Source organism: Papaver somniferum, chromosome 2 (genome assembly GCF_003573695.1).
Source record: "Papaver somniferum cultivar HN1 chromosome 2, ASM357369v1, whole genome shotgun sequence".
NCBI lineage: Eukaryota > Viridiplantae > Streptophyta > Magnoliopsida > Ranunculales > Papaveraceae > Papaver > Papaver somniferum.
In genome coordinates, this window is record NC_039359.1 from 59,345,277 (window position 1) to 59,417,365 (window position 72,089).

The window sequence follows — 72,089 nt, forward strand, 5'->3', positions numbered from 1 at the left end:
TCATCTTGCCCATTTTCAAATATTTTTTCTTATTTTTTAAGACAGGATGAATCAAGTTTCGTTCTTGCTATTTTTTTTTTGAATCAATTTCACCCATACTAATTTTTACTCGTCTATTAGAACCATGTTTTAAAAATATTTGATCAAATAACCCATTTTTCATTAAATTAACCCGTTCGTAGAAATCCATGGTTGTAGAAACCGGCTGCATAACTTGCACAAAAATGCATATTACAACGTATTCGGAAGAATTTCATGGAGATTTTTTTGAGCAAGTTGTACGTCAAGGTCATCTGACAATGACCATCCTGTTGATTAAGGTACGTCAAGTTCTACGTCAAGATTCTTTTGAGCAAGTTCTCATATATCAATGAGACAGGTAGGTCCATGATTATTAACTACCAAGTGTTGGACATCGTTTGCAAACAGCTTGCTGGATGAATTATTAACTAGCTAGGGTCCAGAGTCGCGTACTATCAAACTGAGGTGTCTAGCTCCTCCTAATGCTGATTCTACCAAAAATCTTGATTTTATTTGCATCGTAGTTCCTTTCAAAGGGAGAAGAAGCTTCGTGAGATTTACTCCTCCGTATCATATTGTTATCAGCGGCAAACCGCTTAAGCAATTTATGTTCCAGAGAGATTTCTTTTTCCATGACTTGCTGTCGTGGGAGTAGACGAGAGAAGGAAGACATGTCTCATGTCAATGTTTGGCGTTTGCTCGGTTTTAGTGTTGATTATTATTGAACTCTATTATTGGGGCTTCGAGGGGTGGGATTTTGGGGGCTTAACTAAGTGGTATAGGGGGAGATCAAATTTATGTAAAACTTCAAAAATATCCTCAATAATTTTTATTTATGACACTTCTATCCTTCCATTAACTGATTAATCTAATAAAAAAAATCATTAAATTAAAAAAAAAAATCAAAATCATTAAAAGAAAAAAAAGTCGTCCCACCACCACCTCTCTCTTTTCCTCCTTCTTCTTCCCTTACTCCCCCTTTTTGTTTTCATTCTTCTTCGTCTATCATTCTTCGTTTGAAATGACTAATCGTCTATTCAAAAAAATTACGTCGTCGATTAAACTCATTGTATAAAAGCATGAAAGCAAAGGAAAAATTAGGTCATTCTTCGTTGAATCAACCTCCTATTGAAGCAGAGAAACCAACTTCAACTAATGAAGTGGTAAGTGAAGATGAAGAGGAATTGAATGAAGGAGATGGACCAGCCTCCCATACTCCTGAGATGACAGCAATAAGGTATGAATCGAAATACCCACTGTTTATTTAAGCTCTTTCTAGATCTTTCAGTTGGTTTCGAAGATTTTAGATCTGAAAAAACAGTTTCAGAATTTGATTACGGCTGGGAGTTCTTTGATTCACAGCCGTAAATATGTATAAAGGTTGGGATATGTTGAAAACCCAGCTGTTTAATTGTAACACGGTTGGGAGATATAAGAACTCCCAGCCGTTTTAATTTTCACGGATGGGAAATTGTTGAATATCTTGCCGTAATTCTGGTCGATGCGTACGAGATAAATTATTCTCATCCGCAAAGACTGAATCACGGTTGGGACTTTCCTAGCCGTATATATCTCTGAGTTCGAATGCATGTTTCAGCGGTAGTGGTAACGTCTAGGTTTTGTTGTCCGTAATTGGTTTTCCAAACCGTAAATAATAGTTTCCTAGACGATTTTATTAGGCGGCTAGGTCTTCCTATCCGTAATATGAGAAAGCAATGAAAAGAAAAAAAATCCCAGCCGTTATGGTTTTTACGGCTTGGTCGATAAATCAACTTCTCATCCGTTATTATATTTGCGGCTGGGATTTTCTATTTATCCTAGACATTTTTTATTTACGTCTTGGACTTTTGATAATTATCCCATCCGTAATTCTGTTTTCGTCTGGAACTTTGTACACATCCTAGCTGTTGTGACTTATCTTCTTTTGCATTTTGGGCTGGTTTGTCTTTGAACAGAAAAGAAGAAAAGTGGAAGAGAAGATCAGTAGAAGTAACACCTTCTAGTGAGCTCACTCCGCAACCCCGTCACGGAAAACCATTGGGTGCAAACGCAAGGAATACAAGTGAAGGTGTACTTGCTATTACTGGAGGAAATGATGGTGTTTCTCTTACTGGAGGAAATGAAGGTGGAGGTGAGACGGTAGGAAATGAAGGTGGAAGAAATGAAGGTGTAGGAAATCAAGGTGAAGTTGTTTGTGGAACAAATGAAGGTGGGGGAAATGATGGTCTTGCTGTTACTGGAGGAAATGAAGGTGGAGGAAATGATGATGCTGTTGTTACTAGAGGTAATGAAGGTGGAGGAAATCAAGGTGGAGGAAATCAAGGTGTACTTGCTATTACTGAAGTTGGCACTTCTAATGGTTCTACTATTGATAAAGGTAAACCAGTGGTTGAGGAGGACAATAAGGATGGAAAAAAGAAGTATCCACCAAAGGAATATGCAAGAGAAATCATTGATGCCATGGAGTTTATACCTAAGAAGCGTAATGGGAGACCTTGGGGTGAGCCAAAAGATCGTTCCGTCTTGATGGGTTACGAATCTTCATGGGCTGCTAGACTCTGTGTCGCAAAGGTAATAAATCAAACCTCATATATGTTGTTTTCAAACCTAATATATGTTGTTTTCATTTTATCATGGATATTCAATCATAAAAACCAAAATTTTATATTATGTGTAGTTTCCCGATAAAGCGGTTCCTAAACTAAAGCACCAACAACCAAGGTTTTGGCCTTTAGAGGGTGATGATCCAGAGCATCCATATGTGGTAGCTTTGGTAAAAGCTTTGGTGTTATGGTCTGGAATCGAGGCGCTGCAGAAATCGTATGATGTTGTGACAGTTTGTAATTTTAGAGAAAGATTCTGGCCCGAAACCATGACTTTCCAACTCCCATTCAGCTAGATGACTATGATTCCGGGTGATGTAAAGTCAATCACCGGTCTTGCTTTGGAAGGAAAGGCTGTGCATGAGGGTTTCAAAAATCTCTACCTTATGATGAGCTTTATGCCTTGACTAGACACTGACTTGGATGGAACAAAGATCAAACGGAAGAAGAGTTTGAGATTGGTTATACAAACCAGCCCAGAGATAAAAGGAGACCTAAAGAATCGGGTGAACCTCGTGAAGGTGTTAATATGTCAAGGATGATTAACCTAGTTCGTCTGAGGGGCCAGTTTGAGCATTCTGACCGTAGGACCAAGAATGGAGAGTTCGTGATGGACGGAGAAAGAGCTAGACATACGGCTATAGCTTACTTGTTGCACGCTCTTGGGACCGTCTTTTTTCCCGATTTATCAGGAAATAAGGTAAATGCTTGTTTTTTGCAGTGGTTGAAGACTCTCAGTCTCGATCCGGAAACAAACGAGATACCTAGGTACTCTTGGGGAACCGCCCTCCTTGCTAGTGTGAAGGAAAATCTTTGCAAAGCTACTAGGTGTAATGAAACACAAATCACGGGATGTGTTGCTCTTATCCAGGTATATTTTCTTGTTAATATAACAAATGTTGGTTTATTTTACTTTTATATATATTGGTTTGTGTGTATGATTGATTAATTTTTGTTCCGTAATCATGGGTTTACGACCATTTAAAATCCTTGAGTCCTACTCGGGATAAAAAATGGCCTCTAGAGAAACCTACAGGAGGAAGATACCCCTTTAACGGGACCCAACACAAGTATAAAGAGAATGAAATGGTCGAAATGAGGAGAAATTTGGATGCTTTGACAATTAATGATGTTGTATTTGATCCATATTTATAACTTGATGAGGATGGAGATGAGGAAGTTGGTAATAGAATATTTTCTAATGTGGCGACTTATACGGGCCCTTTGTTTCATTCAACCGGGTTCGTCATTTTGGATCCTCGTAGAACGCTCTGCCAAATTGGTTTTGTCCATAAAATGGTACCTCAAGAATCTCGTTTTCCACTGAGCATAGCCAACTCCATCTTTAAGGAAAGTAGTGTCAAATTGAACTATGCAACGGAAATAGCTCCATCGATCGAGCATTGGAATGCTCGTTCCCAATCGGCAAACCAAATGAGTACAAGAGGGCTTGAAGCTGCGCATGGGACTTCCGAAGCGGATCCTAATTACATGGGATGGTATAAATAGTAGGCTCATCCTTATATGGAAAATTTGGATCCCGAGGCGCGGAAACATTATAAGAAGGCGGCGAAAGAGAGTTCAAAATCAGCGGAAGAGATAAATGAACAAAAGGAATAGAAGAACATGGTGGTATGTATACTACTAATTATTTTTATAAATGTTTTTTTTCTTCTTTTGATTAGCTATGAATAAGTGTATTTGATATGAAAAATAGATTGAACAAGTTAATTGGTTGTCCAACAACATCACCTGTATGATTGATGCGGGAAAGATGTTAACAATCTCTGAACTAAGATTACTTCGGAATCGAGTCCAAGGCATAATACTCCCTGAGAAAGGAGGTTTATATCCCGAAGAAGGTGCACTATCAAGGAGAAATAAGAGGCCTACGTCTCCTTCTCCTAGCGACGACGACTCGGATACTCCCTCCCGTCAGCAAGCTCCATCAAAGCAAAGGAGAGGCGGAAAAAAAGGAGGAACAAGTGCTAAAGGCGGAAAAAAAAGAGGAACAAAGGGAGGTCATGCTGGAACAAGTGTTGCTCGTGGTGGAACAAGTGTTCGAGGTGGACGTGGTGGAGGTAAAAAGACCCCACCTCAAGATGCCAAAGGAAAAGGAGGTAAAAAGGCGAGAGTTGTTGAACCGCCGCCGGTTAACGATTTGGATGAGTTTCTGAACGAGTCATGGGGGAGGACTCAAGTGAATCAAGTGAATGACAATCTACTCAATTTTTAGTATTTTACTTCATGGATATTTTGTTAGCCTTTGACATTTTAATGTTTTTCGTTGTTTGGTTAAGGATTGAGATGGATGGATTTTTATAACTTTGCATTTATGATTTAATTTTAGTCTTTCAATGTGTTTACTCTAAGAAAATTGAGGAAAAAACCAACATCTTGGTTTTTTTCAGGCATTTTCGGCTAGGACGATGCTTCACAAAACCTAGCCGAAAATTCCTATAAATCTTGAAAAACAATCTTTCATAGCCGTAAAAGAACAACGGTTAGGAATTCCCAGCCGTGAAACTCAAAACGGTTAGGAAACCCGTCCGTAGGAGGTTCACGGTTGGGAAACACCTAGCCGTTTTTTGGTCTAAATTCCCGGAACTACAATGACTTATGTTTACGGCTAGATATCCAAGCCGTGTTGGAATCACGGTAAGGAATTATATCCGTAAATATATTTACGTCTTGGTCGACCTAGACAATTCCCTGCCGTTAAACTCCGCACGGGTAGGAAACCCATCTGTGGTTGGTTACAGTTGGGACATTCCTAGCCGTTTAGTACTCTGATAAACCCAACAAAAAAAGGCTCCTAGAAACGGCTACATATCCAAGCCGTAATGTTGTTCACGGACAAGAATCCCAGTCGTTATTCTGCCTAAAATTAAAAAATCAGAATTTTGGCCGGGAATCCCAACCGTAACTCTGACAAACCACCATTTCTGCAGGGCATACAAAATTATGGCTTGGTATATCTAGCATTTCTCAGCCGTAATTCGTTATAATTTCACTTGTACCACTTCAAATCGGCTAGTTTTTTGAATTTTGAAAAATAGATCCGTTTGAAGACTAATCTATAGAAGGTTATAGCTGTTCAACCACCTATTTAAACTTGAAATAACTTGTTCTCCATATAACCACCCATTCCAAATCAAAATCACACCTACAAGCTCTAGTAAAACTCCTAATAACTCAATGCAATGTACTCAAAGGATAAACCCGACTTTAATTTGGATGAAGACTTATCTCTTTGTCAAAATTTTGTGTTATGCTATCCAAACAAGGGAGAAGAACGAAAGAATGGTGGTGTACCAAGTCAATCTTATTGGAAGACGATTTTTGTTTTTGTAGTGAAACAGGTAACCCTAACAACCGCGATGAGATTGAATTGTATCTTCGATTCTCAAACATACGCAAAAAAATGGAAGAGTATATGGCTTTACTTCGTATGTCCAAGCAACTTCGACTTAGAGGTGAGACTGATGAAGAAGTCGTAGTTCAAGCTAACAAGGAATGGAGAAAATGGAAAGTTATAATTTCAACTTCGAAGCTCAAATGACCATCATCAAAGATTTCTTGATACATTGGAAGGGATGTTACTAAAACCAACTTTGTAATGGGGATATATTAAGCATGTAATGAGTTTTATTGTGGTATAGTTAATGAAAGTATCAATAATTTTCAATCGTATTAAGAATTCATGTTTAATCCAAAAAAAATTCAACTTTCAAATCTAATAACGGCCGGGAAAGTTTGTATACCCAGCCGTTTTGCAGACTCAGGTAATTCATGGAGGAATTACGACCAGAAGTTCGTAATGTCACGTCCGATATTTTTAATCACGGCTGGGAGTTCCTAATATCCCAGACGTTTTAGTTATTTAAGGCTTCAAATTCTTAATATCCCAACCGTTATGTGGTGTTTCGGCCGGGTCGACAAGTTTACCCAGCCGTTACTGCAGAAAATTCCAAAAAAAATTTCCAGATATTCGACGGATTTGAACTGATAAAATTGATGTCGGGAGTTGGTTATAAGGTTATCTTGAGTTTTGTGATGAAAGGTTTCGTCATTTGTCTTCAAAATTTGTCAAATTTTTTTCTTCCAAAATCAACATTTATCCTTCTTCAAGACTCAATAAAATCAAGTTTTGATTTTCAAATGATTAGTGTTTTGATTAGTTTAATCGATTCACTAAGACTGATTAGTTAGCTTAATCAATTTAATTAGCACTAATCAAATGAAGAGTAGATTAGACATTAGAGAATAATCCAAATAAGGGGTTTTATGGGTTGGTATTTCATGACTCCAGAAAACCCCCAAAAAAACCCATCTGTTTTAATCACAATAATAGGATTGTTATTATTAGGAAGGCCGTTTCTCCATTTTATTTGAATAGAAATTAGAGATATTTTATTTGACGTTTGCCATCATCCACCTTGTTACTCTTATTTCTACTTAAAATGCAGATATGTCAAACACGTGTCTGTACGACCGTGAATTATTCTGCAATCATGAGATGTTAAACAGAATCAGTCTTCACTGAACTGGCCAGACCTGATTGTACTATCTACACAGCTATAAATTAAGCGTGAAGCGTGTCGGAACTCGGAAGACATGATTAAGGTCGTCGGTTCCCGTTTCAGACGGTTTTACATGTTCTTTTTTCCTCTTTCTTTTCTGTATTTTCTTTTTCAATAATAATTGTTTTACATGTTCCTGTCTGGACTTTTATATGATGCTTAGGAAGAATTCAAAGGCGATTCATGAACCAATTGAAACTAATTAAGTGCTGTGTAAATACTCCAAAATGAACTGTATATAAAATTTCCAAAAGAAAAATGCATGATCTCACAAGATAATTCAGTGCAGCTACAATATTGTATTCCATAGCATTAGCACCCCTCGCCTCGCCTCGCAAAGTTGGAACGGAAAATTTCAGTCCTTGTGTTTTTTTTTTTCTAAAAAAAATTCTTGCAAATCAAACTTGTACCATTTGGAATTTCTTTACTAAACGAATGATTTTCAAACAACATATCTTTTTTACCTATGAACTTTCTCAACTTGGCTGGTGGGTGTTTATTTATTTTCTTTTTCTGCATTTTTAGGTGGATGCTCTGACCCTCCTTTTGGTCGGAATACTTTGTTTGGTGTTCAATTTTTGCTTTGTTTTGTACCTTTTGTCTTCTTTTTGCATCCATTTAGGGGTGGATGCTTTCTATGCGGAAATGATAAACTAATCCCGTCTGAGATGAAAAAGGAGTGGGCTCCACCCTTTAACAGGCCCCCTGGTAGGGCACACCAAAAATCTGTCTCATGTGAGATTATCCGGCGGGATAATAATCGGGCGGTACGTGTAGACTCATCCCTTTCTCTGGATTGACACGAAAAAGAAAGATCTTTTGTATGTATCTCAATTATGTGACATGATTATATAGTGATGCTTTTTGCACGGTCAAAAATGTAATGTATCGAAGTAACGTGTAAAAACAGGTTGCTGCAAATGCATGCATGCAACGCAATCCTGGTATTTGAAAGTACTAGAACTTCAACTTAATATGCCAACTACTTACTTCACCTATATGGAAAAAGTTCCATCCATGACCATATATATATATATATGCAAATCCTTTGCTTTCTCCTCTAACTATTTGGGGATTCCGTTTCCTATATAAGTATATTTATCAGTTTGGTTGCCCAAATGGCCAACGCATACGTTCGTAACTTTTCACGTTGATACATCTTTTTTTGGAGTACATTGATTGGTAGTAATACATTATAAGGCAAGTTTTGTCTTGTATCTCACGTTGAAATTTATCCTTAATTTGTTGTCGTACTCTGTGCCAAAATGTTATACTACTAAATGTAAGAAAAATCCAAAAAAAAAAAAAGTGCACGTGAGTGATGGTATCAAAAGAGAACCTTCTATCCTCATGCAACGAATGGATATCATCCCAAAAATATCATTTTCCATCGTTCCACGGAATATCTCTTCGTATCAATCACAAGTTTACGAATGACGACGATGTTTTTATCTCTTCTTGAAAGAGTACATATTTATTTTATTTTTAAAATAAAAGTCCGGTCATAATTGTTGTATGCAAAATGAGGCTAGGAAAAAAAATGCACATTAGATCAAAATTCAAGCGGCATATAATCCGTGTCCTGTTTTGTTGAATTTGAATTGAAAGTTTCAAATCTTTTGTTTATAAAATTTCAAGATCGTGTACTAAACAAAAATGAATCCAATAACATTTTAAATTTAATTAAGTAGTATTAGAAACATTGGTCAGCCACCATGCGCAATCATTTAGAGATACGGTAACATGCTCAGTTGTATTTGCACTCAGAGAAGATTTTCTAATTCTACAACATCTCGAACCAAAACCGTAAAATGATTACTTCAGCATGAGAGTAGTCATCTGATTGCATGGCTAATTGAGTTATTTTTGTAGTTGGTTTTACTATTTACATTGCAGTAAATTTTACGTCAAGATTGTCCGACAGTCCTATAATCAAGGTACCCCATAATTGTGTTGCACAATGTTTGCCAAATTATTAACTAGCTAGCTAGATTGAGTTGTCTCCTGCTGTTAGGTTAAGTCCTATGGCTGGATTAGCAGAACGTTTTGCAATTCAAAAACAAAGTGTGGCCTATTTGTTAACACTAGGTCTCTCTTCTAGCATTTGGTTGCAGTTGAATTAGTAGCGAGATTACTTTTCTGATCTAATGGCTGAGATTTAAAGCGCTGAACCAAACAGCGTTGGACAATAGTCCCAGATGACACGGACTGCTAGATTAGCACTCCCATAAAACTTAAAAGGTTGTCCTAACTGACGTGGATTGCTAATCTAGTTGCTAGATTAGGACTCATAGGACTTAGCCTTGCTATTACCTCTAGCAAACTTTGTCAGAAAATGATAAATTTGGTCGCCCGAAAATATTTGAATCTCAAATTGTGAAGTTTAGTTTTCATGCCAACAAGTCTCTCTGGGTCAAGTGGGTTGTTGACGGATCACAGATTCATAATTCATTCAGTTAAATGAAGCATTTTGACTTTGAAAAGTGAATCACGATATGGTGTCAGGGCGGTCATACTTTAGAGTCCAGATTTCTCTATCGACAGAACATGGCATAATGCAACAACTTTAGCCAAAAGCACTACTAGCAAACGATTTATCCCACAGCTTCGACTTCGAGGACGGCTGAAAGCTAGCCAAATTGCAGAATTTGTCCACGAAAGTGATTAATTCATTAGGTTTAGGTGTAACAAGTTTTTCCACTTGATTAATTAATTATAAGTGGTTTTTACCATTTCAAAATATGACATTTAAGCATCAGGTAAATCTAAACACGTGTATGTGTGTGTTTAGATCGTGAATGTGGATTTCTGTACGTCAATCTTTGGGATTCTATCAATGCGTTGTTGTCTAATTCGCCAAAGTCGATTCAATTAATCATCAACCCATTCTGCAGTTCAAAAAGATAAAATTAGCTGAACTTTCCATTCAGTCCGTTCACCTTCAAAACTTTAACTGGAAAGGTCCAAATCTCTGGCAATTACTCATTATCCTCCGGTATTTTGATGTAACGGATATCTATCCAAACCAAATTGAATGCCATTTGTAACCTTGAACTAGCTGATCTGTTTGTACAACTTCTCTGTTTTCTTTATAAAAAGAAAAAAGATAAAATTAACCCGTTCGTAGATATCCATGGTTTTGTGGGCGAGTAAATCCGACTGTTGCTCGCTTGGTTTAGAAACCGGCTACACAAAAATGCGCGCTTATTGCGACGTGTTCGGAAGAATTTCATGGGGATTGTTTTGAGTAAGTTGTACGTCAAGGTTATCCGACAGTGACCTTTCTGTTGATTAAGGAACGTAGTAGTCCAGTCCCGGAGGCCACTTACATATCAGTGAGACAGGTAGGTCCATGATTATTAACTACCAAGTGTTGGACATCATTTGCAAATAGCTTGACGACTAGCTAGGGTCCATAGTGCATGCAGACTATCATCAAACTGAGGTGTCTAGCTCCTCCTAATGCTGATTCTACCAAAAACCTTGATTTTATTTGCATCGTAGTTCCTCTCAAAGGGAGAAGAAGTTTCGTGACAATTACTCCTCCATGTCTTATTGCCATCAACGGAAAATCGCTTAAGCAATTTATGTTCCAGAGAGATTTCTTTTTCCATGACTTACTGTCGTGGGAGTTGACGAGAGAAGGAAGACATGTCTCAAGTCAATATTTGGCGTTTGCTCAGTTTTAGCGTTAATTATTAGGAAGCTTCTTAGCAGTTTCTCAAATTAGAGATATTTATTTGGTGTAGTGTAGTTTTACTCTTATTTCTACTCAAAATGCAGATATGTCTAACACGTGTATGTACGGTCGTGAATCATTCTGTCATCATGAGATGTTAGACGGAATCAGTCTTGTTGAACTACTTCTACGGACCGGCCGGACCTGATCATTGTACTATTTATACAGCAATGAATCTAACGTGAAGCGTGTCGGAAGGCATGATTAAGGTTGTCGGTTCCCATTCTTTTACATGTTCTTTCTTTTTTTCCTCTTTCTTTTCTGTATTCTCTCTTTTAATACATGTTCTTGTCTGGACTTTTGTGTAATGTTTATAAGGAAAAATTCTAAGGCAATTCATGTATGAATGAGGACAAATAAATCAATTAACAACTGAAATTAATCAAGTGCGGTGCTAATTTTTCTCATTCCACGAATACTTCCAAAATGAGAAACAATCGGTACATTTTTGTATATAAAATTTCCAAAAGGAAAATGCATGATTCGTTGGGTCTCATGAGATTATTCAGTGAGGTCACATCAGACTGCAGCTAGAATATAGTATTCCATATGGCACTCCTTGTATAGTTGAACGGAAAGTTTCAAATGTATTTCTCTTTTAATATTTCTTTTCTTGCGAATCAAACTTCGTCATTTGAAATTTCATCATTGAAAAAGTTTGATTTTTTTTTAAAAGAAAACGAAAACATCATGCCAAAGTTTTTTTTTTTTTTTTTTCGAAAAATGGGTCATTTGTCCAAATATTTTTAAAACATGGTTCTAATGGATAAAAATAGCAAGGATGAAATGGACACTACAAAATTAACAAGGATGGTAAAAAAAAATTAGTATGGGTGAAATGGACACTAAAAAAATAGCAAGGATGAAATTAGATTCATCCTGACCTAAACTTAAAACATAGCGAGGATGAAACTGGATGCATCCTGATGTAAATTCAAAATAAGAAAAAGTATTTGAAAATAGGTAGGATGAAACCGTTTACATCTTGACTATTTTTATGTTTTTGTCCATTTAAACAGTATCAAAATCTAGATGTCTTTTTCACCCGACATAAATGAACTACCGTATGTGTTAGATCCATTCGGACTACGAAAAAATGATACATAAGCAGCCACAATGAGTTGCAACATTAGTGCTCCTGTAAAACAAAAAAAATACCAAGACCAAAAAAGCTTGTGCTTGAAAATGAGAGGCGTTGTTCAACTATAGTTTCGTAGAACTGAAAACCCAAAACATTTTGGGCACCCTATAATATTTGAATCTTGGGTTGTCAAATTTGTTTGTAATAGCATATAAGGGTTGCTTAATTTTGGTATTTATTTGAATAAGTCCCCTTGACTCCATCATTGATTCATTGCTACCATTGCCGAGGTCTATGAACTTTCTCAACCGGTGGGTATTTCATGTTTGCTTATCTATTTTCTTTTTCTGCATTTTGGGATGAATGCTTTGACCCACCTTTTTGGTCGGAATAGTTTGTTAGGCGTTCATCCCAAAAATATCATTTTCCGTCGTTCCAAGGAATATCTCCTCATATTAATCACAACCTTAAAAGAGAATCTAGAGCAGGTACATTTTATTACTATACCAAACTCAAAGTGATTGAATGAAGAATGACCTCACAGGTAGCCCCAATCGATGCAAAGTTACAATCTTACTGTACTAACTCTAAATTTAGGTATCTCCCCCCATTTCTTCGATTTATTGTTTTCTGAGAAAATTACAGTCTGTTTAAACAATTGCGTCACAAAAAACTTGACTTTTTTATTTCCAGAAATCATCCTCAAATTGAATACCCAAACTAATTTTTGATTTTTTTTTCCGGAAATCAGAAAGCAACTTCTAAATTACTATCCAAACATTCTTTTTTTTTATAGAAAGTAAAGACATATTAAGAAGAAAAAAGTAATTACACTATATACAAGCTTAGGTGAAAGCCTAAGCCATCTACAAAACTACATACTAAGGTCTCCGGTTGAAACAAAATTTGTCTTAAACAAGGACGGACCCAGGAAGGCTAAATTTCCTTGTAAGGTCCGGGCTAGAAGTCTTGGTGGTAGGGATGAACATGGTGTCGGTTAACCGTTGGAAACCGACCGAACCAGACCAATAAGCAAGAAACCGAACCAACCCATTTAGATTTGGATCGGTTTGGTAAAAAATGTTGAAAAACCGACATTACTGGTTTGGTTTTGGTTTGACCTGAAAACCGAACCAAAAATCATTGGGGAACCGATTAATTTTTAAACTTAATTTCTACCGTCGATTTAAAAGTATTAGATTCTACCCATTAATTTAGAGGATAAATAGAAACCCTAAATCTAATATTTCATTATGATACTCTCACTCTTTTTCTTTCTCCTTCTCTCAGCCGCCTCCTTTCTCCACCCCCAACTACAGCTGCTGCTACTCGACTTTTTTCTTCCCGTCTTCCTTCTTTTTTATTTGTCAATATCTAAATTAAGATATATTATATATCTTCATTTGATCTCTAGAATTAGAGTAAGCTTTAACTATTCTTGATTTTTTTTTGTGTGTATATTTGTGTAAACCAATACTATCGGCAACTACGATTTTTTTATCTGTAAATTTGTGTATTTTTTTTTGGTTTGACATAATTATTGGTTAACCAAAAACCACCGGGACAAACCGAAACCAAGTGGAACCATTTGGAAACCGAACCAATGGTTAATGGATTGGTTTGGTTTAGATTTTTAGAAACCAATAATATTGGTTTCGGTTTTGGTTTGGCTAGAAACCGAACCAAAACCGACCATAAACAGCCCTACTTGGTGGAGTAGAAATTTTTTTTTGGATTGTGGAATGGGAGGACTACCCTAGCTAAAGCCCCCTTTAGCCCAGCTGTAGGTCCGTCAGTGGTCTTAAAGAGTAACAACTGAACGTCTTCATGTTGTAAGTCCATAAGTGAATCGTCTGCTTGATAATAGTTTTGGTTTCATCCTTAGTTTTTGGCCTTCTCCCACGAATTCTCGCATTTGTTTCTATCCAAATCTCCCAAATCACGGCAAAAAGAATGAGCCTCCATAAATCTTTTCTAATATCATAGAACATGAAGCAATTCCAGGACTCTAATAGACTAGAGAAAGAACAAGGCATTACTCAACTGATGTTGCAGAAATGAATAAAGTAATTCCAAATGTCCGACACCCACGGGCAAAGGATAAACAGATGATGCCGCGATTCTGTAGCGCCACTGCAGAAAACACATGAAGTACTTTGTACATGCACACCTCTATGCTCGAGCATCATTCTGGTAGGGATTGAATCATGCAGCCCTTCCCAACACAAAAAAACTACCTTTGGCGGTATATGTTTTACCTCCAACAGGCCTGCAAACTCCCATTCAACCTCCTCTATACACAACTGCCCATAAAGCTTCTTAGCTGAAAAATCTCCATCTAAAAAATCTTCCCCATCCTGCAAAACTACTGAATTCAGATCATCTCTTAGTTCCAAGAGATCAATTCTCTCGGCAGGGTCTAAGCTTCTGCTAAAAGAGAGTGTCCAAGCATCCCATAACTTCAGTGACAGTATAATGCTTTTGAAGACTTAACTTATATAATCTAGGGTACTTGCTTTTTAAAGTTGATTTGCGAAACCACCAGTCATGCCAGAAACGAGTCTCACGCCCACCCATAATTTTAATCTCCACACACCGTTGAAAATCAGCCCTAGACCTCGGAATTCTTTGCCACATACTTCTTCCAATAGTACACTTTGTCTCGTCTGGTACCAAAAATATTGACTCTGTATTGCTCTTTCCTGCAACAATCTTCCTCCACAGTGCTTGTTTTTCCTTAGAATATCTCCATAACCATTTAGCCATCAAAAATTTGTTAACCAATCTCAAGTTTCTTATGCCCAGCCATTATATTCCTTTGGTTTTCTTATTTTGTTATAATGGTTCTTGTCAAGAAATAGCTAGGATCGAAGCAGGGATGAATCTAGGTGGACTTAAAAGCGAAACATGACATGCGGTAACATACTAGATTAGTCAGTGGACATAAGAGTATATATATATATGTAGTATGGCAAAATAATCTTAGAAACTATAGTATGGCAAAAGCCGATGTTATTGTAGTACAGTGGTAAAGTCATTGGGTGATGATACCAGCAATCTGAATTCAAAACTCGTCATCACCAAACTTTTACGATTAAAAAAAGACTATAATATGGAAAAAATTGATACAAAGAAAACAATTTATCGCAAAATTGTTCATCTTGATGTCAAAGTTTGAAGAGGAATCACTTTGCAGCGTACTCCTGAAAGGTATTTTTTTTTTCTTTTTTATATAAACGTATCTGACATATAATTTTAAGTTGGTTATAAAATCTATACGAAGAAGTCAGTTTTTCAATTCTAAAGCTGCATTTACCTGAAGAGGAATCTGAATTTACTTTTTTATTTTTTTCTGCAAATTTACCACAAAATAGTTCCGGTTAATCTGAGAGCAAATTACTCTTAAAGGAACTTCTTATTTATTATTTTTGTATCAGTTTACTTGAGATGTGGTTTCGAACTGGTTGCGAAATGGGTTCATCTGAAAAACCACGTAGGAACCACTTTTTTATCTCTACTCTCGTTTCTCTCTCTACTTTCTACAGTGAACTTTAGACCCAAAAACCTTCTCTTGACGGCGACTTCCGGGGTTTACTCTAGAGTCTCACAATGGTGGTGATGTAAGGAAAAGGGGGAAGGATGCAAGGTATTTCAACATAGTTTTGCAGATCTACTATGCTAATTTTGTATTTCTTTTTTGTTTATCCCCTCTAGGTACCGTTTGATGTTGGTTTCTCGGTTGTTGCTATCTCTTTTGATTGGAAAGGATTTTGCTTTTGCTTTCTCTTTTGGTAATCGATCATCTTCTTGTTCTTTGCTTTTGATTTTGGTGCTGCAAATCCCTGGTTTTGGTCGATGAACCAAATCATATGCCCTGATTCTCTTCTCTGTTGCTTGGGTTCTTTTGTTTCTCAATCTTTGTTTCTGTTGATTTTTCAAAAAATTGTTTCCAAAATTGATTCTTTTTACCCTTTTCAAAATCTGTTTGTGTTGTCTTTTCAAAACCTTTCCTATCACCTCGTTTTCAAAAATCTGTTTTCAAACAAAATGTTTTATTTTCTGTTTCCTTCTTTCTCGTTTTTCTTGGATTTGATGATAACTTCCTTAGTGATTTCTATTCACCAGGATTCTTATTATATAAAACAATAGTATCCCTTTTGGGAATACAAAAGTTATGACGGAGATAATCTCCTCATTACAATAATTATGACAGGAGATATTCTCCTTAATAAAAATAAGTAAAGCAGTATAATATATTCTCTAATACACCCTCTTAGTCTGAGCGGGAGAGGAGCAAACGCTAAGACTAGAAAGAAAACGAACAAATAGCTGTCGTGGAAGGCCCTTGGTGAAGATGTCAGCATACTGGTTTTCAGACGGGACGTGCAAGACATGAATATCACCAATACGAACGCGTTCACGAACAAAGTGTATGTCAATCTCCACATGTTTAGTGCGCTGATGTTGAACAGGATCTCCAGACATATATATCGCACTTACATTATCACAATACACGATAATAGCACGTCGTAAAGGTAGATGGAGCTCTAGAAGAAGGTTGCGAATCCATGTTGTTTCAGCAACAGCGTTTGCTACCCCCCGGTATTCTGCTTCAGCACTGGATCGAGAAACTGTTGCTTGACGTTTTGATGACCAGGAGATGAGGTTGTCTCCAAGAAATACGCAAAAGCCAGAAGTCGAACGACGTGAATCAGGACAACCCGCCCAATCAGCATCAGAGTATGCTGTTAAGCCAGAGATAGCGGAGAGCGAGAGAAATAATCCGTGATCAATTGTGCCCTGAAGATAGCGAATAATCCTCTTAAGGGCCTGCATGTGAGGCTCTCGAGGATCATGCATGAATAAACATACCTGCTGGACTGCATAGGATATATCTGGCCGTGTGAAAGTGAGGTACTGCAAAGCACCGGCTAGGCTTCTATACAAAGTGGGGTCCGTGAGAGCAGGGCCAGAGGTAGCACTGAGCTTGGCATTGGTGTCGACCGGAGTAGCCACTGGATTGCATTTTGTCATGGACGCACGTGCAATGATGTCCTGAGCATATAACGACTGAGACAAAAATAGCCCTGAGGATGAACGAGTAACAGTAATACCCAAAAAATGATGTAACGGGCCAAGGTCAGACATAGCAAATTCCCTTTTCATCAAATCAATGAAGCGGCATATGAGAGCATCAGTAGAGGCAGTTAAAATAATATCATCAACATATAATAATAGGTATGCCGTCTCGGAACCCGATTGATAAATGAAGAGGGAGGGATCACACACACTAGCACGAAAACCACAATTAGTGATAAACTTGGCAAACCTCTGAAACCACGCCCGTGGAGCCTGCTTAAGACCATAGAGAGCCCTACGTAGTCGACATATGTAATCAGGGTGATCAGGATCAACAAACCCCGGAGGCTGATGCATATATACTGTCTCGGTCAAGTCACCATAAAGAAACGCATTCTTGACATCTAGCTGATATATGGGCCAAGAAAGCGAAGTATCAATAGTAAGAACGGTACAAATAGTAGCTGGTTTGACAACCGTACTAAACGTTTCAAAACAGTCAACCCCAACCTGCTGAGATTTACCATTAGCAACTAGACGAGCCTTGTATCGCTGCAAGGAGCCATCAACATGATATTTGTGACGAAAGAGCCACATGGAACGAATAACATGAGCGTCACGTGGTCGTGGTACCATTTCCCAAGTCTTAGTTTTCAACATAGCATTGTACTCATCTTTCATGGAAGCATTCCAGTTTATGTCTCTAAGAGCATACAAGTGAGAACGAGGGAGAGGAGAGATATGACGAAGGGTTTGGACATGAAGATTAAGGCGACGGACAGGGCGGAAGATGCCACGGGAGGCGCGAGTGGTGGGGCGAGAAGGAGCTGGAGGAACAATAGTGATTGGAGGTATGCAAGAAGGTGTAGGGACAGTGGTTGTTGTAGGGGAAGAAGTGGTTGGTGGGGATGAGGGGTTAACGTCAGTAGTCTGTACGCAATGATTGGATGGTGCAGAAATGGTTGGAGTGGGATCTGACGCAGTGGGAAAAGAAGAAATGGTGATGGGGTCTGCTGACTTAGTGGGGACGGAAGTGGCAGGAGGGAAGAAAGACGTTTGGATGGGAGGAGTAGATAATGTGTTGCGACGATGAGGTGGGATGTAGATGTCAGGTGGAGTAGGCTGAATAAGAGATGATTGGTGTACAGTAGGAGCAGTACTAAAGTATGGGTAAGAGAGGTGATTATTGTGGGAGGAGTTAAAAAAAGAAGAAGACACATCGTCGTCATCAGGGGGGTTGTTTTGAGGAGGGGTAGAAAATGGGAAAACACTCTCGTCAAATGTCACATGACGGGACAGGATTATTTTGTGTGTGGTGAGATCTAAGCAGCGGTATCCACGGTGGTTAGGAGGAAAACCAAGAAAGATACACCTAGTGGAACGAGGTGCGAGTTTGTGGGGAGTTGTGGAGGAGAGATTTGGATAGCAAAGGCAACCGAATGTACGAAGATGATCATACGTTGGTTGGCGTTGATAAAGAATAGACACAGGTGATTGATTATGAAGGACTTTGGTGGGTAGAATATTATGGAGATAGACATCCAAATGAAGAGAATAAACCCAATATTTAGGGGGAACAGAAGCGTAGGACATAAGAGTGCGAGTGATGTCGTTGACACGGCGAATCATGCGTTCAGCCTTGCCATTTTGGGAGGAAGTTTGGGGGCAAGAGAAACGAAAAACAAGACCATTGTTACGAGCAAAAGTATGGAAGGAAGAATTGTCAAATTCGCGGCCCATGTCGCATTGAAAACATTTAATTTGACGTTCAAATTGAGTTTGAACAAATGAATGAAATTCCAAGAACTTTTCATAAACTTGGGATTTAAACTTTAGTGGATAAACCCAAAGATAGTTGGTAAAATCATCCAGTAATATAAGATAATAACGGAAACCGGTCTCTATGTGTAAAGGAGAGGTCCATAAATCACTGTGAATGATATCAAATGGTACAAAAGTAATGGAATTTGATTCATAAAATGGTAATCTAAAATGTTTACTAACTTGACATGAATGACAAAGTTTAGAATGTTGATTCTTATTACAATGAATAGAATTATTTGTACGAAGAACATCTAAAACAGCCTTGCCGGGATGACCAAGGCGGCTATGCCAAATATCTGGCGAAAGACAGCAAGAGAAATGGGGGAAGACTGGGATGATATTTGTGGTGGCACGACAGAGTTGGTGATCGGGTAGAGCTCCCCGGAACTATTACATCGAAGGATAATTTTTCTCGAACTCAGATCTTTCACAGAAAAACCAGAAGGATCAAACTCAACAGACACACGATTATCAGTGGTGAACTTACGAATGGAAACTAAGTTTTTGATAATATCGGGAACAACAAGGGTATTTTTGAGTTGAAGAGTATGAGAGGGAAGGGTTATGAACTTGGTACCACTGGAAGTAACTGGAATACTATTGCCATTGCCGACTAAGATAGATCGTACATTGCTAGAATTGAAAACGTTGTGTAGATTACGTGGATCAGCAGTAAGGTGCGATGTAGCACCGGTATCCATGTAGAAAGCATCATCGGGTTGCTGTAGATGCATAGAACTATATTCCTCAGCAATGTATGTGAGCTTCAGTTGTTCCCTCGCCATTGATTTTTAATGGTTTAGAGAAAATAGGATCGTAGGGGGATGATACCATCTTGGATTTGATAATAACTTCCGTAGTGATTTCTATTCACTAGGATTCTTATTATATAAAACAATAGTATCCCTTTTGGGAATACAAAAGTTATGGCGGAGATAATCTCCTCATTACAATGGCGGAGATATTCTCCTTAATAAAAATAAGTAAAGCAGTATAATATATTCTCTAATAGTTTTCTTAACACTTGATTATCCATGGCTTTTAAAACTCAAAAAAGGAAATCAGGGGTTTCGGTGTTTAGGGATTGACCAACTATCCTTCTATATTTTGATTATGTTCAAGTAGAGATTTAAAATGATTGCTTTCCATCCATTTCCTAGAACGATTTTCGGTTTGATTTTGAGATTTATAGCTTTGTTGGGTCCTTTTGTATCTAGAGATCAAGTGAATAAACTGTTCTTCACATCTCTTAAACAGTTTTGGTCTATTTCATTCTTATCATTTGTTATGAAATTTCTGTTGAATTGAATTTTTGCCTCTATGTTGTTTCTCTCTTTCCGTTTGTATCCTTCCTCAAGCAAGTATGATCCACCGGAGTGCGACCCAAAGTAAACTCTTCCCCTTTATATTTCCCTCTGTCGTAGAATACAGTTCGATTAGATTAAATTTATTTGTAATTTCTAAGTTCTGTTAAACACCTTTCCTCCACCAGAATCAATGGAACCTTCTCATCACTTTCTTGATATCATATCATCACCTGTTACTTACCTTTCTTTATCCTGATCTTTGAACCTAGATCATATAACTGTTCGTGTCTGCGACTTGGAAAAGTCATCGATTTTCCTATTTTCTGTTGAGAGAATTGGTTGCATCCGGATATGCTTAATTTCTCTGTCGTGGAGGCCTCTTCGGAGGGCACCGGATCACTCTAGGGCCAACATCTTTTCTTTAAAATATGTTATCCTTATCTTGATAGATTTATCTCTTGGGTTAGAACTTGTGATGCAGGATAAGACGAGAAGTATAGTTCAAGGTGAAAGACGCTTGTGGTGGCTGATCGCTGTCATTTATTTTTCAATCAACGTAATTTTCAGATTTAATTTTCCTACAAGATCTTGCCCTCGATTTGCAATCTGGTATTTTAGTGATTGTGATCCCTTTGACAAAAGGTGAAGATATTCATGTAATTGCTGGCTTAATCAATGTATAACTCACTGACTTTCCAAGAAAAAAAACGCCATGTAGAGTCTGCTTTTCAAATCCACGTTTACCTCAAGGTGAGGAATCTTGATTTTTCTTTTCTGCAAAGTTACTGCTGGATAGCTGTTAACATAGTAACACTGTTGGTAATTTATTCGGTCATTCAAGATTGTCTCCCATTAGTACTATAATTTGATTTGAAAATGTAATAAAGCTTGTCCTACTCTAATCACTAAATTAAACTAATCAAAACCCTGCACAGAAATTATTACAAGACCCATTCCGTGGGACCCGCTTAAATGTACTTAAGGTTAAACTAAGAACAATTAGAAACTTATAATGATCAGCGGGTCCCACAAAATAATTAGGTCTTATTTTGTTTTTGCTTGTAATTTGTGTACCTTGAGAAGAATCAAATTACCATAGGCTCATTGCCGCCACCAATTAAATTAAAATCATATGATTACAAAATGATTAATTCATCCAGTGAAATACTGGGACGTCTCTGGTAAGTGGTAACCTAATTCAATCACCGGCCATGAAAACCGGCCCCATTAAGCATACAATAATTCTTCATCCACTTACAAAAAAATTTGCAAATAATTTTACCAAAAGATTTTACATTGTCGAGTTGTAATATAGGATCAAATGCTCCAAGACAGCTACAACGATCCACTTACTTTGTCCAAGGATCTTTAAAGAAAGGCACGAGTTATTGTTTAGGAATTTACTAAACAACTCTCCCATTTTCTTTTGGATAATACGATTATTATGCGTATAAATTTTATTGTTATTTTATCGGTAGAGAATAAAAGGGTATAACAGAATTATACCACCTTTACAACAAATAAGAAAAAATGAAGGAAAAAGAAAGTCATTGATAACAAATTATCAACGATTAAAGAGGATCAAAATAAATTTTACATAAACTTTTATCACATTTGAGGAACAAACATCTTCAAAAAAATTTGAAAGTCAAAGCCCGAGAGAAAAGAGAATAGATTGCTTCAATTGCAACAACTCTAGCATTACTTCTTTTATCAGAAAACCCCCTTGCACTCCTCTCTTGCCATAAACCCCATATAATAGCCAGTGGGATTAAGTTACATATTGCAGTGCTCACCTGCCTATGTTGTCTTAACTTTCAAGCTTGAAGAGCAGCTACAACATCCATTGGAATTGCAAAAAACCAGTTAGCCTTCTCAATGAAATCCAGCCACACCTGTCTTGCAAATGAGCGGTGCAAAAGTAAATGAGAAATTGATTCAGGCCCACTGCAAAACAAACAATCCTCTGGCACAAAAAATATTTCTTCTTCTCAGAACATCCCTTGTAGGAAGACTACTATGAGCAATTAGCCAAAAAAAGAAACCAGTTTTAGGAGGGAATTTGAGATTCCAGATGTAAGTAAAAACCGCAGTATCTGAAGTTGGATTAGTCTCAGAGTTAGTCTATCATACACAAACTTAATTCTAATTTTTTTTCTTGCAGTTAAAAGCCAATGCAGCTCATCCTCAGAATTCAGATTAAAACTAAAGACAACCAAATCTGAAGTTAAGATATGCAGTCAGCTCTTACAACATTATTTAACCTTCTTGGGATTTGCAGATTCCAAATAATAGATTTACATGTAACAACTCTTATTTCTGAAACTGCCAGTGTTTTGCTCTAGTAAGGGCATATAAATTGGGATAACAACTTTTGATAGGTGAATCATATAGCCAATTGTCATCCCATAATCTGACTGAAGTACCCATGTTCACTTTGAATTTGAAAAACTTAAAGAAAATATGATTGAACTTCGTAATAGCCTTTCATACTGACCTGCCAAAAGTGCATTTTGGATTGTCATGAATCCATGAAACAACACCAAACCCATATTATTACTCAATGATAGACTTCTGGTTAGTGTTATCCTTCTTTGCATATCTCCAAGACCACTTAGTTAAGAAAGCTCGATTCCCTATCAAATTTTATTCTCAGACCTCCAAATACTTTTTTCCCCTTTGTGCATATAATATTCACGGCAAACTTATGTCTTGAGGTGTATCTCATTGGAATTCATTTTTATACACAATCTTTTAAAGGGTGCTAATTTGAACTTGAAAAATCACAGCCTAAAGTTAGAGTTCGAGATCCACTTCATCATCATGCTTAAGCCAAAGCTTGGGGTAAAAAAAATGTGCAGTGGTTTAGTACAATTTTCTTTTTTATCGACCTAAACCATTTAGTGCAAATCATTTACAACCATCCATTTTTTTTCCTTGAATAGTTCGCTAACCAATAGAGATAAAAAATTAAAATTTTCGATGGATAACTGTTTAGTGTACATATGCACTGAACCATTTAACATTTTCTTTCTGAAACCTTTAGAACATATCAGTTATAGCCTTCAATTATCCTGACGTGGATCTTAATTTAAAGTTCGATTTGAAGCTTCATAAGGGCACATTTCACATAAAACTCGTCCAGTTCGAAGATGCATGTCGTTGTAGTATAATAGTAAAATCATTGAGAACCATCAAGTAGTGATTTAATGATTTTCATGTTCCCTTTAGAAAAAGGTAGAGCTGCGAGCCCTTATAATAGTCTAGAAATTTCTAAATAAAAAAACGGAAAATGGGTCATTTATCCAAATATTTTTAAAACATGGTTTTAATGGACGAGTAAAAATTAGTACGGGTGAAATGGACACCAGAAAAATAGCAAGGATGAAACTGGATTCATCCTGGATTAAACTTAAAAAATAGCGAGGATGAATCTGGATGCATCCTGATGTAAATTAAAAATAAAAAAAAATATTTGGAAAAAGGGTATGATGAAACTGTTTACATCCTGACTATTTTTACATTTTTGTCCATTTAAACAATATCAAAATCTAAATATCTTTTTCAATCAGGAATTGTTGATTTTGGTCTTTTTAACCAATTTTACGATAAATAAATTCGAAAAAATGCATGAATCAAATGATGATACCCGTGACCTGAATATGACAGATCAACACCAGGATCTTCATCCATCAAAAAATAAGTAAATAACAAAAAATGAAACTCCTTCCGTGGGTGCAAAAATGATTAATGTCAAACAGTTGAAAGTCAAGGTTCTTCTCGAAATTTTGAAAAGTCCATCAAACGTGCGTTAGGGTTTAACGACATTACACGTCAGACTCTGATTGGTCCCACATTACATAATAAAGCCGAATGCCGACTCTTGCCAACTCATCTAAAGAATCAGTAAAACAAGATAAAATTAAGAATTATAAATAAAAATCCAAGAATTTTTTTTTTTGAAGCAAAATTATTACAGAGGAAATCGTCTTTGGAGTTTGGACTACGAAAAAAAAGAAAGAGAAACACAGAGATCATCATCATCATTGAAGAAGAAGAAGAAGAAACAAAGAAACCCTAGATTTCTGGTGATTTCAAGTCCTAAATCCTTGGGTCTGATCTGAATAAACAGTAGATAATATCACTGAAGCTGAAGCAGGAGATTTTTTGAGATTTTTTTGGGTAATTTTCAGGTACACACACATTATCTTCTTAGATTCTTCTTCTTATTATTCTTAGCTGTTGTAGTTTTTAGCTGATTCTATAATTGGAAATTATTCGATTTAAGTGAAACTAGACAAACATTAATTGATGTGTGAGTTTTTGCTTTAATTAATCTTCAAGTTTAGTTTGATTCTTTACTTTTTTTTGGAGGTTCTCTCTTTTGATTCTTGATTTGTTAGGTTGATTTGAGATGTTTGAGAGGGAAATTTGGATATTCTTTTTTGAAATTTCTTGATTCTAATTCTTTTTAGATCTGAAAACGATGGAATTAGGAAATTTGAAATTCTTGAAATGAATTTGATCTTGCTTATGAGGGGATTTATGTTGGAGGAGTTGTAATTCGAAGGTTTGATGATTGCAGGTATATGCTTGCTGGTTGATGTGTTGCTGGTCAATGTGAGTTGGAAATTTTGATTAAGATGGCAAGAACAGGCAGGAAGAGGGCGAAGCTACGTTTTAGTAAGCTTTACAGTTTTGCTTGTTTCCAGCCGGATGTGTTACAAACAGATGAACAGAGTTTTTCTCTACAAGGACCAGGTTATTCTAGGATTGTTCATTGTAATCAACCACGTTTTCACCGTAAAAAGCCTCTAAACTATACTACAAATAGTATTAGTACTACCAAATACAATATCATTACATTTCTTCCAAAGGCAATATTCGAGCAGTTCCGAAGAGTTGCTAATGTGTATTTTCTTTTGGCTGCGATTCTGTCTTTGACGCCGGTTGCGCCGTTTTCTGCTGTAAGTATGATTGCACCGTTAGCGTTTGTTGTTGGTATTAGTATGGCTAAGGAAGCTGTGGAGGATTGGCATAGGTTTATGCAGGATATGAAGGTTAATAGTAGAAAGGTTAATACACATAAGGGAGATGGTCAATTTGGTTATAAACCATGGCAAAAGCTTAGGGTAGGAGATGTGGTGAAAGTGGAGAAGGATCAGTTCTTTCCTGCTGATTTACTTTTGTTGTCGTCAAGCTATGACGATGGGATTTGTTATGTGGAGACCATGAATTTGGATGGTGAGACAAACTTGAAGGTCAAGAGATCTTTGGAGATAACACTGCCGTTGGACGATGACATGGCTTTTAAGGATTTCACAGGAACAATCAGATGTGAAGACCCGAATCCTAACCTCTATTCTTTTGTGGGTAATCTTGAGTACGAGCGTCAAGTTTATGCTGTTGATCCAGGACAGATTCTTCTTAGAGATTCGAAGCTCAGAAACACCCAATATGTATATGGAGTAGTTATCTTCACCGGTCATGATACAAAGGTTATGCAAAACTCCACCAAGTCCCCCTCGAAAAGGAGTACTATCGAAAAGAAGATGGACTATGTTATCTACTTTCTTTTTACCCTTCTTGTTTTGATATCATTTATGAGTTCGATAGGCTTCGCGGCAAAGATAAAGTTGATGTACCCAAAAGCTTGGTACATGCAACCTGAAGATACATCAGAAAGTATGTATAATAAATCGCAACCTGGTATCTCTGGCATTCTCCATTTGATCACGGCTCTTATTCTTTATGGATATTTGATACCCATCTCACTCTATGTTTCCATCGAGCTTGTGAAGGTTTTGCAAGCAATGTTTATTAATAAAGATCTAAATATGTTTGATGAAATTTCTGGGAAGCCCGCAGAGGCAAGGACATCGAATTTGAATGAGGAGCTCGGGCAGGTTGATACAATACTCTCAGATAAAACAGGTACCTTGACATGCAATCAGATGGATTTTCTGAAATGTTCAATTGCTGGAGTTTCTTATGGGGTTCGTGCCAGTGAAGTTGAGATTGCTGCAGCAAAACAGATAGCCAATGATCAGAATTCAGGAACTGTAACGCCTAGGACACCAATGTCATTCGAGACTAGACGAAGTGATTTCCATGGTTCGGAAATTGAACTTCATCGAGTTATCACTTCTAATGATCGTCAAAAGGAGCATAAAGCTAGTATAAAGGGTTTCAGCTTTGAGGATATCCGCCTCATGAATGGGAATTGGATGAAAGAGCCAACTGCAAGAAACATTATGTTGTTTTTCAGAATATTGGCACTCTGTCAAACAGCACTACCCGAGCCAAATGAAGAAACTGGAAGTTTTACTTATGAAGCAGAATCACCAGATGAAGCAGCCTTTTTGGTTGCCGCTAGAGAATTTGGCTTTGAGTTCTGCAAAAGAACTCAATCAACTGTTGTTATCAGAGAAAGATATCCCTCGGGAAACCCTGAAGAAAGGTAAATATTGAACAATATTCTTTTCCATTTTTCTTTTGGCATTGGTTCATGTGTCTCTGTTGTATTGATTCATTGTTTTTATCAAATGAAACATTTGCAGGGAATACAAAATCCTGAATATATTGGAGTTTGATAGCAAAAGAAAGCGAATGTCAGTAATTGTGCAAGATGAGGATGGGCAGATTCTTCTTCTGTGCAAAGGTGCAGACAGGTCTGATACAACTATCTGTCTATCACTCTACTTGAACATCATATGCAAGCATCAGATAGTACAAATTAATTGGTTTGAAGGAAAAGGTCAAATGGACTGGGTTTATGTTGACCCTTTGATAGTCCATTAGGATGTCGATAGGATCCAGCCATGGTTTGGTAGGTCTTATATGTGTGTCCTTTCCATATTCCATGAAGTGAGTGATAATGGTTTAGTATTTTTTTTTTTTTTTTGCTAGGATGGTCTCCATGAATGAGAATACCCAACTGGATTTGGTTGTTGCTACACTGGGCTTTAAAATGTGAAAACTAACCATAAAATGGATTTGTTAAAAATGTTGTCATCTGTTCTCTATTTTCGGCAGTGCTGATATTTTCAGAATTAGCAGAGAATGAAATATCCACATTCAGGGGACCATTCTCACCATGCATCATTCATAGTGCTTGTGCATTTAATTTTGTGTGAAATAGGCTGCAGTTGATTATTCGTCTTTAAACATATCACTTCAATTGGCCATTGAACTATTGCTGATTTTTATTCTTAGCTTGTTTGAACGATCACTTTGTCTGAGTGAGCTCCATTTCATGTGCACGTTTTCGTAATGCATATGCAGTAAATATTAATTGAAGGGATTGTGACATAATTCTGATAAACAATCCAGCATTATATTCGACCAGTTATCCAAAAACGGGAGAGCATACGAGGAGGATACAAGTAAGCATCTTTTGGAATACGGAGAAGCTGGGTTGCGGACATTGGCGCTTGCATATAGGAATCTTGAAGAGTCCGACTATCTTGCCTGGAATAGTGAATTTCAAAAAGCAAGGACTACTATAGGTGCCGAAAGAGAAGCTATGCTTGAACGCGCAGCAGATTTGATGGAAAAAGATTTGATTCTTGTAGGTGCCACTGCTGTGGAGGACAAACTACAACCAGGAGTGAGTGTACAGTTTGTAGCATCATAATAACAAAGATCCTTTCTGTTCATTTTTACATTCTAAAATTCTTTTTTCTTTCTATAGGTGCCTCAGTGCATAGATAAACTAGCCCAAGCTGGTCTTAAGATCTGGGTGCTGACAGGAGACAAGATGGAAACTGCAATCAATATTGGGTATGTGTCATCCAAATTACGTTAACATCTTGGTAACAATTATCTCATAGCCATTTTTTTATGAATTGTGTCTCTGGTATGCGAATTGCAGTTTTGCGTGCAGTTTACTTCGGCAAGGCATGAAACAGATATTGATAACAACAATGAACACTGATATGTTAGCCCAAGATGCCAACAAGGTACTGATAAGCTCTATAAAGGTTCAATTTCTGAAAACCAAACCACAATGGACAAATGAAATGATAGACTAGTATACAGGGTGATGATAAAACCGCTGTATCTTTCCAAGCTGATAGGGTAAGTTGATCTATTTTTTTGAGCAGGCTATCAGAGAAAACATTTTGATGCAACTCACCAATGGATCCCAAATGATCAGGCTGGAAAAAGACCCTCACGCTGCTTTTGCCTTGATTATCGATGGGAAAACTTTGGCTTACGCTTTGGAGGACGATATGAAGCATCAGTTTTTGAGTTTAGCAGTTGATTGTGCATCTGTAATATGTTGTCGGGTTTCTCCAAAGCAAAAGGCAATGGTAGGGTTGTTCTATTTTATTTTCTTTTTAAAGTACATGATAATACATAAAGATAATATCTTAATCTGCCTTCTTGTTTGGTGTCAAATAGGTAACAAGGTTAGTAAAAGAAGGAACTGGAAAAACTACTTTGGCAATCGGGGATGGCGCAAATGACGTTGGTATGATTCAAGAAGCAGACATTGGTGTTGGCATAAGTGGAGTAGAAGGGATGCAGGCTGTAATGTCTAGTGACTTCTCCATTTCTCAGTTTCGGTTCTTGGAAAGACTTCTTGTTGTTCATGGGCACTGGTGCTACAAGAGGATTGCCCAGATGGTAAGAATGAAGAACTTTACAAAAAAAAAAAAGTTCTTTTTATTCATATTGATAGCTGTGTACACGCTGATAAACTCCATATTTCTGTGCATTTCCCAGGTTTGTTACTTTTTTTACAAGAACATAGCTTTTGGCCTCACCTTATTCTACTTTGAAGCATTCACTGGCTTTTCGGGCCAATCAGTATACGATGACTGGTACATGCTATTATTCAATGTTATTCTCACTTCATTACCAGTCATTTCACTCGGAGTTTTCGAGCAAGATGTTTCTTCCGAGGTCTGCTTACAGGTTAGTCAAAATTTGTATACCTAGTGCTAATGTTAAGGTTTGATTTGTTTAAAAGCCCGCAATGTGAGCCATGCATACATCAAAGTTGTTTCTTCTTGAACCATGTTTATTGTTGGCACTGAGATGCAGATTAAGGTTTAGTGATTAGCTGACATGTGTTACTGTTTGCTTGTATTGTGTTTTTTTCTAGTTTCCAGCGCTGTATCAGCAAGGACCGAAAAACTTGTTCTTCGATTGGTATCGAATACTTGGGTGGATGTGTAATGGTCTGTATTCATCTCTTGCCATCTTCTTCATTAACATAAGTATTGTCTCTGGCACTTTCCGTAAAGGAGGTCAAAATGCTGACATGGCAGTCGTAGGAGCCACCATGTTCACGTCTATAATTTGGGCAGTCAACTGCCAAATCGCGCTTACAATGAGTCATTTCACGTGGATACAACACCTCTTTGTATGGGGAAGTGTCTGTACCTGGTATGTTTTCTTACTCTTCTACGGCATGATGTCACCTCTCACATCCAAGAACGCTTACAAAATCCTCGTGGAGGCCTTAGCTCCAGCTCCCAGTTACTGGAGTGTCACTTTCTTGGTGACTATTGCTTGTAATCTTCCATACTTAGTTCACATTGCCTTCCAAAGATCTTTACACCCAATGGACCACCATATTATTCAAGAGATCAAATACTACAAGAAAGATGAAGAGGATCAACATATGTGGAGAAGGGAACGATCGAAAGCAAGGCAAGAAACAAAGATAGGGTTTACAGCAAGGGTAGATGCAAAAATCAGACATTTGAGAGGGAGGTTACACAAGAAACACTCGTCCATATTTTCTCAAAATGTATCGTCCCCAAGATCCCCTTTATGATAGTTTCGGTTAATATTTTTTGCTAGAGTTTAATGTTGCTGTTGCCTGTTAATTTTTTTGTTCCTTCACTCATTATTTTTCTTCTTCTTTTTAGTCTCTTACGTGGGGTTTGTTGTTATGAGGTCCCCTTTTACGACAAAAAAAAGGTTGTTGTTTGTAATATATTTACACAGGTTTGATGAGTTGCAGATTGTGAAAAGAAAAGAAGTATTAGTTGATTGTCTCTTGCCAAGTTTTATCTTCTGTAAATAACTGCAAATGCTGGGACTGGATTAGTTGGATTCACTAATCAAAAAAGTAGCTTCTTTCATGTTTATGGAGTTTGATGAATTGATTTCTGTAAGAATCAAACTGTTTTCAGTGTGAGTGTGTGACAGAAACTTTGCATAAATGGTTTACCTTATATGGGACAAGCAGACTTGGCAGCCACAATCCAGTTGAGAAGAAAAAGAAACCTGTTTTGAGGCATACATCTGTCTAAGCCGGCTGAAAAGTTATCAGCCGAACCGTGAGTATGCCTCAAAATATGTTTCAAGAAAAAATCTAGCACTGTTTCTGAAGGCCCATTTATCACTTCTTTTCATTTTCCTCGGGTTGGCTTCTTACCTATTTGGGTTGTTGAGGAAACTTGTTTTGAGACATACTCAAGTTATCACCGAACCTACGAAGAATCAACTGTTTGGCTGAAGCATGCCGTATGCCTCAAAACAGGTCTCTTTTTGAGAGCCTTTCTGGCCTTTCTAGACATACTCAAATCATCTGTCTAGAAGAGAAGCTGAAGCTTGGGAACTGAGAAGTGAGATCCTTCGGCCCATAGCTCCCAGAAGGAGAATCATTTGTACTTAGTTTCCATCAAGTCATAAATTTTTAGGCAACATTTCCACATCAATTCAGCTAATAGCTAGTTTAACAACATGTTTATTTAGCAGTAAAGGACACACGATTTCAACTAATCCACATGTACCAACTGGTCCTTCCTCATAGTTGTACCGGTTAGAGAGTGACATTGATTGTGTTGGTCAAACAAACCGATCAACTCTCTCCTAAACCACCACCACAACAAGGAACCCTACTCATTGATATTAATGGAGCTCCTAATGGAGATTTTTAATAGGCTAATCAATAATTATTATAGATTAGGTTGGGATCTTTTGAAACCCACAGTTTCAACAACAAACCCTGTTTAATTAATGTGATCACACATTAAGGAGAGTGGATATACTTATATTTAAAACAATATTAAAGTGGTTTCTTAAATCACCAAATCCAATCTTAGTGCAAACCCAATTCATCCAACTTAGTCCTGTATTATATACACTGGTTCTGGACGGACCGCCCAAAAATAAACTTAAGTCTTAAAAAGGGAATGAAGGATAATAATTTGGAGCCTGTTAAAATGTCCATTTAAAAGTAGCTTTTCGATTTCCATAAATCAAACTCAAAAGGCAAGAAATCAGTTTATGTGTGAAATTTCAAAACGATTTTCTATGAGTGAAGAGAATGCTTTGTTTCTAGTATTCAAACGCGCTAGAAATCTTTACACATAAGAAAAATTAATCATTTTACGTTAGAGAATGATTTTATAAGAATATTACATCTTATATAAACTACTAGGTAATAATACAGCGATTTTACCTAACAAAAGCAAATTCGAGTTTAGTTTACTAGAGAAACGAGACTTTAACTTTACTTTGGACAAGCGCAAAATTGCTTAGTTGGTGGTGTCTGTAATACACAAATGCACTGAGTTTTTTTACATTATGGTTTTTTTGCACTAAAAAAATATAACTTATTCCCAAAAACAAAGGGTGTATATATTAACACTTCTAAAAATAGTTTACCATATTAATTTGTATACCTGTATACATGTTAAGGTTCATTTAAACAACAATTTTTTACATTAAAAATAAGATTTGTTAGTTTTATTGCATTGAAAATAATAGTTCTTTGCATTGGAAATAAAATTTGTTGTTTTTAGTGTAAAAAAAACTCAATTTCTAGTAAAATAAGACAAAAAAACACGATTTCAAAAGAAATAAAATAATTTTTTATTAAACCTTAATATGTATATGGGTATACAAGTTAACAAAAGCAACCAAGGATATGAAATTTCAAATGTAGTTGAACAAATGCAAACTTGCTTTGGAATTGGAGACGCGTGGATTAGTCGAAATCTTGGGTTCATAATTGCACCCTATTGGTCGGTGGTGTGTGTAATACACAAAGTGCATTATGGTTTGATCTCCACTAGTCATTGTGAAATTTGATAAAATGAAATTGGATCAACGGTGTCTAAAGTTTTAAAATGAATCCAAAAATGTGCTCCAGAAATAGAAATGAATAGTTTATCAATTTTAAGCATGAGAAAAATGTGCCCCACAGCTCTGCATGAACTACGTTCCTTCCAAAATGATTAATGCCAGAAAATGACATGTTTAAAACATTGAAAAATGAGGATTAAATATTTTTTAGGAACCTATTACAGGTGAGGCATGGTTTATTAAAGGGGCGGTAGTGTGATAGTAATGTCCCTCTAGTTGGTTAGAGGATGTCTTATAGGGGTGTAAATTAACTAGATTACCCTCATCATTTTTTAACCTAAATCAAAGCTAAATTGAAAATTTGTTTTCTTTCTTCTTCTCTTCTCCTCCTCCCATCAACCGTAACCTCCATTAAAACTCAAAATTTCATCGTCTTCAATTAATCGACGAATCGAAAATTAATCAAGTGTAGTGTAATGACTTATATGAGGTATGTTTTGAAAACCCAGTTACGATTTGGTTTATTTTGTTCGATTTAAGTTTAATTTTTATGGAAAATTAGGGTTTTAGATGAAAATTGAAATTGAAATTTCTGGATTTATGTGAGTTTCGGTTGATTTTAACTCAATTACGAACCGTAACTGGATATTTTGATGTTGTTACGGTTGGTAATAGTTCAATTACCAACCGTATGTTCTTATAACTGAGATTTTTCTTCAGTTACGGTTGGTAACCATTTTAGTTTACGAACCGTAACTCAGTTACGGTCGTATCGAGCCTTTGGTTACCAACCGTAACTGAGTTATGGTTCGTATCGAGCATTTAGTTACCAACCATAACTGGTTTTACGATTGGGTTTTCTTCAAATTTAACCAGTTATGGTTGGTAGTTCATCTTTTACGAACCGTAACTTCGATTTACGGTTGGTTATGAGCACAATTCCAACCGTAAATAGCTCTGAAAATGTAAAAAAATTGAATCTTTTACGTACTTTAGATAACTTTGAGCAACAAAAAGCTAGTTGGGACTAATTTAGAAGTATACCCGGTCATTTTCAGGTCCTGGTTCTTCATTTTGTTGGTTAATTTCTTCAATTGATTGAGATTGACCTTCTCCTCTAAACTTTTTTTTTTAACTCTAAAAATCTGATTTTGGTTTTGATTTTGAGTTAATATAAGTGAAATTAATCATTAACACTAAGCTTGACTATCATCACTAAACTAGGTTACCAATTATGAGGGTTAATTTGTCATTTCCAGTATTTTTTTTATACGGGACACTTTGAATGATCATGTAACAATCCTTTTTATCCTATTATAATGCCGCCCCTATAACAGGTTACATTTTTTATTTTTTACTTTTTTGTAGCTATATATTATATATTATTTGAAACTAAAGAGACAGTATTAGTTGAAGATGATTATTGGTTTGTTTCAACTACTGTAATAAAAACATTATGCAAAACAAATACACTTGGGAGAAAGTGGAATATGTCCTTAGTATACCATGAAGGCCAATTGGTAATGACATTACAAACTTGTCTTTTCAAATTTAATTAATTTATATGATTTATTATTGGCTTGACCTGCCACGAAGTTTCGCATTTTTGGAATCAAGAAATTTCACATGGTGATATTTTATCTTTTGTGGGTGTGACAAAAGTCACAAAACACTGTCCTAATACAGTAATCTCTAAAATGATCCTTCAAAAGTGAAAGTGTAATTTAAGAATAAATTCCGGCCAAGTTGTATTTGGAGTAACTATCTTTGGTACAAAAACCACCAAGAACTAACCTATGTTAATTAACAACAAATGGGCAAGATTTTTCACCCACCAAAGTGAATACGGATAACATATCGCATTTCAATTAACAAAATAAGATTTATTTATTTATTTATTTTCGAAAAAAGACAAATTATCTCTTTAGATTATATTAATCGGAAGTCATAGATATAAGCTAATTCAAGTGCATTGTACATATACAACACAAACGTACGAAAATAAATATTACCACATCATAAACTAGGGTTTATGAAAAGAGGGGTTTCTAGGTTCGTTTCAGGTTGGGGAAATGTATCTTTTAACTACATTGAAAAATGACGAGCAAGAAGAAATCCAAGGCACTCAATAAAGATAACGAGTATAAATATAATAACAATAATTGCTTTTTTCTATGTGGGTGGAGGGAGTTTGCAACATGATGAACTCAATTACCACATTGAGGTTTGTCAACCATCACGCGAGGCAAGGAAGGCTCAGAGCTGAAACTCATGCAACAACGGAAAAAACTGCTTTGGATAGTTACCCTGGATGGATAAATGATCAAGATTTCTTTTGAGCGTCAAGAATCCTAGACATTTTATGTTTTCGTAATAATATAATGGGTAAATTTTTTATGAATGATTCGTTTAAGCTTCAAACCTTCTCATTTATCCTCCAAGAATCTAATCATGTCAGTTCTATTTGTTATGTTTATATATTTTGTTGTTGGTTTCAACTATTTGAATTTAACTAAAGAGAGAATTGCAATGGTATATCAAAATTCATATCAACTTTACAGGAGATGTGATAACGATATGATTAATAAAGATGATATCGATCGGTACAATAGGTTGGGGGTTCCTCACAAAGATCGACCGTTCATTTTGCACATATAAATCTTGAGGCTTGCAATTCGAGTGGTATTAGTTAAATACCTATTTAAGGACATCAACAAGGGTAAAAATCGAGTGATGTGTGTAATCGAAAAAAATCCATAACACAATAAATATCCTTAACCCAATGAGGATTTGGAAGGCGGGGATCGGGTGATATTTCTCAGTACGGACAATACAAAATATGTCTTATATAGGCCAGGCACGAATAAGACAAAATTTCAGGTGTGGTTTAAAGCAAATAAGAAGTAGTCAGAAACAAGGGATCCAAATTTGGGAAAAATGTATTTCCTTCATATCTTATTGAATGTGCGCAAAGGGGAATGCAACTATGATGAGTTAAAAACTGTTGATATGATCACTCATGCTACTTTTAAAGAAACATGTGTCGTGCTTGGATTACCATCGGAGGATTTCGAATGCCATAAGAGACTAAAAGAAGCGTCGACGTGAAGAACAGGTAACTTGTTACGGTAGATGATTGTTATGATGTTGATTTTTTGTGAAATAACTTATCCAATTATGAAAGGAAAAGCTGTATTTTTTTATCCTAAACATTGAATAACGAGAGAGTAAAGGGCGCGATTACCTATAGCTGAAATTTGGTGATGCTGAGTTGACAATTAGATTGAACAAAAAAAATATATAATTTGAATTGAATTATACAAAATTCTAGAGAGATCCATGTACTTATGCATGCACAATTCTAAAGTTAACTTTCTAAACATGTATTTTATTGTTTGACTCTATGTGCTAAAAAATAATTCTCCCCTTTGACTTTAAATTTTGATTTCACCTCTAGTTATACCATAAATTAACTATAACCTGAGTTATATTTATGAACGATCTAAATTAACATAACTGAAATAACGAGGGTACTAGCTACACCGTAATATTTTCGTATCAACCTATACAGACACACCTTGTATAATTTTACCAAGGAAATAATGGCCAAAGAATTACTTCGTCAAGATGTAACTTGGTATATAGTCTATCTTTGTGACCGATCAAACCATGTGATCGTACCAAGTGGATTAATGTACAAGTGCAATTACTTAATAATAACTATATAACATAACAATAATTATAATGCGAAACGTAAGTAATGGCATGATACAAAATATTTTTTTAACAAGGAAAACTGCTCAGAAGAAAATTTAGTCCTAGTCCAGTTTTGAATATTTTTAGAATTAAGCCGCTACGGAAATTGACTACCACAACTTCGTATAACTGAGACCAACTAAACTACTCCTAGTTACTCAGTTCCTTCAATATTCCTGCGCCTACAACCAATATGGTTTATGCATGTGAATCCCGAGATAGGATCCACTATCTTGAGTAGTTTCACCTGCTATGAAAACTTCCGCTCTTAACTCATTTGGATCGTAATCCAAAACTCCAAAGAACTAAATCTGTTTCAGTAGCCAACTCAATTATCAATCTCCTGAATCAATCTTTAGATCATATATAAAGTATAGTAAAGGATCTTTGTTTATTCAATGTAAACTTCTTTGGTAAAATATCAAACCAAGACATAGATTATCGAAATAATCTATCTCAGTGAACAAGCTCTACCTAAGCAATTCTACGAGAAGAAGCAACTAGACACTCTGTTCAATCTTTACAAAAAGTCTTAAATCTATCAAGATAAATTTCTTGTTTGGATCCTAGAGAATCAAATGTGCAAGAAGAATCAAGAAGATTAAAAACCAGAAAAAGGAAAGTCTTCAATCTTAAAAGTAACTGCAAAAACAACATGATTCGTACTAATGATAAACAGACACAGAACCGAGTATGTTAATGTTAATTGATCAAAAGTTTTATCTACAGATCATGAATCACTAGATTTGTAATACTCAATTCTCAAACATGGCCACTGCGACACCCGTATATTATTTCGCTTGTTTAGTAAGAATTAGGGTTGAAATATCCATACCCCATTTTCAAATACACAAAAAAAAAAACCTAAAAAAAAAAGTCGAAAAGAAAAGAAAGAAAAGCATAATTTATCTCTGTCTCTTAGAAAATTCCCTCTTTGGCAAAAACAATTTTTGGATCAAATATGCTCCTCCTGCTTTTCGTGCAAGAGAAGAAGAAGAAGCATAGATGATTACTTAAAAACCCCTCCCTCCCCCTCTCTTTTCCCTCTCAAACAAAACCCTAAATCTCCATTCTCGAATTTCTTCTAAGTCGTCTCCTCTATTCTCCCTAATTCTAGATTAAGATATATGAGTTTCGCACATATTTAAATCACTATGTTGACATCTTATGAATATTCTAAGTTCAATCCATGTACATCTCGATATTTGCTGAAACGCAAATATAACTAACATATAGAAAATGTCTAAATGGATTTAACTCTTTCAGGATCGGTCCTGACTTAAGATTTTTTTTCCATTAGAAAACAAAGATATATTAAAGAGAGAGAATGTACAAAATTGCACATTGCTGGAAGAGGTAGAAAGAAAGCAGAAAAAAGTTACATCACAAGAACAAATCCTCCCAATCTCTAATTACCGAGCTAGAAAAGTTGGTTCCCAGCAGCAACAACCCAAAGAAAGATTGTTGTTTTTGCTTCATTACCTAAGACTTAGTTTGTCTTGTTAGTGCGATTGATATTAAAGGTACGACTGCTATGTTCCTTCCATAATGACCAGAAGAGCCGGGATTAAAATCCAAATAAAGTTATCATTGGATGTAAAGTTTGTATTATGCTAACAAAGTGCTAACGTCATTACCATTTTAGGAGTGATTCAAGCACAACAAAAACCACTACACCAAATTTAGTGATCAGCAACGATAACTGGCAGTTGCAAAGTGGATTCGCAACAGTTCAGCTCTGTTACGAAAGTCGATGTTGCAGTTTTTCGAAACGGCTTCATTGCCTCTGCAAATTTTCGGTCGCAACGGTTAAAAACTGTTGCAACGTCAAAAAGTCGCAACTGTTTTAAACTATTGCGAAATTAAACGGTCGCAACAGTTTGCCATAGTTGCGAAACTGGAACTTCGCAACAGCTTGCTGCAGTTGCGAAATTTTTGCAACATCGAAAAAATAGTGGTTTTGACCGGTCAAAAACCAGATTTTGACCTGGTCAAAACCACCAGTTCCCCTGTAAAAAAAATCAAGTTTCTCCAGTTTCGAAATCAAAATCAATCTACCTGCATTCTGAAAAACTAGCAACATACAATCATTAATTACAATTCTTTTAGAGTGAGAACGTACACGTTAAAATTGGTACATAACAAGCGAGAACTTGCACATTAAAATTCTACGAATAACCAAACAAGAGAACATAGCCAACACTTAACAGTTTTTTGAATAAGCTTGTCACTTGCACAACCAATTTACGTTTTTCATCACTTTACATATGACAAAGATCTAGCGCGAAAGTTGCTAAGACAAATATGCAACTGAAATCAAATTAAGGAAATTGTTGTTAGGGTAGTATCTATCAGGTACACAGGTTGCTGACTCTTAACAACACCAATAAAATCACAAGGAATCATGCGGTCCTGAAAGTTTCAAGAAAACTTGATCTATGATATAACTCTACTATGGCTTTGGGAATAAACTAAAGCAAGCATGGGAATTTAGAAGTAACATTTAGAGAACTATGGATACAAACATCCAAATTTACCTAGTGAATTAGCTGGTAAAAGCTGTGCTGCCATTCGTATCTAGCTCACTAAAATAAATTTCGCCTGCCTTGGAAGAAAGAGGAACACCATAAATTGATACGCCCTTCCCTTTGCTCTCCATGCTAACCTGCAAGAGCAGTCACACCATCACATTAAGTAACTGGAGAAAAACCCTGTAACACTGTCAACACATGCCTGTTGGATATGAGGAGCGAACTTCTCTAGTGCTCGACAGTATGGCAAGATAGCCTGGAGGAATACATAGAAATTAAGAGTATTAAAAAAAATGCTTAACAAATAAAAATAACCATTAATGAACACAAGAAAAGTATAAAGTTGAGTATTTGAGCCATAAAATCCCATCTGCAACAGGAAATTCTACAGTTCTTCATCAGATGTTTGCAAAAATAAACGAAACTAAAAGTAAACATGACTCGAATTGGTCAGCAATATAATGAAAGTGGTTTGGTAATGCATTTATCTCCAATATCCGTTGATTTTATTTCAACTATTCTGGTTTCGTGTAGTGTATACTCAGATCATCTCTTACTAGCCCAACTAAAAATTCTCGGATTAATTCTAAGAAGAAATCTGAGCACCTAAGATTGTTCAGTCAAAATCATCTTTTATGCATCATATTTATCATAACTGTTTCCTCTAGTTGAGAGTGACTGAGTGAGTTCAAGGTTGGAGGAAGTTTAACCGCTTCATCAAAGTTGTCTGTTTTATTATGTTTAACTTGTATGCTTAGACTCTTTGGATTCATAAATTAAGAAAGTTCTAAAGCTCTTACACTTAAAAAAGTTTGACATCAACCATGCATCAGATTAGCTTTCGAGATTATAATTACACATTTACATCATTGAAGCAATGTCCTGCACTAAGAGTTAAATTAAAAATTAATCATATGAGCAAGTTGACAAACATATATACTCTTCTGACACTGGTAAGCATGTAACCAATATAGAAAATTTAAGAACTTTGGAAAAACATAAAAACCTGATTAGATAAGATGTGTCAGATAGGGAACTAATCAATAAATAAGATTCCAAAACTCCAATTCCAAAATATAAATTGACCATCAAATGTAGACATACCTCATCATCAATCATAGAAATGAGTGCTTAGAAGAAGTTCCTCTATCGCCATCATACATACACATCAGTATACTACAAATTCTCCCTCTCTAGCATCCAATTCAGTTCATCATGTTCAAGTCCGAGAACAACACTTACAAAGTAATCAAATTCAATTGTCGGTATTCTTTATTCAAGTCTTGTTCAAGGTTATAATACTGTAATCACTTCAGTTAAAGATACTGACTTCTCTCCTTAGTGTTATAAGTGCACTTCTGTAACTCAAACCTTTTTCAAAGTTATAGCTGATGAGTACTCTCATACTAAAAGCCAAATCTTCAACTGTTCAGAAGTCTATCCATTTCCTAATAGTTTCATTTCCTTTCGTGATTCCATCCAGTACAACCTCAAACTGATTGTGTTTATGAAATTGCTACATTTTTACTCTAATGACAAATCTAGAAAATTGGCTAAAGTGAACTTTCTGAGCTACTTCAATATCTTACTTCAGATTCCTAAACTGTCAATCACAATACAAAATTGACAATCAAAGTAACCTCCTGTTACTCTAGAATTGCCTAAAAACTATCGACCCAAGATAAATACCATCTGATAATAGCATTCCAAAACCCAATTGACATACTGAAAAAAATAATCAAAGGTAAGTTAATCCAAGACAATTAGAGTGTGATAATTACCTTGAGCTCGGGTTTCTCTATAAATTACTCCAAAAGCACTTTCACCTAACTTCTTACACAACATAGAGTCATCCTGCACAATTAAAACACACATAACACAGAAATTACAAACTTCATAGCAGTGACTGAATTTAGCAGCTTTAGACAATTAAATCAAAATAATGTAAAAGATGCAAATTTAGACCGCTAAACCGAGCCCCTAAGCTTAAGGATCATCTTTGACCCCAGAAGGTGGGTAAGCATCAATGCTATTATTTGCCTATGCTCTCGAAGAAATATGAGAAGCACAGCAGCAGGTATATTATGCAAACCAAAATGAAATCAAAAAGTATAAAGGACCCCTATAACATAGTAGAAATGAAATACTAACAATTAAAAAGAAAATAAAACCACTAGGGCCAGTATCCTAACCAGAAAAGGCATGGATGTCTTAGCACGTAGTACTATATTACTCACAACTGAAAACCCGTTGATGAAAGAGTTATTAGCCCCCATAATTTTTTTCGGAAGATGAGTTGACAAGGTTGGTGACATCATTTATCCCATCATTTCCCATTATTGACCATCTCTCATCAGTAAAGCAATTGAGAGCTTCATTAGAACCATGTTTAGGTTGAAGATTAGATTGATCAGTTCCTCAAATTAAAAGACTATAAAAATGTATGGACAACAAAATATTTGACATTACATGATTGCTGACACAACTGATACATTAATTCATTTTTTTAAAGGAAGAATAAGCAAACCTTGTCGGATCGTTGAGTCGACAAAACTTCTAGAAAATGTCTACATAGATGAAAAGAGAATGCTTCATTAGTGTCTGCAAAATGTCCTGCAATAAGAAATCAATGATCCTGTGTTCTTTGAAGGTCACCAAGTGAATCTACAAATATAAAGATACCCAACATGGGAGACTGAATACCTAAGCCTTATACTAAAACTATACTTGTGCAAGTGAACCTTCATGAGAACATAAACCATAGAAATTCAGTGAAACATAATATGGTAGGACGAGGTAATTCAGGTGCATAACACCAACCATTTTTTATGCCATCTCGGGAAAAAAAAAATGAAAATCATAACCTTATCGCAGTTTGCTAACTTACAGTGAAGGTATTTTTAAAAATAGGATGAGTTTACCATGAAGATAGGAGTTAGTTTACCATATCCGGGGTTGAAGTACTTGAAGTTACAACTGCAATGACAAGACCCTCCACTAGATAGTTTTTTCACAACCAACTCACCATGTTGTTACAATATCAAGAGACAAAACATATTAACTAGAGAATCCAAAACCATACATGACCAAAACCATCTACCATAAATGCAATTACATCCCAATTCCCCTGTAGCCCACTTCATACCCTTCCTATGCACGAAAGCTCTATCATGGATACCATAAAATTAGTAGAAGTGAATAAATTTAAAGTTGCTTACAAATGAACAGAAGATGAAACACATAGTGAAAATCAGGGAGTGAAAAGTATATCAGGCTACTATCTAAACACAATGATCTGTCAATTTCTATCGAATTGATTGCATGGGATGTCTGAAACAACTACTAGATTCTAACAATAACTATTTCATACATGAAAAAAGAAAGTCCAGTTTTCCCATAGTGTTCCATACCTATAATAGTTTCAAAACTTGGAAAAAGACTATCAAATAACAAAGAAACAAGTCATATTAAATAACCATTCAGACTGCTTTTAGCAAAGAAGCTTAGACACCCTTGGACAAGTTGTGTCAACTGTTTGTACGCTTTTTCTCACTTAATCTTAACACTCCATCAACTGCACTCCAAAAGAAGGTAAATCACAACATCACCCATATTAAAGATATCAAATTTAGAGTCTACAAATACCCACTTGATTTCATGTGCAAGCTTTAAGCTTCATTATACAGGGAGGATGCAATACAACTTATTTTTGTTTAAAACCCCCTTTGATACTACCCAAACACTTAGGTTACCTCCTTAAAAAAAAGACCCTGTATCTTTAAATTTTTGGTCTCTTCTTGCTTGAATTTTATCGAATAAAAAATTGTAAATTCAAACAATGGTAGTCACAAAAGGAAAAAAGAAAAAACTCAAGCCCAAACCTTGATTCACAGAAATATCCAAATGCATCTCCTAAATTTATCTACTACAAATATAATAGATCTGTAAATTTCTGAATATTCTCATACCTTATATCCTAATCAATCTCGACTCTTGAAGGAAAACCCTGATTCATTTCCGAACATCACCTCAAGCCCTAACTTTCAGTTTCAATGATATCCACCCTAACTTTCAATCTCAAAACCTAACTTTCAACTCACAGCTTTTGAATCTTGCAGAAAAAACCCCGATTCATCTCTCGACATCACCTAGAACCCTAATTTTCTTTCAATCTCAAATCCTAACTTTCAACTCACAGCTTTTGATTCTTGCAGAAAAACCACGATTCATCTCACGACATCACCTCGAACCCTAACTTTCAATATATGTAGTAGGAATATCAAATCTGTTTGAAGTAAATCTAGGATTAGGGGTTAGATATTAGTTTTCCATTGAAAATATGCAGGATAGTGATGAAGAGCGTAGGTTTCCTTTGAAACTGATATGTAAAGAAAGAAAGAGAGGATAATAAGATAGAGAATGACTGAATGAGAGGTCTGGTCGATAAGATAAGATACAACCGAGTCAGTTTTCAAGCTGAATAGGCTGAATACTGAGTCATCTTAAACTGTGCCCAGCCACACACACGAGTGGCACATGTGGAATATCAAACTGTTGCGATTCGCAACTGAAACAAACAGTTGCGAGTTTCGTAATTGTTTGAAACTGTTGCGACTTTTTTTGCAACTAAAATTAGCAATTGAAAATTCGCAACAACTTTGAATATGGTGTAGTGAACTTGAAAAAAACACTGTGCATACTATGTAAGTAAATTTATAGTATAAGAAAAGATGATCTTGGGTTTCCTAACACACAAGTTATGTAGCTCAAATCCATGCATCTTTTTTGTTGAACTTACTATGGATCAAACTCCATACAAAGAGAGATTGATCTAGAAGGGTCCTTACCAGGGATCAATCATATAGAATCAATACTGGGATCGGTTTCCTGAATTCAGTTTTCAACTACGAAATAAGTTTCGCAAGTCTACTTCCTCAAAACTATGTTATGAAATTGTTTTTAAACATAATACCATGGTTTGAATTCTGGAAATTTAATACACTAAATAATAACGAATTACCATTAATGTAATTGATGATGATCCATGAAGTCCATAGGTATACTATATTTCATAATTCCATAGACTGAAGTTCTATAAAACAACTTGTATATTATTCCCTGATACCTTGATCATATTATACTATAAGAAAGTAAAACTTTACTTCATATGTAATGTTTTTAATAAATACTGACTTGAAAGGACAAAGATAGAAATTGAACAAGTCAACTCTATTGTTCTAACCTCGAACTGAAAGATGATGGGTTCGTTGATGCCAATACGTCTTCAGATTTTTCATGTGTAACAAGAGCAAGTCTCAACATTTATATATATCCAAGTTTAACATAATGAAGTTGACTCTTATAACAAAATCAAGCAACTTCGACTTTTAGAACTAAAATTCACAACCAAACTTGATATACCAACGCTTGGTATAATAATAACATCCTTCTATCATAAAAAATTATTACCTCAACGTTAACATATAATGTCATACCTCTATCAAGGAGATACGACTTAATATATGATGTTGAATGAGGGGTGACATTTAACCCATAAATCTCTTTTTTTTCTCCCTCATAGCAAAAAGAAATTACATATATATACAGTTATATTGGCGATCCACTTAGGCCAAGCACAATGATAAGGGATATACCTTATCTATCCCTTCTTTGAAGCGTAGAGAATGAGTCCAAAAGTCATCTCTCTATGGGAAAAAGACATCTCTTAGCTAAACAACACGGAAACATAGTTTCCGTGCAAATAGTGGAAAATGGATACTGAGTATCCGTTTAGTTAAGAAAAAGAGTTATAATAAAATAAAAACAGTAAAAAAGAGAAGTATTAGCGTAAATAATGAAAATCAGAAAGGAATATTGAGTATCCGTTGAACATTACATGGATATTCAGTTTCCGTAAAGTAGATAATCCCACGAAAACTGAGTTTTCGTGTAATTTCTCTACTCGACAAAGCTCATCAGATATGATCAACTTTGAAATATAGCTAAAAAATATCGCTATAAGTAAGCTACACGAAAGACCATGATAGTTAGAATTCGCTACGATTAAGCTGTACCGAAGCGAAATGGTTCCCCATAGTGCTTCACCTTAGTACTAGGGTTGAAATATCCCGACCCCATTTTCAAAATATATATAAGAAAAAAAAAAACTAAAAACAAAGAAAAACAAAAAATAATTAAAAAAAAAAGTCGAAAAGAAAAGAAAGAAAAGCATAAATTATCTTCTTCCCTTGGAAAATTCCCTCTTCGGCAAAAAATAATTGTTGGATCAAATATGCTTCTCCTTTTCATGTAAGAGCACAAGCAAAGAAACAGAAGCAGCAGCAGAGATGATAACTTAAAACATCTCCCCTCCCCTCCTCTCCTCTCCTTTCTCTCCCCCTTCAACCAAAACCCTAGATCTCCATTCTCGATTCCTCTGAGTCGTCTTCACCCTAATTTCAGATTCTCAAATTAACAGTCTTCTTAGATTTCTTTTCTCAATTCGATGGGAATCAATCAAATTAGGTTATCAAATTCTGATAATCGTTGATTGAACTTCAATCTCTCTGTGCTTAAACTCAGCTCCTCCTGCTGCTGTTGTTGGTGGTGGTGATTAAATTTTAGGGTTAAACATTTGATTTTTTTTGAGTTCTTTTTTTTTGATGGAGCCTCGTGTGGGCAACAAATTTAGACTTGGTCGTAAGATCGGTAGCGGATCATTTGGAGAGATCTATTTGGGTAATTTCTTCTTTTTATTATTTACTTAATTAGTTTTTGTTTTGATTTTTTTTTTGCTTCTTCAAGTTTGATTTTTATTGAGAAATGAGGTTTGATTGATTGTAGGTACTAATATTCAGACGAATGAAGAGGTTGCTATTAAGCTTGTAAGTTTTGATGCAAATTGCTTCCAACTTTCCTTGTTTTTGTGGTTCGTTACCTCGCTTAGTTAATAAGATTATTGACCAAATTGAGTCTGGAAGTGATGTATTTTGTCGCGGTGAAAGGAATTGGTATCTGTTTCAGTGTTTGGTTCCTGTGAAGTGACGACGAATTTTCTCCGTACGACTTGTATTATTACTTTTAGGGGATATTAATGTTAGAAACAGTGAGGATGTAAGCAGTTAGACTTGGGGGGATTGCTCTTGCGAGTGATACGTATTAGGTTTGACCAGACAATTAACAGTTGTTGGTGATGAAAAATAAGGATTTGGTCAAGTAGATATGGGTATTGAAGTTCTGGTGAGCTGTGATTATAATTGTAACTAGTAGAGAATGAAGAGTATTTGTTAAACGATCATTTTGGCTACTATCTTTGCTGGTACAATTGCGAAACTTAAGCTTAATACTAATGAAAGAAGCATGTAAAGAAAGGAATTAAAAAAGTGTTAAATAGTAAGTATATATACGGAGAGGTGATTTCAGTCAATTGGAGAAGGGGTTGATCTTCCAACAGACAAATGGGAACTCCTTAACTGGTCTTACTAGTACACGCTATGAAGTGGCTTTTCTGTATCCACACTCCGTAAGGTTGTAGCGGAGCACTGTTTTGTATACCCGAGGGCTTAGGAAATGATTTGGACTGTGTATCATGTACATCTCTTATTTAGATAGTGTATGCTTTAGGTTTAACATCAGGTTATATGTTGTGTTACACATATTATGCCTTGATTTATTCATTTTTTGGAATTGCACTTTTGTCTCATAGCATGCATGAACCCATGTCATGGTCATGCATGTTGCGTTTTAAGCTGAGAGCTTTAGATGAATTTGTTAATATTCGATGCCTTCATCGGCTATTTCATGTATGAAGATTACACGATATTTGACAGAGACTCTTCTCTTCAACAGGAAAATGTCAAGACAAAGCATCCCCAATTGCTTTACGAGTCAAAGTTATACAGACTCTTACAAGGAGGAAGTAATGAGACTTACTATCTCTTTCTTTTTCTACATACTAATATTCTTTTTACTTTCAAGGTTATATTTATTATCCATGTTTGTTTCCACTTTGGCAGCTGGAATTCCAAACGTGAGATGGTTTGGTGTTGAAGGGGACTATAATGTTCTCGTGATGGATTTACTTGGACCTAGTCTTGAAGATTTATTCAACTTCTGCAGTAGGAAACTTTCTCTGAAGTCTGTTCTGATGCTTGCAGACCAGATGGTGGGTATTGCAAGTTCACCCATTGTATATTCTTATTCTTAATACCTTCTTTTTTCATATTTTTTTGTTTTGTGTGTCAGATCAATCGTGTTGAATTTGTACATGCCAAATCTTTTCTACATCGAGATATTAAGCCAGATAATTTCCTCATGGGGCTGGGAAGGCGTGCAAATCAGGTTTGTTTCTTTACTATGTAGTACTTGTGTGTATTCAACAGCGAATACTCAGAATAAGTTGTTTTGATGCATTTCATGCCTTTGCTTTCCATGTAGGTGTATGTTATTGATTTTGGTTTGGCTAAGAAGTACAGAGATACTTCAACGCACCAACACATTCCATATAGGTAAGCAGATATAAAAGTTTGATATTCCTGGCATTGTACACGGTTTTAATAGCATCAAATGTATTTAATATTTGGTTTTATGGATTTAGAGATTTTTTTCTTTGAACTTTAGCTTACGAAACATGTTATGAGGCTTGCTAATCAGGCCTAAGATTACCAGCAGTCTTAACTAATAGCTGAAAACTTGTTCGGACTTTCTATCTGAATTGTCTATTTTATTGATTCTTCGTCACATGGTCTAAAACAATGAAGAGAAAACAAGAACTTGACAGGAACTGCTCGGTATGCAAGCATGAATACTCACCTCGGCATTGGTATGTTTTTTTAATATTTTAATGTGCACCTTTTCCATGATTCTTCTATAAATTTCATTTGCAGCTCATTGCATTTCCATTATTAGGTACATATTTGTTCACTTTTTTTGCTTATCATTTTGGCTATTTTTCAATCTTGTGTATCATGGATAGAACAAAGCCGGAGGGATGATTTGGAGTCTCTAGGATATGTTCTTATGTATTTCCTCAGAGGAAGGTAGAACGTCGCCACCTTATTCACTAATTTTATTCTTGTCTGTTTTGCTTATTTATTTAGCTCTCTGGTCTCCTTTTCTTTGTAGTCTTCCCTGGCAAGGACTTAAAGCTGGAACTAAGAAACAGAAGTATGAGAAAATCAGTGAAAAGAAAGTTTCAACATCTATTGAGGTGATTTACGATTACTAATACTATTATGCGTACTTCATAATTCTCGCTCATTATAATGGAAACATGACTATAAATTTGGACATCCTCGTCAGGCCTTGTGTCGGGGATATCCTACAGAATTTGCATCGTACTTTCATTACTGCCGGTCACTGCGGTTTGATGATAAGCCAGATTATGCCTATCTGAAAAGAATATTTCGTGATCTTTTCATTCGTGAAGGTTTGATTCTCTCTCTCTACCTATTGTTGTGTGCTTTATCAATTGAATCTTTCTGAATGTGGTTTCTGTTTTTACTTATCTATTTTAAATCTAATTTCTCAGGCTTTCAGTTTGATTATGTGTTTGACTGGACCATTCTGAAGTATCAGCAATCACAAATTGCTACCCCTCCTTCCCGTGCTCTTGTAAGTGATATAGAGTGATGAGTTTCTGATATTCTTTTAGTTCTTCTGGAGCTCTGTGTGTAATCCTTATTTGTTTTACTATTTTTAGGCTCCCCTGGCAGGCCCAAGCGCTGGAGTGCCTCCACCTGTTGCCAATGTGGAAAGACCGCTAGGTTGTTAACTACCTGCCTCTGGGTATTTTAGTTTTTCATAAGTAGTTCTTAATTGGCACTCCTGCTTTTGTTTCACTATGGGTTTATTTGTTATACCTGTTATTTTTCTTTCTATCTTTTACGTTGTTTTCAATTTCTTGGTCATATTGGACTCATGTAATACGTCCTCTTGTTCACATATGCTAAAATCGCGAGTACTTGTTACTTTGAACCAGGCGGTGAAGAAGGAAGACAACCAGGTTGGTCTTCAACAGCTGCTCACGATGCTCGCAGGAGAGTCTCACCCCAAGGTATAAACGCAGGAAGCCTGTCTAAGCAAAAAAGTCCAGTAGCTACCGATTCAGCTGTCACTAAAGATCCTATGGTGAGTTATCTTGGTTGAGCCATAGTATTATACGTATGTGTACATTCTCACGCTTGACGAATGGTGCAACTTGTAAGGAGCTTTCTCTTTCTTCATGATAGTTTGTTGGTAGCTGCTAGTCCTTTAGTAGGTATGTGTGCCGTCAGAGAAAGGCCGTAACCTTAAGAATATCTTTGAGAAGAAACCCCAGATCATTCAACACACAGAACTATAGTAATTTATAGTAAACTTATGTGTCAGTCTCATGTGTAATTGACTGAACCAGGAATGTTATTGCATTTGATTGATTTGTTAACGCTTGATTGAAATCATAGCTATTCTTGTTTCTTGGCTTTAACTTACAAAGGTATGTGAATATGCTGTAGAATGCCTATATTGTGCAAGATTGATTTTGTAGGAGCTGACTGTATAAATGGCTTGGAACTATTCAGTTATCTGGCTCAACTTTTTTGGGAAGATCTGGTGGTTCATCAAGGCGTGTTGCTGTTTCTAGCAGCCGGGATGCAGTTGTTGGGAGTGAATCTGACCCATCTCGCCCTCGAACCACCGAAGGAAGCTCAGGAGCACTACGCAAGGCTTTAGGTACACCTCAACATAGAGCTTTGAATGTTCTGTCGTCAGATTCCAAGAGGACATCTTCTGGTAGGATCTTATCCAACTCCAAGACTTATGAGTCTACTCTGAAAGGCATGGAGTCTCTGAATTTCGATAATGAAGAGAGGTTGCAGTATTAACTGCGCACTTCCCCATCTCTCTCTCACTTTCTCCTCTCAATCTGTCTCTTCCCTGTAAATCATAAACTGATGTACTGCAATTACGGTTGGAGCACCGGTTGGGAATAAACCAGAAAAGAAAATTAAACTCCAAAATCGAAGAGAAAACCCAACTGAAGAACACTTGGTATACATAGCATTTCATTGGGTGTGTTTTTTCATTTATTTAGCTTCTCTTAATGTATCTGTTCCTCTGCTGCTGAGGGTTCCTCCTTCAGTTTTTTTTTCTTTTTTCTGTTTTTCACCTCATTAGTAAATCTATGTTTGTATGAACAAATTTCTAACACTTCTGGCAGCATCTAAATGTAGCAATTTGTACCGATTCTTTTGTGGGTTTGGAAGATAAACACTCTTTGAACACTGCAAGAAAAAGTGGATACGATAGTGTTGAGTTCTATTATGATTCCCATTGTAGATTTTTTTTCGGTTTCTTACTTGCTTAGTCTAGGTCTTTCAGTAAATTGTATGGCTGCTAATAGGATTATATGATGATTTTCTCTCAGTCCTGTCTTGCGTTTTCCCTCTGATTGATTGTGAATTGGAAATGGCCTCAATCTACTGATGAGACGTTACAACTTGGCTACGGCCTACGGGTCTACGGGCTACCCAATAATTTAGTCTGTATTTTCTTCATAGATGGTACGGTTATGCTACCTCAAAGATACTTCTTGTTTCGTCTCATTACAAACCTTTGTTGTTGACATCTGATTTTGAATTATCGTAGGTTTTCTACCGAAGATTTTGTGTATCTTTTTGATGGCAGGGGTACAAACATACTCCTTAATTTGATGCTGACAGCATTGCAGATCCCCAATTACTGTCACTTCACACGTTCACGGTCTTTGACATCCTTCATTGTAGTTGCTCTTTGATTAGCTGAAGGGTCAGAATGTATGAATAGAGAGAATAGATGAACCCTGTTTCTGAGAACAAATCCAAGACACAGTCCAAATTCTGGTACCTATTGCCTAAGACAAACGAGGGCTGGCCATTTCTGATTTCTGAACATGTTGCTTGTTTAAGACCCTAGGGCAGGTATGGCCTATGCCCACGTACGCCCACCTGACTAAATTGCAGGTCCGGCATCGGCTTTATTCTACGTTTCCAAATGCTCGGTTGGGGACATTTTTTGTACTGATGGTATAAGCCAATGGCTTCCTTACCAAACCGGGTGCCGCCAACAAGATCTGGACTCACCCCCTAAGACCATAAGCAATATGAAGAAGGGTGCTTGGTACTTTGGCGTTCTATTGTGTGTGGTAAGCCTTCCTTCTCCAACGGAGTATAACAGAAACCTGGTTAAATTGGGGCCTCCTGTGATTAATTTGGGCCTATCAATTACTTCAACTAACCTAAAGATTAGGATGTTGAGTGTCTAAATGATGGTAAAAATATTAAATTAACCTTGAAAGAAACTTTAACTATTCTAATACAAATACAAAATCATAATCACTTAATTAACAAATAAAAAAAATAATTAATCAAAACTCAATGTTTTTTTCAATTTCCATCAAAATCAAAACTAAATCCTAATCAATCACAAACAACAATTGAAATCTAATGAGCCTTTTTGGGTTTTGAAAAAAAAACCCAAAACCAAACAGTTCAAATGATTGAGTTAAATCCCTTTAATCCATTCCTTCTAAGAGGTACTCTATAATGATCTCTACAATAATTTACCTCTAAATCTTTGAAATTCACTCATTAAATTTTCTGAAAACCCACCCAGAATCGGTTTATGTGTGCACCATATTAGTCTGATTATGGTTGATGTTACAAGCGATCGGTTTTTATTGTGCACCTACATAAACCGATTCTGGGTGAACATCAACCATAACCGGTTTACATTAATGCATGCATCAACCGATTCTGGTTCAAGTTCGGATTTGTAGAGAAATCAAGAATCGGATTATTATTGCATCTATATAATCCGATTGTGAATGTTAACGACTATTTTTTGAAATTGAAATTATAGCCGTTGGTACTTTGTGTATATAAAGAGGATAGCCTATTCTCTATCATACACTACCTAATCCAAAGAAATCTTTCTCCATTGTTAATTTTTTTTCGTTTGAAGATGTGAAGTACATCATCATCAACTACCAATTCAATCGAACACATACTTAGAAGATGAAAGCGAACAACCAAATCAATTGCGGCAATGGAAGAAGAGATACACAAAAGAAGCGAACAAGAAACGAAGAACGCAACTACGTCTTCATCACCTTCCAAATGGATCAAGGTGATGGAAGAAGTGTTAAGCAAACAATGTCCAAGAGAAATCATATCATCGTCATCGGCTGCGACAAAATATGAAGAGAAACTCAAGGCAAAGAAACGAGGTCAAGAGAAATTCCAACTAAGGGAAATAATGAAGGATGTTGATGAAGAGACCGAATGGATTAAAAACTTTTACATTCTCAAGGATCTTCCTGAAGATCCTAAAGATCATACCATATTTTGGTTGAAGTTGATTGGGGTCCTTTCGTTAAACAGACGGGGAAGAAACCACGCTATGATTATGAACCATCCCACATTTGTTCAAGGACGAATCATGTTAGGAAATTATGCATCAAGTATAATGAGTTTCTTGATAGGTACAGAGAGGACAGGTTCGCTGCACAAGATGCATATAAAGCTTGGATAGGAGAGCGGTTTTATCATTTCGAAGCGACTTTGATAGTTGAAGCTCACACTAAGAAATATAATCGTGCTAGTTTCAATTTTAAGAGTTTATAAAAAGTGGAAATGATCCACAATCAGGTCATGTTGGACCATATGTAATCCGATTATTGAGTCAAAAATTGTATGTTCTTCTGTTACTTTTTCTTCCCAAAATCGGATTACGTTATCATCCATAAAGACCGATTCTGACATAATCCCAGACAAGTTTTGTTCAGAATCGGTTTATAATAGTTCCTTAGTAAACCGATTCCCGTGTGAAGTCAGAATCGGTTTATAAAAATTGTAGTATAAACCGATTCTTAAAAAGCTGCAGCAAACTACCTGCAAAATCGGACTTTAAAAACGTATTATAAGACCGATTATGTTACAAATTTTATGAGTCCAACGTACCCAAAAAAGACAAATCACTTTCATTCATTAATCTTGGTTCGGTTTGCAACATAAAATATATGAAAGCGACAAAATATAAACATCTGATAGTTCAAGTTCTTAACAAAAGGAAAATACTCATTCCAACATTTGAAGACCCTTCATTTGATCCGGCTCGACTAACTCTTCCCAACGCTTCATGTTGGGCTCGTATTTTTCAAGCCATTTCTTGGTGAGCTTTGAGTCATAATGAAACCTACACAACGGTGGTAATGGAGAATCTTCATGTAGCCTAAGACCGATATAATGTATGTTGTTAGGGTTGAATAAAACAATTCTCCGATGCTTAAGTGATTCATCCCAAATGGTGTACTTGGGGGTGTATGTATAATATGTTCCCTGACCAAATAAATGAACAACACAACTCCACGTTTCCGCCAGAAGATGACCACATAGAGGCATGCTCGTCTAATACTTTGGGGTATTTGGTCCATTCCCCTTTGACCCTTGTACACTAGCAACCATTTCATCAAATCTCACTTATTTATCCTTTCTTGATCCTTCCTTCATCATTGAAATGTAAAAATCCTTGTCTTCTTGTAGGCGCAAGGCCATCGTCTTTCTAAAATATTGGCATTGGGTTAGGTTCTCATAGTCCGCCAAACTTATATGACCTATCTATTCCGATGCAACGTGATAACCACATTTCCCATCCGCATCCACATCGTCGGTAGATAAATCATAGGGCTTAATGAATTCAAGAAGTTTCGAATAATACTCCTCGAATATAGTGTAACACGTTCGATGGGGTGTACCTCGTTCATCCCAAGGGTGTGCTTCCATCACCAAGAGCGGCCCTTAGAGTCACCATAGAACCCATTTTTCTTGCTTGTCTCTTCCATGCACGTATCCTTGATACTCGTGTTGTACTCGCTTGACTCTCTTAGGAAGGAACAATTAGATCGTTTGGTTCATCGTTTATTGTTGGCGCTTGACTTTCTTGAGAAGGATTGATTGGATCCTCATGTTGCGAAGGAGAAATTGGATCATTTGAAAGGACTATATGTGCGCTACTTGTCCCGCTTTATCCCTTATTTGGTCGACCCATTTTCCTTTTAGTCGATGCCTCTTCATGCTCAATTTGTGTAGGAACGTTTGGAACTTTTGTCTTGGCTTGTGCGCTACTTGTCCCGCTTTCCCCTTCTTTGGTCGACCCATTTTCTTTGGAACCTGCGCCTCTTCATATTTAGCGCCTTCATACTCATGTTGAGAAAAATTTCTTTTATGACTCAATAACGAGTTTTTTCCGTTACTCATTGCAACCTTAAATTCTTTCCTTTTTTCCTTCCTATCCATGTTGGTAGGTGGTCTACCCGTCGGCGGTAGCATTGTTGGTTCTCCGACCGGTACCATAAGGGGGTTAACGGCTAGTTTTAAGTCTTACATCAAAACTTTTCGTGCCAAGCCATCCTTTAATGCGAATTTCTCGATGATCTCTCTTCCAATATCCGTGTCCACAAAGGATTCGAGTGGTTCTTCGGTTGGTGGTGTTTGAAAGTTAGTTGCTTCCAAAACGGATCAATAACTTCAAAACGAATTCCTTGTTGGTACTTCACAATCATGTGACGACACGGAAATCCCAAGGCCATCGTCGTCATACATGAACATACAATTCTCCTTCTCCCCATCTCCTTTTCCACATAATATTTGTAATCCTTCATCATAGAAATGATTTCCTAGTGAGACACCCTATATTTTAAATGTATAATCAACCAACGGTAATCCTTGTAGCTTGTGATGATTTTCATCCTACTCTCTTTCATTTGCGTGGTTATCTTGACGATATCAAACTTGGTGTACTGATGGATGGCTTGTTGTACCGTAACCACACTGTTTTGGATCCCTCGGAGCAAGCTCTTCAAACGTCCATGAGATCTTTCCGCGATACTTGTCGCCTCATTCTTGTAATGCATGTGTTGGTATGTGTAAGCATAGAAATTATTTTCCTTGTACGGATCCAACAATTCCTTCAATAAATAAACCATACATTTCTCGTAATCCTTCTTCGATAGCCCAATAAAACTCTCCAAAATAAGATTCGAACTCGGCCACGGACATTGACTGTACCATTAAATCCCAATGATGTTGAAAATCCTTCCATAGTAACCCGTTCGCTTCATACTATGATTTGCTTTTCTTCTTGTCCTCCTCTCGTTGTTCCGAAGTTAGATTTTGAAAATGCTCATCTTCATCCTTTTCACGAGCGGTACCTTTTTGTGGATTTGGCCTTTGGATATGACCCGTACAATTACTTCTAATATTACATTGTATGTGCCATGTGCAAAGAAAATGCTTAGCGTCCGGAAAAACCACTCCTATGTCATTCATTAGTGCTTGGTCCTTATCCGTTACTATGATCCTCGGAGTTTGATCGCCACGGTATATCTCCTTCAAGGTCTCTAGCATCCAAGTAAAACTTACATCATTCTCTCGATCCATAAACTCCCATGCTACCGTGAAAGTTTTCTTGTCGGAAGTATGGCAAGCTATGTTTAACAACGACATGTTGTACTTGTTGGTCTTGTACGTACAATCTATTAACAAAATTTGATATAAGCATTAGGCCAACTTGATCATCTCCGGATGCGCCAAGAAAATACGAGTCACTTTTCCTTCCAATACCTGCTTCCTCATTGTGTATCAGTGTTGATCGACTAACCACTAAGATTGTTCCATAATTGCTCTACCATCCCATTCCCTCTTCCTTAAGGATGCTTTTGCCATATAAATTTTCTCAAAGTGGACAAGTTATCCTTATCATCCTCCTTAATGTTCTTAAGGATGTCACTTGGTTTACACGCTTTCATCGACCTTACCGTTTCCAATTGATATGGTGTCAACCTACAAACGATCGCGTGTCCAATAAGAGATTCCGGATCATCATGATTATGACACCCATTCATCACTTTCTCGAACTTGTATACCTTACCATTGGGTCCACTGGGTCTATTAACTATAATCTTAAACGGGCAACCATACTTCTTTGATTTAGTAATGTATTCCCTTGTCGTCTTCTTCTCGTACGGTCTGTCCATTGCCCAATGACTTTCTTTCTTTCCACTTCTCTCACAAACAAGTTCCAAATGATATTTTCTTGAATGAAGACCTAAAACTAATGCGCATTTGATCTCTATGTCCTTGTCTATAAACCGTTGTTTTGCATCGTTTCTTTCTTTCCATTCCAAATCGGTGAAATAGTGGGCACAGGTATAAACACCCATAGATACGGGTTTGGGCTGATCTTCGTCGAACGCCGCAATAATCTACAACATATATCGAAAGGTGTAGTATTTATAATCGGTTTATGTGTCACAGTCGAGACAACCGAATGTAAGGAATCAGATTATATGAGAAATTATAAAGTCCGATTAAGGACTTGATGATTTCAGGGAAAAATTTCCATATTCACAATCGGATCACATTGCATAACATGTAATCCGATTTTGGTCATCTTGTTTTCTGTGTCATTTCGTCTCCACAATCGGATTAAATATATACGTCAATGAACCGATTGTGAACTTCGTATGTTATCGTATGCTTCTCCAAATTTTTGTATGTTTTCCCTCAAAAGTTTGATATAATTTAAGAATGAATTAAAAAAATCTAGAAAGAAATTGATTGATTTAAAAGTACACACAAAAAGATCAATTTTGGACTCAGTAGGACCAATTCTGAATACTTGAGGTGGGACTTCAAATATTCCAGGACTGATGGGGACGTTGTGCAAGATGGATAACTAGTACCTAGGAAGGATTCCTTTCGATATCTGGGATCGATGATCCAAAACGATGATGGAATTGAAGAGGACATTCGACATCAGACCCAAGCAAGATGGGAGAAATAGAGACTGGCATCGGGCGTCTTATGTGACCGTAAAGTTCCCCTAAAGTTGAAAGGAAAGTTCTACAAATCGACGATTCGACCTGCGATGCTGTATGGAGCGGAATGCTGGGCGATTAAAAACTGAGACATCAGAGTGCTGCATGCAATATGGATACTATGCTGAGGTGGTCATGTGGGCATACGAGGCATGACTGAATCAGGAATGAATATGTACGCAAGACACTAGAGGTAGCACCAATCTAGGAGTTCCTCACCCAACATCGGTTGCGCTGGTTTGGGCACCTTCGGCGAAGACCGCATAGTGCAACGGTTCGCGCAGAACGCTTCGTGCATGCTGAAGGTAGGATGAAACATAGATGCCGACTGAAACTTATCGGAGGAAGCAGCGTTGGATAACAGAAGTGGAGAGTGGCGATACACGTGGAAGAGGTAGGATTCCTATACTTGAAATGAGTTTTCCCACTTTATCTACAACGTGTTCGTGCACAACGTGTCCACTTGGAACGATTTTTCTCCGGTGTTCGTGTTTCCTTTGCCTTCATTGGCCTGAGTTGCTAGTTCTACTTGGGACAGTTGTTGCTTGATGGACAATACGTGTTGGTGTATGAGTGGTGTTTGGTTCTTGTTGAAAACGTCGGGGGTACCAAAATACACCACCGTCTTTTTTTTAGGAAATCTGTATGGACAAACTAAACACAACTCCGAGAGTAAAAACCCAATCAAGGGAAGTTCCTAGAGTTATATATCTTTCTCTCTTGTTGTTAGAATGTTTACGGAATTGAATTCGTGAACCTAACAACCAAGAGAGTTCTTGGACGGTAACAAAGAACCAATGTCCAAGGATCAATTAAGTCTTATCCAACTAACAAGGTTGTACCTAGCTACTGTGATTGATCAACGCACAACCTATAATATTTCAATTATGAAGATAAACAATATAATATGGAAAAAGAAATAATATAAACAACAGAAAATTTGTTAACGAATAAACTGCAAATGAAGAAAACTCTGGGACCTATTCCAGATTGAATACCAAACTGTATTAAGCCGCTAAAGACACTAGCCCACTACCAATTAACTTCGGACTGGAATATAGTTGAGCCCGAACTCAGTCTTCCACTGATTCAGGTACAGTCGCGCTCCTTATGCCTCTTGAATCCCAGCAGGACTCCACGCAATTGATTCCCTTAGACGGTCTCACACCAACTAAGATTTTCTTCAACTCAATTGAAGACTTTAGACCATATCCTGCTCCCACAAATTAAGCCTATTATTGATTTCATTATTTACGATCTAAACAGATGATCAGATCAAATAACAGATTCAGGTGATGGAAATCGATTACAACTGAGACAAAATTCTGACTATCCTCAAAATCCGGACTTATGCTACCCGAAGTGCAGCCTATATTATTATTTACCTCACAAGTATAAAACTTGCAGAATCAACAAAGTATGTGACGAAGATACTTAGTTGATTATTAGATATCTTGATTGATGGAGAAAGGCTCTACAAACAATCAAAATCAGGATACTCAAGTTATCAAGATAAAAGATAATTGGACATGGATTCACGAATCCCAATGAATTCTTTGTAGTCGCTAAACCCTAAAAGGGTTTCTGGAGAGGACGACTTTAGATACAAAAAGTAGTGTCAACATTCAAAGATCCTAGTTGCCAAGAGTTCCCCTTATATAGACTTCAAATCCTAGGTTGGTTTAGGTTTAAGCTAAGATAGCTTTGGAACCATGCAAAAAATATTCAATGTTAGATGAAATCTTTGAATCTTATTCACATATACAAGGTATACACTATGGTTAGGTAAACCGTAACTGAACCGTGTACAAAGACTATGTTTAACATGGTTATCCGAAACTAGCCGATTTGAACTTAAAAGCTTAACACTAATTTTAATGTACACTAATACATTAATATTGAGTCACAATCATGTGATCAAATGAGTCTAGCGTTAATTAGAGAGTTGATCAAATGAAAATTTCTTCATAGAAATAATTTATTCCCAATTGAATCATAATCGATATAGTTTGTAAACGTATAAAGTACAATTACTTGAATCGTTCGTAAATCAACTGAGTCACAGTATGCAGACCGGTTTGCAAACTTACATGCAACAACCGAGTTCCAGAGTCTACAGAACTTCTCAGTTCATAAACAGGTTTGACGACTGATGCAATTACCGAGTTCCGGACTTTACAAAACTTTTCAGTTCACCTGCTGGTTTGAAAACTTTGGAACAACTCAAAGTTCCGAAGTATACATAACTTTTTAGTTCAAGTAACGGTTTGAAAACTTAATACCTTTGCCGGTTTCGGAGTTCACAGAACATTCAGATTGCATACTGGTTTGGGTACTAAACTGGTTCTAGAACATAAAACTGTTTTAGATCGGATACCGGTTTGATTATTTTAACCCGGATCCCTTACCACAGTTCCACAATGGTTTGCATACGAATATACATACCTATCCGGATCACGAAACAAACAGATTTTCCATGATGTAAATACGAGTTGCATATCACACAAATCTGATAGTCGATGTATAGCTACTCCGCTACGTGTACGAATACATGTAATACGGCTTCAGACATATAACACTTTTCTCAGTTTGTAAGACTGATAACACTGTCTTGTATTCTGATTATACTAGTTCTATATTTTTCCAAATTGATTCGAAACATTCCTGAATAACATCAATGACATTTACCACTTTTCCAGGCTATTTTCGAATGATAAACTTGGATCATGATTTGGTTCCGAACAATAAATTTCTCTCCATCGAATTTGATCAAGTATGAACAAATGTCCATTAAGCTTAGTCATTATATTTCGAGAAATTCGTAAACTAAATAATTAGTTCTCGACTCGAAATTCTTTTCTATGCAAGCTAGTCAAATTAGTTATGCGACAAGCGCCTCAAAGATAGAAAAGTGAATATAACTTGAGAAATAGGCGGTTCAGTCTTCATTTACGTTTTTTTGATGAAGTCATCCAAAAGCTTCGGTTGATCTTTGCCTTCAAACGGTAGAACGCAAATGATGACTGGTTCGTTTCTCAACTCCACTATCCTAGACTGAGACTTAACTAATTGTAGACTAGAAATCAAGATATGCTTTTGACAACTAAATTTGACAACAAGCATGATATAGAAACACTTGTGAGTTCGACCGAGCAATGCTCTAACAATCTCCTCCGTTGTCAATTTTAGTGACAAAACTATTTAATATATGGATAAGAAAAATAAAGTTTTGAAAAAACTCCTCGATCCACCACGTTTTCTTGATTTCCTTAGTTTCTCCAACTCTCCTTGAACTCTTCGTTATTTCAAGTTACAATGATTCTGAACGTGTTCAACTCAGCATCGTTGTTGTTGAAGAACCGATTCCATAGCGATAAAAACTTTTTGAAAACAAATATTCTCAATAGTTATTATACATAAACATAGTATTATTATCTTCTCTGCAAAGTTCAATTGTATCTCAACTCTGAAGTAATAGTATGGTGATATGTTTCTCCCACTTAATCAATACTTACATCTTTTGTTTAATAGTTAAACTTATTGCTTAAATAATTCACCCCCCTACATAATGATCCGTAAACCATTGCTTAAATTATTCATCCCCCTACATAATGATCCGTAAACCATATCTATGTAGTATGAAATTACTAAATAATTCTCCGTCTTTTTGTTGATAAAATTAACAAAGGTACGAAAATCGCGGGATCGTAATGAATACAACCAAAAGATATCTCAAGTTTTTAGCAAGATGGAGATACTATATAATAACATATTTAAAATGCAACTTCTCATATCAACTTATTTAGATGATATCACTTAGTAATAAATACTTAGCGCTCATCCTAGGAGATTAAAAAGATACAAGCATCCCCTTTATAAATCCACAGCCACACTCCCCATAGAGATATATTCAATTAAGCACAAATTCATTTAAGAACTATCCCCCATAAAATGCCATTATAGAGAGAACAACATGAGTGACCTTACTTTCGTGAAAAATAACATTAACAAATCACAAGGATTTGTATCCATAGCATTGACATAAATTAATCTCAAGGGCAGTTACGAACAACGAGACAATTTTACTTGATTTTACTGAACATAAAAGAATCTTACGGGGTGTGTAAAGCAGAAAAACACAGAAATGTGATCACAAAAAAAATCAATACTGCAAGAAAAATCTCAAAGAGTTTGTTCTATTTTACGTTTATAAAACATAATATATTTAACATCTGAGCATATTTGAAATATTAGCTCGATTCACGAGAACGTAAAAGCACAAATATTTCAGAAGAGTTTTGCAATAATTAAACCAATAATAATTACATACTGCAAATTCATCTTCCAACAACTCTAGAATTTAAATAAATAAATCTAAAAACATGCAAGATGAAAAACATTGGAAATAGCTATGTGTTATCACAATCTTTGCTATACCAAACCTAGTTATCTTTAACAAGAATTAAAAATCCTCAAAATAAGTTTCCTAGAAAAAACTAAATAAACTAGATTTTTCCAGACTCTTCATCGGTTTTGAGACCCTTGAATTTGTTATCAACTGTATCCACAAACTCTTCGAAGAAAATATCCTCATTCAGTAGTTCACGAACATGAGATTTCACGAGAACAAGGTCAGCTGAAACCTTTTTCAACTCAGTTTTTAACATGTCCAAACTATTTAGCGTTTCAACAAATTCTAGTTTAGCTTCTTCAAATTGTTTAAGGAAATCATAAACAACATCAGCAGAAATCATCTATTCTCGTTCAACATCTTGATGATCATAAGAAAAGTGAAAGTTCACATCAGACAGAATCTCGGATGAATCAATAACAATGTCATCAACCAGTGTTTTCTTCTTTCCTCTTGTTTCAATACCATCACGATTAAGAGACTTCTCCATGCTTTCAAGAATTCGAGACATAAGAGACATGCTTGGTGACGACACCTTCGATGAGAGTTTCTCAATCACAAGTCATGGTATATAAAGGAAAAGATATTCCCTAGGGTTCGTTACCTTATTTACATATTAGGGTTTCGCACAGTCAATGGAAAGATACGTGTACCTTTTGAAAGTGCGGGACCGGTCGAACCAAAAAGTATTAAAAAACAAAAAATGAGGGGAACACAGTTTTTGTTTTTCAAAGATCACACAATAATTTATCAATACTGCAACCATTCTTCTTTGTGGTGGCAATATTCTTCCTTGAATATAAAAGTGTTTTTAGCTCAACAAACGTAAGTATAGAGCACAAGAAAAAGCAATAATCTTGAGAAGATTTTAGAATGTTACCTCAAGAATTCATAAGAAGTTGCAATATGAAAATATTATTGCCAAACAAGTACTACTTGAGGCAAATAGTACACATGTTACATAGAGATCCTTATCCGACATGATTTTTATGGATAAGGTTCCAAGACCTGTGCTTAGTTTGCACAACACTCACCATTGGAAAAATGCTGCTGTTTTCTTTTGATCTTTCTTTTGAAACGTGGAAAGTGATCATAAAAACTACTGTCATCAAAAATTAGAGATATGATCAGAACTCTTATCTGAAGTTCCTTGTCTTGAAATAGACAGTTTGTCGATAAGGTCTTTATATCCTGTAATGATCAAATTCAAGCTAGCTTGTTGAGCTGTTTCAAATGTTTCCACCATTTTCAGAGGTATATAGGTATTATTTAGAACCCATATTTGTGAAGGTTTCACAAGATTCTTTTTGAATAGATTTTGCATACTACCCTTTTGGTTTGTTCGAATATTCAGGGACCTTAAAGTGCTGGCATTCCTGGAAGCAGAATTGCTTGCATGCGGTCTTACCTCAAGAGGTTTAGGCATCCAAATATCAGTAACACCTTTCAGAATTAAATCCTAGGTGATTTGAAGACGGTCAATCTGAAAGCTTTTCAACCTCAGTTTACACTTTCTTTGAACGTATCTTTTAGTGTTGCAATAAAAGCACACTTTCGGAGTTTCAATGAAATCAAAATGGCTAGTCTAGACAATTTTGTTTTGTAAAGAACTATTCCTCCTTGGAGACACAGTTTTATCTTGGTTTGAGAAATTCAACTAATCATCTCCTGTCAAAGCAGTGATTTGATAATTAATTTCTGACAACGATTTTGCTAGTATATCATGAAGGGAATTTGTTCTTAATTTTTCTAGTTCATCGCCTTCTTTAGAAGCTGTCATCATGGTAGTTTCTTTGGATTCACTATTCCAACTTGGAGCAGAATTCTTACACGTTGGTTGAGGGATCTCCAAGGAATTATCTTCAAGAGATAACCTTATTTTGGAATCATATTTAGAAATAATACCAATGAGACTATTGAATTTGTGTCTCAGCTGAAGTAACTCATATTTCTGAAATTCGATACGCTTGAAATTTCAGAGCAATCCTTTATTGCTTCCCGTTCTACTTCTGAGACAGACTCATCCGTAAAACAGTGAGAATGACACTTATCAATATCCGACTGTTTTATGGAATCACAGTGCTCGTCTCTAGAAGAGTTTGACAAGTCAGAATATTTTACATGATCCGTAGAAACAGTTTCTTTTAAACTGGTGCAGTGTTTATTAGAGATTTCGTCTTTGTCCATATAATCAGACTGCTTCAAATACAGACTTATTAGGTCTTAACGTGTTTGCCTGCTCTGATACCAATTGAAAACGCCGGGGGTACCAAAATACACCACAAACTTTTTCTTAGGAAATCTGTATGGAGAAACTCAACACAACTCCGAGAGTAAAAACTCAATCAAGGAAAGTGCTTAGAGTTATATCTTTTTCTCTTTTTTTGTTAGAACGTTTACAGAATTGAATTTGTGAACCTAAAAACCAAGAGAGTTCTTGGATGGTACCAAAGACCAATGTCCATGGATCAATCAAGTAACAAGGTTAGACCTAGCTACTGTGATTGATGAACGCACAACCTGTCATATTTCAGTTATAAAGATAAACAATATAATGCGGAAAAAGAAATAACACAGGCACTAGAAATTTTGTTAACGAGGAAACCTCAAATGCATAAAGACCCCGAGACCTAGTCCATATTGAACACCAAACTGTGTTAAGACGCTACAGACTTTAGCCTGCTACCAATTAAGTTCGGTCTAGAATGTAGTTGAGTGAGACCTTAGTCTCCCACTGATTCAAGTACAATCACGCTCGTTACGCCTCTTGAATCCCAGCAGGACTCCATGCAATTGATTTCTTTAGACGGTCTCATACTAACTAAGAGTTGCTTCAACTCAATTGATGATTTTAAACCAAATCCTCCTCCCACAGATTAAGCCTATTATTGATTTCCTTATTTACGATCTAAACGGATGATCAGATCAAATGATAGATCCAGGTGATGGAAATCGATAGCAACTTAGACAAAAGTATGGCTATCCTCAAAATCCAGAATTATGCAACCCGAAGTGCAGCCTAAATTATTATTCACCTCACAAGTATAAAACTTGCGGAATCAACAACGTATGAGACGAAGAGACTTTGTTGATTATTATCTATCTTGATTGATGGAGCAAGGCTCTACAAAAAATCAAGACCAGGAGACTCAAGTTATCAAGATAAAAGATAACTGGACCTGACTTCACGAATCCCAATGAAGCCTCTGTAGTCGCTAAACCCTAAAAGGGTTTCTGGAGAGGAGGACTCCAGATCCAACTAGGACAAACCAAAAAGTAGTGTCAGGGTTCAAAGATCCCATTTTCCAAGAATTCCCCTTATATAGGCTTCAAAGCCTAAGTTGCTTTAGGTTTAAGCTAAGATAGCTTTGAAACCAAGCAAACAATATTCAAACGTTAGATGAAAGCTTTGAATCCTGTTCACATACATAAGATATAGACTATGGTTAGGTTAACCGTAACCGAACCGTGTATAAAGACTATGTTCAACATGGTAAGCCGAAACTAGCCAATTTGAACTTAAAAGCTTAACACTCATGCATTTTCATGTTTACTAAGACATTAATATTGAGTCACAATCATGTGATCAAATGAGTCTAGTGTTAATTAGAGAATTGATCAAATGCAAATTACTTCATAGAAATAATTTAATCGCGATTAAATCATAATCAACATAGTTTGTAAATGTACAAAGTACAATTACTTGAATCGTTCATGAATCGGCTGAGTCACAGTATGCGGACTAGTTTGAAAACTTATATATATGCAACAACCGAGTTCCGGAGTCTACAGAACTTCTCAGTTCATAAACCGGTTAGCAAGCTTATGAAATTACCGAGTTCCGGACTCTACAGAACTTTTCAGTTAGCGTACCGGTTTGCAAACTTTGAGCCAACTCAAAGTTCCGTAGTCTATAAAACTTTTTATATCACGTACCGGTTTGCAAACTCAAGACCTTTGCCGGTTCCGAAGTTCACCGAACATTCATCTTGGGTACCGGTTCGGGTACTAAACTGGTTGTAGAACATATCACTGTTTTTGCTCACATACGGGTTTGATTATTTTAACCCGGTTCCCTTACCACAGTTCCACAATGGTTTGTATACGAATATATATACCTATCTGGATCACAAAACAAACAGATTTTCCCATGATGTCCATATGAGTATGGATATCACACAAACCTGAAAATCGATACATAGCTGCTCCGCTACGTATACGAATACATGTAATCCGGCTTCAAATATATAACAGTTTTCTCAGTTTGTAAGACTGATAACATTGTCTTGTATTCCGAATATAGTAGTTATATATTTCTCTAAATTGAATCGAAACATTCCTGAATAACATCAATGACACATATCACTATTCCAGGCTACTTTGAATGATAAACATGGATCATGATTTTGTTCCGAACAATAAATTTCTCTCCACCGAATTTGATCAAGTATGAACAAATGTTCATTAATCTTAGTCATTATATTTCGAGAAATTCGTAAACTAAATAATTAGTTCTCGACTCGAAATTCTTGTCTATGCAAGCTATTCTAATTAGTTATGCGACAATCGTCTCAGAGGTAGAAAAGTGAATATAACTTGAGAAATAGGTGGTTCAGTCTTCACTTACCTTTTGTTGATGAAGTTCTCCAAAATCTTCGGTTGATCTTCGCCTTCAAGATATACTTTTGACAACGAAATTTGACAACAAGCTTGATATAGCAACACTTGTGAGTTAGACCGAGCAATGCTCTAACACTTGCGTGCTTGTTGTCTCTCCGCTCTTAGTGGCGAATGACAAGCCCGATCACCTCTTCAGTTCCGTCCTGTGTTTTCCTTCGGAAAAAACACGTTTGGTTCCTGTGTCTGTCTGTCTATCTATCTATCTATCTATCTATCTATCTATCTATCTATCTATCTATCTATCTATCTATCTATCTATCTATCTATCTATCTATCTATCTATCTATCGAGAAGGTATCGATTTTTGTCCCGGTGCAGAATGTGCCAAGGATTTGGTTATATCTTTGTGCAGGTGGTGACTAGGCAGGTACACCGGCGTAAATTTTTTCCATACTTTTATGAGATTAAATCTCTAGCCTACGCAGGACTTGCTCCCGGAAAAAATGCTTCAGTTATCGGTAGAAGCCAATGGATTCTTTACCAAACCGGATGCCGCCATCAAGACCGGGGCACACATCCTAAAGGCCTAAAGTCATGAGCAGTATGGTAGGGTGCTTGATGAGCGGCTTCGCGCGCAGGAGGAATATAAAATTAAAAGTAAAACGATAGTCTAAACACTAAAATATCTTGGATATTTATAACCCAAGTTTTAGGAAAAGAAAGCAAGAAAACAAACACATTGACAAGGCAAGTAAGCAAAAGCAAACAACAAGAGATGGCGTTCATTCTATTTAGGGTCCTACGTACTGTAATGCATGGCGCCATGATAATAAAACCATTATCTTGTCTTGTGGTTGTGGACATATATTTCTTCTTCCTATCTGTTTCTCAATTTTGTTAACGTTAAATGGTTTGTGAGGTGTGGAAGAGGGAACGGTTCTCTGCTTGAAACTTAAAAGCTAAAACATACCTTCTTTTAAACTTTTGACTCAAATCATCATCCCTCCCTAATCTAAGGTACTTATTGCATCCAAAACAATAGCTACAAAAAATATTTCAAAACTTAATAATAAGGATAAGAAGAAGGATTTTATTCAGCAAAACTCCAGATAGATAATTATGGAGCTACTGTTCTAAAAACGCAATGTGGTTATATAGGGAACTAGTAACTTAAAAAAGAAGAAGTACGTACTGAATTCTGAAAGCAGCTTTAATTGGTGGAGTAGGACTCTTTATAATCAACAACACAACAGGGTACGTATTATCGGTCTTATTGCGTCCTATACTAGTAGTCCTGTTTATAGGATTATTTTTTTTTTTAGAGGAAAAGGGCAAAATTGATTAAGCAATAACAATCATCAAAACGATGAATGCTGGTTTTATAGGATTATGTTTTTGACTACATTGAGATGAATCCAGAAGAACAAGTTACATGCTAAGATACGTGCAGTCTTGCATGTGAGTGGTTTTGCGTCAGAAAAATGTATGCGGTAGTTTGCATTTGATCGTTACTAGAATGCAAAGGGACCATCAACTCCCCATTGTTTCTTTCGATTTCAGTCCGTCTTGTTTTATTGTACAAATTATTGTACAAACCAAGTAACAATATGTGCCTTGTACACAACCGTTTCTAATAGCGGGCACTGATTTGCTCGGGGGCGTATCAATCCTCATGCAAATTGGATCTGGTCTTGCATAGATTTTGGTACACCCCCAATAAAATTGGTACACCCATTAGCAGCCATGTTATATACCGTCAAACTTTTACTAATTGAGTTTTTCGTGACTTATAAATCATCATGTAGCAAGACTGTCGGGTTTCCTAACATATTACTTGATTATACTGTACACAACGCCATAAAAACCTGGACCCAAAATCTATTATGGTATACGATATAGGGCCGATGATGCGGAACTACTTGTGCTTACAACAATGAACAAGTTTGAAAAATGTATGCAGGAGGAGAGTATGGTGCTTTCATGGTTTCTGGATTCATTTGTTGTGATGGTATAAGACAATGACTTCTTTAGCAAACCGGGCGGCCCCAACAAGACCGAGGCACATCGTAGAGGCTTAATTGCTTAAAGTCATGAGCAGTGTGGTAGGGTGCTTGATGTGTGTCGTTGCGTGCAGGAGGACTAAAAATTTAGAAAGAAAAACACTAAATATCTAGGATATTTATAACCCAAGTTTTAGGAAAAGAAAGCAAGAAAACAAATATGTTTATTTCTGCATTGACAAGGCAAGTAAGCAAAAGCAAACAACAAAGAGATCGCATTCATTCTATTTAGGGTCCTACGTACTGTAATTCATGGCGCCATGATTAGTGAAACCATTATCTTGTTGTCTTGTGGACATATATTTCTTCTTCCTATCCCTTTCTCCATTTTGTTACTGTTATAAATTGTGCTTGTGGGGTGGGAATGTAACTATTCTCTGCTTGCCTTGAATACTCAACCAACCCCATCCTAAAAAAGCCCTTGAAACTTAAAAGCTAAAACTTATCATCTTCTCTAAAACTTTTGATTCAAATCATCAAACCTCCCTAATCTAAGGTACTTATTGCATCCTAACAGTAGCTGTAGCTGCAAAAAATCTCCAAAGTTGAAGGATAAGAAGAATAGATAACTAGTAACACTGTGCATGCAACATATGACCATCTCCGTACGTAAATTCCAGATATCCCATTATGGAGCTACGTACTGTTCTAAACACGCAACGTGGTTGATTAGCGGACTAGTAACTTTTAACATGTCCCGTCTGACTTCTGAAGGCATGCAGCTTTAATTTGGTGGAATAGGACTCGTTATAATCAACACAACAGGGTACGTATGTCCTATATATATACTAGCAGTCTCATTTATAGGATTGTCTTTTTGAAATCCTATCCAAAAGAACAAGTTGCTAAGAACCGTGCACAGTGTTGCATGTGAGTGGGTTCCGTCAGAAAAATGAATGCGAATTGGTTACTGGCCGTAACCTCGTGCCAAAATGTCAAGAGACCATCAGCCCTCCAATGTTTCTTCCGATTTCAAACGGTCTTGTTTTATCGTATATATAGCCCACGTAATAACATGTGCCTCGCATCAGGCTAGTTCTCTTTAGTTGAGGAGTTAATTAGTGCTTGGGTCCTAAATTTTGGTATGGTAGAGGATTTGGGTCCTAAGTTTGTCCAATTTTGAGTTTGGGTCCTTAAAAACATTTCGTGCAACCTCTGCAACCTTAAAATCGCACCTCCAAAATTGAAAACCCATATTTTGTTAAATCAACACACAAACAAGTAATCGATTTCATCAAATCACTAAACAGAAACTCAAAATTCCAAAATCGTTAAACAACACTATTATATATTAGGGGTTATATTAGGAAAAAATAAAATATAAAACCTATTATGTGAAATAAGAGTTGATGCAATTATGATTTTGGAGGGATATAGAAACTTAGAAGAATTAGTAACCGGTTTTTTAACGACCCAAACTCAAAATTGGACAAACTTAGGACCCAAATCCTCTACCATACCAAAATCCAGGACCCAAACACTAATTAACTCTTAATTGAGTTTTTCGTGGGTCCTATATGTAAATCATCATGTAACAAGACTGTCGGGTTTTCTAACGTGTTACTTGATTACACAGTACGCACACTGCGATATATTGCTATTACTTTTTCCATAAAAACGACAAGAATATAGCAAGTTGCATGTCCTAAAATTTGTCTACCGACCAATATTTTTCTTCCGTCGTGTCAGATATATTATGGGATAATTGAGAAAGTGTCCCACATTTCGATACCCCGTCGAGAAATTTTTCATGCGAAAATGCCCCACCGTCACTTTTTCCGTCAAACTCTGTTAACTGGTCGACCTTCCACATGTGTGTGTTACATGTGCGAACATGCCCGTTGACAGGATTTCGCCACGTGCCAGTCTTGGATGACGGACGGCTGAAGATGAATATTCTCCTTCTTCTCTATATCTCCTTCTCTCCATCGACATTTAATCACATCAAGAAAAACCAGAGACAGTGAGAACCAGAGACAGTGAAAATTTAATGGTGAGGTTGAGTGAAAATTAAAGTTTTATGTTTAAATCATCTTGATTATTCTACTTGATCTACCAAGGAGATAGATAGAAGAGTGTTGCTGTCAAAAATTTGAAGAACAGTTGAAGTAAGTCATTGAAAGATGAAGAATCAAAGCCATATAAGTTGTGAAAAATCGTAAATATATTAAAATCATTTCTACTTTAGATTATCTTGTCGAAATTTTAGTTTGAATTTCATAAATTTGTTCAATTGAAATTAGATTATCGAAGTATGCGGCATTTTACCAATTTTCCCATATATTATCACCCGAAATTATCCTTTCCATTCAGTTTTTTCTTTTTCTTCTATGATTGTTTGTGATGGAATCGCTACTGATGAGCTTTGCCCAGGTGAAACATTACAACTTGGCTACAGCCTACAGGTCTACACAATAATTTGGTTTTCTATTTTCTTCATGGTCATACTACCTCAAAGATACTTCTTGTTTCGTCACATTACAAACCTTTGTATGATATCTAACTTCGAATCATCGTAAGTTCTCTACCGCATTCCTTAGCTACTGTCACTTCACACCTTCACGGTCTTTGACATGCTTCATTGTAGTTGCTCTTTGATTAGCTGAAGGGTCAAGAGAGAATAAATGAACCCTGCTTCCGAGAACAAATCCAAGACAGCCCAAAAATCTGGTGCCTATTGCCTAAGACAAACGAGGACTGGCCATTTCTGATTTATAAACATGTTGCATGTCTAGAACTTTAGGGCAGGTCTGGCCTACGCCCACCTACGCGCACCTGTCCAAGTTGCAGGTCCGGCGCTGGCTTTATTCTTCATTTCCAAATACTCTGTTGGGGAAATCATTGGTACTGATAATATAATCCAATGCTTCTTTACCAGACCGGGTGCCGCCAACAAGATCTGGACTCACACCCTAAGACTATAAAGCAACATGATACATGGCGTTCGGTGGTGTAGATACCAAATATATCATAGACACATGGCAGTAGATTAAAGTTTCATCAACTTACAACTCTACATCAACATACACTACAACTTTCTATGTTAGCTTAATTATTAAGCTAAGGGTAATATGGTAAATGTCTTTGTACCTCTCTCCTGATATAAAGGAAGAGATTAGGGTAGAAGAGGGGATCAGCTCTTTTTGATCAGTTTGACCTCTTTCACTTGCAGAACTGCTCTTTAATGGAGCCTCTTCTTACACACTTAATAAAATCACTAACCCGTGGACGTAGGCCTCAGTATGCCGAACCACGTTAAATCCGGTGTCAAAATTTCAGTATCTCTCACCTCTTTCTTCTTACATTTCATTGATCATTCTACTGTTATCATTTTCACCATTAAATCTGATTTACTTGTGGCACTAGATTTTTAGCAGCCACAATTTGGCGCTAGGAAACTGGGAGAGATGTTAAAGAATTTATTTCTCCTGTATTTTATTCAAATCAAGTCTATTCCAGTGAGGGATCTATTCTCTTTTCTTATGCTTCAGTGAAGAATTTACATCGATGTAAAAAATCAGATATCACCAAATCTATGAAGATATCAACAGATCTAAACACCACCCCTATATTGTTTATTCCTCATTAAAAAAAAAGAATCCTAGTAATTGACAGTCGTTTTACGCTCTGTCAAAAGTCGTCAACCAACCCAAATCTTGATTTCTTAATTTGGAAATAAACTAAATTCGACAAAACCCAAAACCTAAAATTGAATTTTGATCTTCCACACAGAGAAGAAAAAAGAAAACGAAGAAGGTGGTCCTGATCTGAATTCATCATTCAATCATGGCGATAAGAGCGACGGTATCTAGATTTCCAATAGATGCTGATGCTCAAGAAGCAAGGGGATTACAATGGGGTGTTACAGTATCACCATTTTCACTTACAGATGAAAATGGTATTGCTCCTGTTTATGGTAACGAAGGTCATCTTCTACCAAGATCTCGAAATTCCAGTTGATGGATCCGAAGAAGAAGCTATGCAAGCTCGTCTAGTTTATGTTGCAGCTGTGGATTTGTCTTGAAAGTAGAAGTGTACGCAGTTGGAAACCGACGTACAGAGAATCACGATGCCTGAAAATGGTATTGCTCCTATTTATGGTAACGAAGGTCATCTTCTACCAAGATCTCGAAATTCCAGTTGATGGATCTGAAAAAGAAGCTATGCAAGCTCGTCCAGTTTATGTTGCAGCTGTGGATTTGTCTTGAAAGTAGAAGTGTACGCAGTTGGAAACCGACGTACAGAGAATCACGATGCCACGAAGAAGAAATCAGACACTCCAACCACGCAGCACTAGCAACGCAGAGAAATTTGGACCTTGCAAGTCGCAGCCGAAGAAAATAAAGTTACATAAGCTGCGTTGTTAAACTTTAGCTAATCTTTTGACATTTGTGAAACCGCAGGCATAGATATGCAGATGCAAGCTTCATTCCCGCAGTTAAATCTCTGAAGCCTCGAAATCCGCTGCTCAAGTCTCTCACCGAAGCTTCAGTTCCGCTGCTCAGTTTCCAATGCTCAACTCCTACTCCG

At 36.4% G+C, this 72,089-nt stretch overlaps 2 protein-coding genes and 1 pseudogene across 2 annotated transcripts; 2 read left to right on the forward strand and 1 right to left on the reverse strand.

Annotated features, from left to right (window-relative positions):
* The first annotated feature begins 24,157 nt into the window (after positions 1–24,157).
* On the forward strand, positions 24,158–30,337 carry LOC113347774 (probable phospholipid-transporting ATPase 4). The gene is made up of 10 exons (XM_026591448.1): positions 24,158–24,430; positions 24,823–26,697; positions 26,798–26,908; positions 27,570–27,846; positions 27,931–28,019; positions 28,111–28,198; positions 28,343–28,552; positions 28,644–28,868; positions 28,968–29,159; positions 29,350–30,337. The coding sequence occupies exons 2-10, from the start codon at positions 24,881–24,883 to the stop codon at positions 30,025–30,027; spliced, it is 3,687 nt and encodes a 1,228-aa protein (XP_026447233.1). The 5' UTR covers positions 24,158–24,430; positions 24,823–24,880; the 3' UTR covers positions 30,028–30,337.
* An 8,023-nt stretch (positions 30,338–38,360) lies between these two features.
* LOC113351148 lies at positions 38,361–42,590 on the reverse strand (annotated as a pseudogene).
* Positions 42,591–44,776: 2,186 nt separating this feature from the next.
* On the forward strand, positions 44,777–49,873 carry LOC113347775 (casein kinase 1-like protein 2). The gene is made up of 14 exons (XM_026591449.1): positions 44,777–45,313; positions 45,419–45,459; positions 46,424–46,493; positions 46,591–46,739; positions 46,820–46,915; positions 47,012–47,082; positions 47,335–47,396; positions 47,550–47,613; positions 47,699–47,783; positions 47,876–48,002; positions 48,105–48,187; positions 48,276–48,339; positions 48,555–48,703; positions 49,135–49,873. The coding sequence occupies exons 1-14, from the start codon at positions 45,238–45,240 to the stop codon at positions 49,435–49,437; spliced, it is 1,440 nt and encodes a 479-aa protein (XP_026447234.1). The 5' UTR covers positions 44,777–45,237; the 3' UTR covers positions 49,438–49,873.
* The last annotated feature ends 22,216 nt before the right edge of the window (positions 49,874–72,089 follow it).

What these genes read in the sequence shown, in the direction of transcription:
- LOC113347774 (XM_026591448.1), top strand. Translation starts at nt 24,881, where the DNA reads ATGGCAAGAACAGGCAGGAAGAGGGCGAAGCTACGTTTTAGTAAGCTT. An exon ending in TCGGGAAACCCTGAAGAAAG is followed by an intron (nt 26,698 to 26,797) that starts GTAAATATTGAA and finishes AAACATTTGCAG; the next exon opens with GGAATACAAAATCCTGAATA. An exon ending in CTCCAAAGCAAAAGGCAATG is followed by an intron (nt 28,553 to 28,643) that starts GTAGGGTTGTTC and finishes GGTGTCAAATAG; the next exon opens with GTAACAAGGTTAGTAAAAGA.
- LOC113347775 (XM_026591449.1), top strand. Translation starts at nt 45,238, where the DNA reads ATGGAGCCTCGTGTGGGCAACAAATTTAGACTTGGTCGTAAGATCGGT. An exon ending in ATTTGGAGAGATCTATTTGG is followed by an intron (nt 45,314 to 45,418) that starts GTAATTTCTTCT and finishes GATTGATTGTAG; the next exon opens with GTACTAATATTCAGACGAAT. An exon ending in AAGAGGTTGCTATTAAGCTT is followed by an intron (nt 45,460 to 46,423) that starts GTAAGTTTTGAT and finishes TCTCTTCAACAG; the next exon opens with GAAAATGTCAAGACAAAGCA.